The 72,089-nt window shown below is 41.4% G+C and overlaps 1 long non-coding RNA gene across 2 annotated transcripts; it reads right to left on the bottom strand.

The window, feature by feature from the left end:
- Positions 1-16,238: 16,238 nt before the first annotated feature.
- Positions 16,239-55,814, bottom strand: LOC125486623. 2 transcript variants are annotated; one of them, XR_007265258.1, is made up of 4 exons: positions 55,687-55,814; positions 24,644-24,742; positions 20,760-20,814; positions 16,239-16,630 (listed from the first exon to the last, which is right to left on the bottom strand). It is a non-coding gene; the product is annotated as an uncharacterized LOC125486623 (long non-coding RNA). The 2 variants fall into 2 exon arrangements; XR_007265259.1 differs by lacking the exon at positions 55,687-55,814 and adding an exon at positions 26,247-26,595.
- Between the last annotated feature and the right edge of the window lie 16,275 nt (positions 55,815-72,089).

The following is a 72,089-nucleotide window of genomic DNA, read 5'->3' as shown; positions in this document are numbered from 1 at the left end:
AGCATCGCATGTCAGCTCCACATGTTGCTTGGGATCATAATGTGTCAACACCTTGGACGATGATAGCTGCTTCTTCACCACTGCTACGTCTTGGCTATAAGACCATTTCCAAGGCTTACCCTTTTTCAATAGCAGATATAATGGTGTCAGGATGGTGGCCAGGTTACTTATGAATTTTTCAGAATAATTCACCAACTCTAGCAAACACCTAAGCTCTGGTACAGACATGGGAGCAGGGGCACCTGTGATTGCCCTCACTTTATTTTCCAATGTGTGTATTCAGTTCTTGTCAACTCTGTTGCCCAAGTAGGTTACTTGGGGTGCCTGAAACACATATTTTTCCTTTATAAGGTGTACACCTGCCTTGGAGATACATCTAAGGACTATGTCCAAGTTCTCTAAGTGCTTTTTATTTGTCTTCACTGTTATAAGCACGTCATCCAGATAAATGGTCACCTGTGGTAGACCTTGTAAAATATTCTCCATCATCTGCAGAAAAATGGCACAGACTGATGATTGGCAGTCTCATATAATGGTACAAACCCTTATGGGTATTATTATAGCATAATTCTAGGAATCCTCATCTAACTGCAAAGGCAGGTATGCATGGCTCATTACCAGCTTCGTGAAGGACAGCACCTCTGTCAGCTTTGCATATAAGTTATCTATGCGAGGGATTGGGTATTTATCCAGTTGCGATAAGCAGTTTGCCATTTGTTTAAAATCCACATAAAGGTGAACTGACCTGTCAGGCTTCACAATTGGTATGACCGGTGTTACCCATTCTGCAAACTGTGCTGGTTTGATAATTCCTTTGTTTTCAAGCCTCCTGATTTCTGCCTCTACTTCTGCACAAAAGGCAAATAGAACTGTTTGGGCCTTTCAGAATCATGGAATTGCATCCTGGTTAATATGCAAGTTGGCCTTGGGTCCTTTGATAGTCCCTAGACCTTCCTGAAAAACCTGCCGTTATTTAACTAGGACTTCACTCAGGCAGCCATTTTCTAATCGAAAAATATTGAGTCAATCAAGATGTATCTGTCTCAACCTTTCAAACTATTAAGCTTGGGCTCGAGCCTTTTACTACAATCAGTGGTAAGTGAACCATCTGCTTCTTATAAGACACTAGAACCAAAGTTGCACCCTTAATCTGGAGGGGCTCCCTGGTATAGATTCTCAGCCTGGCTAAGATCTTTTACAAGCTTAAGCATTGGAGTCTAGAGCGAATTTTTTTAAAGACTGGTTTGGCAATCATAGATACATCTGCTCTGATATCAACCTTCATTAGAACTGGGTGACCATTTAACAGGATATCTATCTTGATTGATTCTGATTTGGATGTTGCTAAGCAATTTAACTGTCGCAAACCAGCTGTGGGTAGACTTTCCAGGGTCTGCACTCTCCTAGATACCAGCCTATGAGTTCTATTACACAATTCAGGCCTAGTGGGACTCTTTTGTTGTCTCAAGTCTGCATACTGGCAGCAACTATAATTCCCTGCCAGCCGGGATCCTCAATAAAATTGTAATCGTTTGGCCGAGTCCTGGCTTTGTTTCAGGGTTTTATTATGGGCTGACCTAGAGTCCCTCTGTTCAGATTATGCCCTAAGTGAGACTATGCAATTACTTTCACTCGAGTGGTGTCCCCCAAGCTCAGTTGGCCTGGCAAGGGTGTCCACTTCCATCGGCATATCCTGTAACTCATATAATGCACTTGCCACGTTTTCTAATGACAAAGCGAGTTGCAGGAACTGTTTGAAATAATTGGTCTTCAATTAGTAGCACTTTTGCATGGTCACATCAATAACCCCACATACCAAACATTCTCTCAGCATCTCATTAAAGTTAAACCAAAGTCACGTGCCCTGGTTCTCAAGCTGCCAAGTAAAATTGATAGTCTCTCAAAATCAGAGGAAGCTTGGGGTTGTAATTTTCCTTAGCTAAATCTGTCAACTCTTGAAAGGTTTTAGTATCTGGTGCCTCGGGGAACATTAGACTCCTAATAACCAAAAAAGCTGTGGGTCCACAAGCTGTCAGAAGAATTACTTGTTGCTTTTTGTCTGTCCCAATGTCATTTGTCCGGAAAAAATAACACATTCTTTCCATATAGCGGGTCCAATCTTCGATGACAGAACAAATGAGTCAAGCTTCTCAAATAACGCCATGATGCCAGAAAGGTTTATCTCAACTCAAAGACAACTGTTGTAAATGAATCTCTTCAGGGGCATGTCCCACTCTCATTGCCACTGAAATAACTCCACAAAGGTCCGTCACGCTTTATTTACATATGTATGGTACATGGCACTGATGCAGCTAGCTCAGAACCAGCTCCTAGAGTGAACAGAACCCCAACACTCCTGTTTATATTTGTCAGCTAGGATTCCTTGATTGGCCCAGGTTGACAGCTCCCATCAGAAAACTCATATCCAAGAGGTCCACTTGGCTGACCTCATTCCAATCACTACAGAAATTTTCCACGCTATGAGAAATGGGGAGTGGGTGGAGCCAAGTGGAAAATTCTTTCAAAGAGACATGAGCTAACTGGCCTTATGTTGTGCTAGGTATGTACTTATGTGGTGACATTAACAGTTGGCTGTGGTCTGAAATCTGGATCCACTTCTAAGCCTGTTGCCTGCTGTAGGGTGGCTGAAAGGAGGATTCTTCTTATAAGTATCAGATGGAGCACTATTTCTACTGCAGCAGCCACCAAAGAGGAGTCCCTTTACTGGACTGACCATTGTCCATTGTCTGTCTATGGACTCATAGTTGCACCTATATTCTCTCTCCTTTCATCCTGATCAGCATCAGACTCAGTTGATGATGGGTGGAGGCATCTTTTAATGACCTTCAGAGTCTTTCTTAATATTTGCTTACCCAATCCCTTATACTATTCCTTCTAACTTAACCCACCTTTAAATTTGGTTTGCATGTACTTTTTTTCTTCTACCTGTGATGTCTTAGACTTTAAGACATAGGAGCTGAATTAGGTCATTCAGCCTATCAAGTCTGCTCTGCCATTTGATCATGGCTGATATGTTTCTCAATCCCATTCCCCTAACTTCTCACTATAACCCTTAATCACCTTATCAATCAAGAACCTATCTATCTCTGTTTTAAATACACTCAATGACTTCGGCACCACAGCCTTCTGCGGTAATCACAGTTCCACAGATTTACTACTCTCTGGCTGAAGGAATTCCTCCTCATCTCAATTCTAAAGTGTCGTCCCCTCACTCTGAGGCTGTGCCCTAGGATTCTAGTCTCGCCCACTGGTGGAAACATCTTCTCCATGTCCCCTCTATCCAGTCCTTTAAATTTTCTGTAAGCTTCAAACTGAAGCCCCAGATCCTTCTCAAGTCCTTCGAGTATAGACTCAGAGTTCTCAACCTCCTGTATGACAAGCCTTTCTTCCCCAGGATCATTCTTGTAAACCTCCTCTGGATCCCCTACAAGGCCAGCACATCCTTCCTTCTGAAGAAGGATCACTGGACCTGAAACGTTAACTCTGATTTATCTCCACAGATGCTGCCAGACCTGCTCAGTATTTCCATCAATTTCTGTTTTTGTGATTTCCAGCATCTGCAGTTCTTTGGTTTTTCATCCTTCCTTAGATATGGGGACTAAAACTGCTCACAACATTCCAAATGCAGTTTGGCTAGACATTTGTACACCCTTAGCAGTATATTTTAGCTCTTGTGTTCTATCTGTCTTGAAATGAACACTAACATTGCATTTGCCTCCCCAACTGCATGTCAACCTTGAGAAAATCCTGAACTAGGATATCAAAGTCTCTTTGTGCTCCAGATTTCTGAAGCTTTTCCCCACTTAGAAAATAGTCTGCATCTTTATTCTTCCTATCAAAGAGTATGATCTCACATTCCCACATTGTATTCCATCTGCCACTTCCTTGTCCACTCCTCTAGTCTGTCCAAGTCCTTCTGCAGCTTTCCTGCTTCCTCAACACTACCTGCCCCATCTCCTATCTTTGTGCCATCTGCAAACTTAGCAACAATGCCCTGAATTCCGTCATCCACATTATTAATGTATAATGTGAATCATTGTGGTCCCAATTTGGACCTATGGAGAGGTTCAGTAGTCACCTCTTTTATCGCTATTTTCCTCCTTCTACCAGTCGGCCAATCCTCTATCCATGCTAATACCTTGCCCCAGTCCCATGGATTCTTCTTGTGTGGCACCTTGCTAAGGGCTTCTGGAAAGCCAAATACATCATGCCCACTGAATCTCCCTTATTTAATTTGCTCGTTACCTCCTCAAAGAATTCTAACAGATTGCCAGGCATGAACTCCCTTTGACGAAACTGTGCTGACTCAGCCATATTTTACCATGCACTTCCAAGTACTCCACAATGGAATCTAGAATCTTACCAACTACCAAAGTCAGGCTAACTAGCCCATCATTTCTTGACTTCTGCCTACCTCTCTTCTTAAATAGGGGTATTATATTAGCCATTTTCCAGTCTTCTAGGACCCTTCCCTGACTTCTTAAAAGATCACCACCAATGCCTCTATAACCTTCTCAGCTATTTTTAGAACTCTGGGGTACAGTTTATTTGGCTGCGTGATTTATCCACCTTCAGACCTTTCAGCTTCCTCAGCACCTTTTCCTTAGTGAAGGCGACCACACGCAACACTGCCCTCACTCTCTTGTAGTTATGGTATGCTGCTGGTGGCTTCCAATGTGGAAATTGATGTCAAGTACCTATACAGTCCCTCTGCCATTTCTTTGTTCCCCATTACTACTTCTCCAGACTCATTTTCCAGTAGTCTAACGTACACTCTTGCCTCCCTCTTATCTTTTAAATTTCTAAAAAAACTCTTGCAATCTTCGTTTATATTACTAGTTAGTTTATTCTCATATTTCAACTTCTCCCCCAATATTACTTCCTTAGTTATCCTCTGCTCATTTTAAAGGCTTCCTAATCCTCTGGTTTCCCAATAATCCACCACATTTTATGCTTTTCCTTTTGCTTTTATACTGTCCCTGATTTCCCTTGTCAGCCATGGTTCCCTTATTCCCATGAATTTTGGACACTGTAACAGAGTAGCTGGCTATGTTATCTATTGAACTGAATTGAATTGAATTGAATTAGCTTTATTGTCTCACGCACCCAAATGAGTACAGTGAAAAGTTTAGAGTCACCACTTATGGTGCCATCTTAGTTACAAGGTGCCTAGGTACAGATTCTTCAGTACAAGTCCTTTGGAAAAAAAATTAGAAAAATAAAGAAATAAAAAGTCTAGCATCACAGATCGTAGGAATAGAATAAAAAATAGAAAAATGAAAAGTTCAGAACAATAACCCTTCCAACCCATCCACTTGGCACCTAGACTCCAGTTCCTGCCAGGCCCTGAATCCAGACCGCGCTGGGCTTCACCTCAAGGCTTTCAAAGCCGGGCGACCACTCTGGAATCATCTTGATGCCGGAAATTCATGCTGAGGCCACGCCGGACCAAGAGATTGCCACGTACTGCTGCAGGCCGCCACACCAGACTATTAGGGACCACCATATCAGGCCAGCAGACCACTGTGCCAGGCTACGAGACTGCCATGCTGGACAAAGAGGATGTCACACCATGCTGAGAGACTGCAATTCCAGGCTGAAATATTGCCACACTGGGCCAAGAGACCGCCATGATGAGCTGGGAGACTACCATGCCAGGCTGAACGGACGCCTCGCTGGGTCCGCTCAGAAGCCAGCAGTTCAGGATGTCACCGAAAATAAAGAAGAGAGGAAAGAAAACACAAATGAGAGACAAAAGAAACAAAAAGCAAAAGAAATGGACAAAGCAGATGAGCTTCGGCTGAAATATCGTACACTGCTACCATCTTGAAGTTGGGAAAAAACTAGCTTTGTCAACTCTGACATAGCTTTGTCAAATCTGATTACACATATATTCTGGAGGTGTCACCATCACCTGTTTTCTTCACTCAACTGAATGATTATTGACTGGAGGGGTTACCACTAGCCAGAAACATAAGTAGATAAGCCATATAAATGCAGTGGCTGCAAAAGCAGGTCAGGGACTGGGAATTCTGAAACAAATAACTTTCCAAAGTCAAAAATTCAATCTGTCAGGCTTGATGGGATGGGCTCCCTCCAATGCAGTGCACCTGACCACCATGCTGAAGACATACAGCAATACGCAGAACCAAGAAATGTCTTGCTCCTTTAGGACAGGAGACAGGTTTCGGGCTCCAGAAATGAACAAGTGACAAGGTAAAGTCATGTCATAGCAATAGAGTTATGGAAATCCTAGTGTCTTGTATTGTTGTGCAGCCAGAAGAAGAGATACTGGGATCTGATTTCATCTCTCATTCATTGGATAAAAATATTATTACAGGAAATAGACTGCACTGAAAGAAGTTTGGGCATATTCAACGTGGTTTCTTGTAGGCACAGACGAAAAAAATACTATAATTGTTGAAATTATAGAATCTTTCACATACCTGATGTACTGATTGGAACCAGGTTGACCTCATTGACTATGAGGCCATTGATTGGGATTGTTACCTGAACCAATCAGGAAAGCCCTGGCTGACTAATATAACCAGAGAAAAAAAAATAACCAGGAGATGAGAATCACCTCAGCTCAGGTGACTGACTCTGAGCTAGCTAGCCACAGCCAGTGTAATGTGCAGAAGTAAGTAAAGGGTGACTTGGTGATTGGATACCAGACTCAGTGCAGTTATTTCACGTGGCATTTCGATGATGGCAGTTGGTGTAAATATGTAGGTGTGCAGAAGGTGACACTAACAAAAACTAAGGTCAAATCACATTCTAAGATCACTATCAGAAGTTTTTGTCTATTTCTGTCCTGTGCTACTCCTGACCTGTAAATGTTTGCTGGGAAATGTCAAGGGAGTTTTGCTCTGTATTTAACCTATGCAGTTTCTGCTCTAAGCATGTTTGACTGGTCAGACAGAAGATCTATTATTTCTCCATTGTTGTTACTTGTAATCTTTTATCCAGAAATGATACTGGGTGAACAATGATTTGCCCAAACATGGACAAAACTACAGGTAGTTCTCCTGTAATGCAATAGTTCCATTCTTGCCATAGAAAATCATGTTATAGAGAAATTACTATACTGTACAGCAGAAAGTTTGCATTATCTAAACAGCGTCCACTATTCATCAATTGTGTTACAGTCAATTCGCGTTAACGAAACATGCATTATAGCAGAACTACCTGTACAATAAAACGCAAATTATGGTAATATTTCATAGTCCATTAGGGTGAAGCAGAGAGTGTCAAACTTTGGTTCCACATAGAGTGCTTGTTCCTAAATCATAGATTTAAGATGCTTCAGTCCAAAATCAGGCTGGTACATCTGTGTAGTGCTCTGAGAGTGCAAATTTGATGGAGTTGCAGTTTCTACTAAATCCAAACTCTATTTACTTTTTCAGGATATGCTAAAGATCCCATGCGGCAATTTAAAGAGCAGGATAGTTTTTGGCCAATATCTAACCCTCAACCAAAAATAATAAAGTGGATTAATCTGCTCATTATCACATTGCTGATTGGAGAGATTGCTGAGTGCAAATTGGCTGCTGCATAATCACAATTGTGACTACACTTCAAAAGTACTTTATTTGCTGCAGCGCTTTCCATCTTTATGCATGGTTCTGTATAAATTAAGGTTGTTCTATCTTTTTAAGAATGAGTCATTATGGGAGCTATAACAAACTTGTCCAATGTATTTGTCTCAAGTATCTCTCACTGGGTTACTGAACTTTTTAAAACCAGAAGCTGTAATTTCAGAAGATGCAGCAAATCGACCTCTGTGTTGCTTTTCACCAGCTGCCAGTGAAGGGTGAATGGGAAACAGGTGCTCTTGATTCAGTTGACATTTAGTTATGCAGAATTCAGTCTTGCATATGCACCTTCTTTGTATTTACACCACTTTAAAGTTACAGGTTTAAAAATCACTAGGGATTTTCCTCAGGGTTTTAGCGAGCAGTTGTTATAACTTCATTGTTAGTGAGTTCTTTGATCTTCCATCTAAGTTATAGGAGGGTTGATGTTGGGAGTTTGAGGAAATTGTTATGCTTTTGATTATTGTTTGAAATTGCTAAACTAGAAAAGATCAAGGTCCATATAGTTTTGCTGTTTACCTTCCTGGTAGTTGTATAATACCAAATGAAGTAAACAGCCCATTCAATCACATTCAGACTTGCAATATAAACATCCTGTTTAATGCATTTGATGATCAACGCCTGACTAATCTATTGCACAGAAATTTCACTGGATTTTAATTGGTTAGTACATTGATCTGCTAAGTATCCATTGTCATTCTGCTCTTTTGAATAAATAAAATTTAGTTAAACAGCCCCTTATGGAGCTCTGTAACAATAATGCAAATTAACAGTTTACAAAAATTTAAATAATGAAATGGAAAGTTACTAAAGCAAAATAACATTGTTCGGGAGACGATGCTCCCCAGATTGTCACTCTGTATTGAGTCAGTTCATCTCAGGATGTGCCCCTGTGTTAGAGAGAGGGAAACTGAGCACTGCTGCCAATTCATTTTGGGCTGGGATGGCTTAGATTGTGAGGGTACTTTGCTTTCTTGGACTCATGCTTGACTGATGCATAAATTATGGATACTATGTCCCATCAAGTGTTAACACCGCTAAGAGTGGTGGAAAAGGGAGGAAAGAATAAAAAGAGTTGTAGACGGCAATGGTATGTTGGACCTATGAACCAATGAATGAATGTCATGCAAATATCACATGACTGTACATTTGTCACTCTCATTCCAGTTATAGCAAAGTAGCAGTAGATAATCCCAGTGTGTCAGGCCATCCTCAGTTTTCTGAAGAGTACAAACAACTCAGACCTGCTGCTCTAGGCAAGACTGAATTCATTATCCAATTATTCTGGATCCACCTACAACCCAGCACAAAAATGAAAGTCAAATGAAAGGCTATGCAGTCTTATGAAAACATGCAGCATACATTATGCCTCCATCCCTCAGCAGCATTTCCTTGGTTATTGCGTAAGAAATTGTGCTGTTCCCATGATGCTTTAATGCTTTAATACTGGTTGATAGGTGGGGTTAACTGCCCGAACAAAATTATTAGCACTTTTAAAAACAAAGAATTATTGGCACGTGCAGCATGTGATCACACCAGATATACCTTTCCTACACCGCACCCACTAAGGAATGCACAATCAAGCATTATTTTAATAGATCAAATCTCAAATGGAAAAATACTTCTGACTTCTACCACACACATTCTCTTCCTAATACATAAAAAAACTCTTTGGTCCAGGAGTCAAAGCTGGCAACCAAAATCTTGCTTGCCAGTTCCTTTTCTCTATTTTGTAGAACTATACCCAGTTGTGAGCTGTATTTTATGTTGAATTTCTTCAAAATTCCTGTGTCTGGAGGATTGGAAAATGCTGCTCCATGTTAGAAAGAGACTCAAAATAGAAGGGGAAATTAAGAGAAGGGAGTAGCAGACACAGCAACATGCCTGATCTCAGTCATTTCAGGTCTATCAATACCTTAAATAAAAACAGAAAATGCTGAAGAAGCTCAGCAAGACTGGCAGCATCTGTGAAGAAAGAAACAGAGTTAATGTTTCAAGTTCTACATAAATCTTCTTCAGAGCTGTTTTTATTTCTGTTTTATTTCAGATTTCCAGCATCCACAGCATTTTGGTATTATTTCTTAATAATTTAGTTTGTAACGGAGCTATACAAATTAGGTTGGTACTAGTTTCCATTTCTGGCCTGTTCTAAGTTGGCTATCTCAGCTAAACTTGTGGAATTGACTCAGAGTCTCTCCCTAAGTGCCCAGAGGGCAGTTAAATGTCAACCACATTGCTGTGGATCTGGAGTCACATCTAGGCCAGACCAAGTAAGGACAGAAGTTCCCTAAAGGACATTAGTGAACTAGATGGGTTTTTCTGAAAATCCATGATGGTTTTTTATGGTCCCCAGTAGACTCCTAATTCAAATTCCACCATCTGCCATGGCAGGATTTGAACCCAAGACCCCAAAACATTATAGGGCCTCTACATTAATAATCTAACAATAATACCACTAGGCTATTGCCTCCCACTTATGGGTGAGATTATTAATTAATAAAGTAAGTTTATTAGTTACTAAATGCAAGAAGGTATAATAGCACAATACACATGCACACAGATTCGGAGTCCAAAAATGAGTAGTAGATCATTACAGCCTCTACATTGGAATGTTCCAGTCGAATTAGTGTTGGTAGTTGACCAATCATAGAGTCATAGAGGCATACAGCATGGGAACACACCCTTCAGTCCAACTAGTCCACACTGACCATGCTCCCAAACTAAATTAGCCCCACCTACCTGCGTTTGGCCCATATCCCTCCAAACCTTTCCTATTCATGTTCTTATTCATATGTCTTTTAAATGTTGTAACTGTACCTGCATCCACCACTCCCTCTGGCAGTTCATTCCACACACTAACCATCCTCTGTGTAAAAAAGTTGCCCTTCTTGTCCTGTTTAAATCTTTCTTCTGTCCCATTAAAATATACCCTCTAGTTTTGAACTCTCCCACCTTAGGGAAAACGCCTTTGCTATTCACCTTATCTATGCCGCTCATAATTTTATAAACTTCTATAAGGTTACCCCTTAGCCTCCTATGCTCCAGTGAAATAGGTCCCAGGCTATCCAGTCTATTTTTATAACTCAAACCCTCTATTCCCAGCAACATTCTGGTAAATATTTTCTAAACTCTCTCCAGTTTAATAATATTTTCATTAGAACAGGGTGACCCATAACTGCGCACAGTACTGCAGAACAGACCTCACCGACATCGTGTACGACCTCAACATGACATCCCAACTCCAATATTCAAAGGTCTGAGCAATGAAGGGAAGCGTGCTAAACACCTTCTTAACCATTCTACTATATGCGATGCAGACTTTAAAGTATTGTGTACCTGAAGCCCTAGGTCTCTCTGTTCTACAACACTACCCAGGCCCTATCATTAATTGTATAAGTCCTGTCCTTGTTTGTTTTACCACAATGCAATACCTTGCATTTGTTTAAATTAAACTCCACCTGCCACTCCTCAGCCCATTGGCCCAATTGATCAAGATCTCTTTGTAATCTTAGATTACCTTCTTCACTGTCCATTATACCACCAATTTGGTGTCATCCACCAATTCCTCATCCTAACACTCCTGTATTGTCATGCAAATTGTTTATATAAATGACAAACAAAAGTGGACCTAGTATCAGTCCCTGTGAAACTGCGCTGGTCAAAGGCCTCCAGTCCAAAAACCACCTTTCCACCACCACCCTCTATCTCCTATCGTCAAACCAATTTTGTATCCAATTTGACAAAGAAACCTTGCTGATTGACTTCTGAAAAATTGGCACGGGAATTATAGGTCTTATTGAAGACTGAGGCTTTCCCAAGAATGGAAGAGCCACAGTAGATGGGATTCCAGAGAAGATTTTCAAAATTGGAGGAGCAAAGTTTACCTGTCATTTCCATGTCATCTCAAGTGTTCCTGACAATCTGAGACAATCTCAGTGATGTTACCATCATCAATGTCTTCAAAAAAGGAAACAAACTGGACTATGGGAACTGCCAAGGAGTCTCCCTGTGGAACTATGGGCATGATTTTCACTGTTCAGCAACTCCAAAAGAAATGCCAGGAACAACATCAACCACTCTACATGGCCTTCATTGATCTTACCAAGGTTTTTGATTTAGTCAGTCATAAAGTCATGGAATAATACAGCATGGAAACAGACCTGGCTGACTCATCTGCGATGAACAGACTTCCCAATCTGACCTAGTTCCATTGCCAGCATTTATCCCTTCCTATACATTTATCTATCCAGAAGACTTTTAAATGTTGTAATTGTACCCACCTCCAGAATTCCCCTGTCAAAGGCCAGCAGTCCAGAAAAACTCATTAACATCTTCTGTCTCCTCCATCTGCTTCAATTAGTTGCCCTTCGCTTGCTCTTCGAGTCTCCAGCAGAGCAGTGATATCAATGTTAATGTGCCTGAGTTTACTGGCAACAATGGCAGTTCTTTGTTCTGGATGATTATCTTGTTCATTATCCATTTCCCTACGTACCTCAGCGGCACCACTACCAGGTGGATCACTGTCCACTCTGTGAGAGGTTACCATTTCCTCATCAGCAACTTATTTCTAATGCAGTAGAATTCAGGGACGATTTCTGTCTCAACTTCTGTGTGAGAGATCTGAGCTGGTATTTTTAACAATTGTTCAGTTTGTTGTGCTGCTATCAAAAAAGTTCTATTTGCTACCTCCAATGGGTCTTCTAGGCTTCTGACAAAGATTTCAGAAAACTAGACCAGAATGTTTCCAATTGGAGTGTCACCTCGGCCTCCACTGGCTGTCTTGCCACACCATATTAACACAGTCAGGGAAAATGCCAAACACACTTGCTCTTGCAGCTTTTTGGTCTCCCAGTAGTTGCAACAAGCTTCTCAATGACTACTGAAGATGTTGTCAACTTTAATCTCACCAGGTTTTTCACACTGTTCACAGGCAGAGTGGGACAACTCCTATGGTCCTGACACAAGGTCATATTCCAGGTGCACTTGGAAAAAGAGAGTGGGTATGCATTCTCCTTCAATTCCTTTTACCAGCACCTTGACACTTCCTGCATTCTCTGGTGGAAAGGTGGTAACTTCTCCAGCAGTACAATTTGGCTGGCCATGGTACCTCTTACTATCAGTATAGGCTTGTTCATCTCACCCTGGGGAATTTTGGCTACTTTTCCCTTGGTTGCAAACCCCAGTAACTCTAAATGATTCATTTGCCTCATCTGCACTCTCAGGAATGCTTTAACAGGGATTTTCAGCTGCAATCAGAACCTGTCCTTGTCTCTCATGCTCTCTGACTCCCTCATTCTCTGCATGGAGTGTATCTCCTGATGTATCTCACTCATTTTTTCCTGTAGTCTTCAGCAATTTGCCTCAGAATGCCTTATGTTTCAGCAACTAAAACACACAGGCTTCTGGATCTCACTTTCCATCTCAGCACCCCTCTTTCGGTACTGAGTAGGAGTCCCAGCATTTCACTCTCCCATGGGTACTCAGATTCCAATCACTTCCCTCACTTCTAACCTTTCCAGTTGGTCAGAGGCGACCAGGCAAGGGTTTGTTTGGAACAGGTGCTTGTGGATCAGCTCATAATCCTCAGCCAGTGTGGCTGCTTGCCGAGGCCTAGTCACTCTCTGTTACTTCCAGGTGTATTATTATTGGAAAACCTTTACCTATTGGAAAAGAAATAGAATTTTTAAACTCCTCAGGAAGAATTATTTCACAGAGGTTCTCATAAGTGGCTTCTGTTTTCAACATCCATACCCCTAATCAAAAGCAATCTCCTTAAGCCTGGTCTGCATGATGACTCAGAAGGTCTTATGAGGAAAGGCTGAGGGTTTTGAGGCTGTTTTCGTTAGAGAGAAGAAGGTTAAGAGGTGACTTGATAGAGACATACAAGATGATCAGAGGATTAGATAGGGCGGACAGTGGGAGCCTTTTTCCTCGGATGGTGATGGCTAGCACGAGGGGACATAGCTTTAAATTGAGGGGTGATAGATATAGGACAGATGTCAGAGGTAGGTTCTTTACTCAGAGAGTAGTAAGGGCGTGGAATGCCCTGCCTGCAAAAATAGTAGACTCGCCCACTTTAAGGGCATTTAAATGGTCATTGTTTATCCAAAGACCATTTAAATGCCCTGAAAAAAAAATGGATAAACATATGGATGATAATGGAATAGTTTAGGTTAGATGGGCTTCAGATTGGTTTCACAGGTCGGCGCAACATCGAGGGCCGAAGGGCCTGTACTGCGCTGTAATGTTCTATGTTCTATGTTCTATGGTTAGCACTGCTGCCTCAGAGGGCCAGGGACCTGGGTTCAATTCCAACCTTGGACGACTATCTGTGTGGAGTTTGCACATTCTCCCCATGTCTGCATGGGTTTCCTCTGGGTGCTCCAGTTTCCTCCCACAGTCCAAAGATGTGCAGGTTAGGTGGATTGGCCATGTTAAATTGCCCATAGTGTTCAAGGATGTGTGGATGGGTCTGGGTGGGATGCTCAGTGTGGACTTGTTGGGCTGAAGGGCCTGTTTCCACACTGTAGGGATTCTATGATCTATGAAATTCCAGGTATGTCTGATCAGGTTGTTTTTTGAGGATACAGAATTTTTGACACTTCCAGCACTAACTGGCACTTGCATAAGTGGGAGTAACTATGACTCTTGTGGATGGGTTTCCCATGGGAGCTTTGTTTGGTTAGCTACCTCTGTGGCAATTTTGACGTGATTTTGCCTGCCACGACAACAATTGTGCCTCCCCACTGGCCTTACCAGAAACAGCAATGGCATTTGCTATTGGCTGGCGAGATGACTGAGAAAAATTGTGACATAACAATAGATCCGCATGGATGAGGATACTTAGTAGTGCAAGGTGTCACTTACCTAAACAGAGTAGAAAATGGAGGATTTGAATGACCCCAATCAGTTCAGATGGCATGCATCCTGAATAAACAGGATGCAGATTCTCTATGGCAGCGCCCTGTGAAAAATGCGGACTGTCACACAAGTTCCAGCCCTTTTATTAGCGCTGGTAAAAAAGTCCATTTCCACACAGAGGAAATAGAAGAGAGACTCAAGAATCTACTATACCCTTCCTACACGGACCTGGAATTCCAGTGGATGTAGCCAAGCCTATTATAGAAGAAACCATATGGGCAGCCCACCCATTGGAAATTTATAGCATTATTAAGACAGAGATCTTCTATTTAAAAGATAAACAATAGAGAACGAAAACTTTGTTTGATGATGTTGACAATTCTATCAGTGACTAAACAATCAATATGACAGCATTTACAGTACCAGGCATTAGTGAGCTGACATGAGACAGGATGGTGATGCACCGCCTCAGTGATGAATTGTTTTGTACGTTCTGTAACTCCCTACTCTTGACAGTAGGCAACTTTTGAGTGCACTCGGCTGAGAAACACCAAATAAAGAAAACTTCAAACAAGGTGTTCCAAGTGTCAGAAAAGAGGGGAATGCCATGCATTAACCTGTCATGATGCAAAATGTAATGGAGGTGGGCCAGCCAAATGATTGGGACCATGTACATGCACTAAGTGTGAGTTCACATTTTCATCAGAAATTGGCCTTGGTCAACATAAGCAACATAGACATGTAGAGCTATGCAATAAAAGTGCCTGGAGACTCCTAAAAAGCCAATTCAAATCCAGGGAGGAGAAATTATAAGTGGACAGAAAAAGTAACAAATCTTCTTCAACAATTGAAATAGCAATTTGTGAGATATTCATTTATGAATAAAAAGATTCTAAGCATCCTTACATCTAAAACATCTAAACAAATATCCAATAAGTGTAGAATGTTGCAGAATATCCAAGTGGTAGTCCAAACACCAGTGCCTGATGCTCCTGAAGAGAATAACCTAGAGACTGGTCCAAAAGACAAACTCAAAAGGGAGATCACCCAACAAACCAATGCGGTCATTCAACCCCCACTCTGCAATCTTAACCGTCGTGACATTGATCATCAACCAACTCAGGCTGAAGAATTGTTAAATAAGAAAGGTAATCTTGAAGTCAGAGCACTGGGATTAAGACTCATGAAAAACATTGCAAACTTCCTAATCAATGGGGATGATCAATCTAAAAATCACTCCCAGGCCAACTGCAGGAAAGGCAGGAAAGATAAAAGATATGGATGTGTGAAGAATACTGGTGTGAAAAGTCGACGGGCAAATAAAAAATCATGGTTCAGGGAAACATGATTATTCTTTAAGAATTATAGGTGGCAACAGGCCCAGATGAAATTGGAAGATATCCACAATGGTGATGCTATATGTCTACCCAGACTCTTCTGTCTATGGTTAAAATCAAGCACAATTCTGGATTCCCTTAAAAAGAGTCAAACAGTCCTGATTCTGAAACAGAAGATATGGGATACTTTAAAAATACTGATAACTGGAGGCACATTCAATTGGTCCCACACTACTTTGCCTATTATGGCAAAATTATAGCAAAAAGCAAATTATAGCATAAACCCCAGTCAGAAGCATTTTTTTAGCAGTGAAGCCAGCCCTAACAAAAACACCACACTCTTGGAAAACATTATAGATTTAGATTTTATTATCATGTGTACTCAAGTACAGGAGTACAGTGAAAAGTGTACAATGTTGCCATTCCTGGCACCATCTTAGGTACAAGGTACAAAATCTTAGGTACAAAAATAGAAAAATAAAGAAATAAATTAAAAAGTTCAATACTACAGTTCCTCTTACTATAATGTAGAAAAATAAAGAAATAAAGTTAGAAGTTAAACATCACAGTCCTTTCTTAAGCTATGGACATTCCATGCTGGGCTTTCCCGATGCTGGGCTTGCTCACCACAGTGCTGGGTGCACTTCCAGCCCCACTGGGCAAGTCCCGCCTGGGCTCACCAGTTGCTATGCCGCCAACCGCTGCTTCACCTCTGACTGCCAGTGACCACCATCTGGGCTCACCAGACTTCACCTCTGACCACCGCTTCACCACTGACTACCATCTGTAATTGCCAGGCTTCACCGCATTCAAAATCTGTGGAAATAATAACTCGGATACAGTGAAAGAACTGCACAAACTCAAGGTCCTAAAGGAGATCAAGGCCTTTCTAGAGAAAGAAAAGCATCAAGGCTGATCAGTAGCTTGTTATTGTGTTGTAATCTATACCCCACTAGGACGATCCTATCAAGAGGTAGACCATACATGTCTAAGGACAATTAAAGATGTAAGATCCCACTAGAAACATGAGACCACATTTACAGAAACTGCCCATTTGTTAAAAATGCATGGATTAAATGACATAATAAAATCATGTCAAAATTACAACAATACATGGGAAAATATGGCTGGACAATATTCGTTGAACCATAGTTAAAAGACAAAGATGACTCATTATCAAAACCTGATTTGATATTTAAGAAAGAACAAGGGACCACAGTGGTGGATGTTGCAGCTCGGTTCAAGGACAACAATAAAACATTGGAATAAGTTTGGATTAAAAAAGTGAAAAAGTAAAAACATCTAGGCCAGGAGATAAAGAAACTGATAGGAGGCTCCAAGCCCATGCAACTTGGTTTTGTTGGGAAGTGGCTTGATTCGAATAACACTCTCAAGTGGTTCCTGGGAATGTATCAGGATGTATCAAGACTAACCATTTCCCTGACAATTGAATGTTTTCAAATATTTACCAGCAGGTGAAAGAATAACAGAATCTATCCAGCTTTATGCCATGGACATCAAACACTAACCTTACGGTGGCAGGGTTCAATGTTATGTTTGAGGACATTTAGTGTTGGCACCAGCACAGTGGATTATAAAATTTGATGGGTGGTAAAACAAATGTTTAATGTTTGGAAGTTTAATTCTTAATTTAATACTCAACATTATAATGTTTGGTGTTTAATTTTTAATGTTAATAAAGTAGTAATTAATGATTGTGGATACTTGCAACAAATGGCACCTCAGGTGATGTTAATGTTCTCAGGCAACGAATCAGAACAGCTGTCAGTTCTTTGTTCCAAATATTGGTGAATATCCCTGCTTGGTGAATTGGACCTTTTAATCTTTCTTGTTGTGACACATAGCCCCAGTCCTCTGCTTGATATCAGTGGATTGCTACCAGAGATTTTACAAAAAGTCAACAAATGACATGAAGACTCAAACAAGGGCATGCTCACAAGTGTTCCAAACTAACCTTTTTTACTGCCTCATAATGAGCAAGAGAGAGTAACTAATGGGCCACTTTAGCAGCTGTGCTACCCACTTCAAAGAAATAAAACATGTCTTCCATCTTTGCTTCATCAAATCTAGGAATTGAATGAGCAAACGGAGTTGCATCCAGTCTTAAGTCTGAGCCAGTGCTATCTTCACATGACACAAAAGAATTCCTCCCCTCAGCTTGAGCTGCCTTATTTCAAACTCCATTTCCTGCTGCTTTTCCCGAAACTCTCTTCTAGCTATCCTCTCATTCCCATTTCTTCCTCTTGCTTCTTACTTTTTTTCACGACCTTTCTTCTCTGCCTCCCATTTACCTCTCTCTCACTTTGCCTTTCTTTCTTTTGTCATTGAAATTCTAATTTCCACTGTTCCAATTTTAGTCTGTCAATTGCTACTCTATCATTATTATTGCCTCAGTGTCCACCCTTAAGAAGGTGGCCACTGCTTTTAAAATTTTTGGGTTTTTAGGCCTTCAGTTAAAAATTTAATCCAAATTTTTACTAAATCTTTTAACAATCTGAAACATCAAACTTTCAAATTGTGGTATTGAGTTCCCAGACTGAATGAACTTACATTATAAAAGGACCTGATTTAAACTCATTTTCTTGACTTCATGAAAGAGTGAGTTTATTGATTTGATGGGATGAGGGTGTCGCTGGCTAGGCCAGCATTTATTGACCATCCCTAATTGCCCAGAGAGCAGCTAAGAGTCAATCACATTGCAGTGGGTCTGGAGCCACATGTAGCCGAGACAAGGTAAGGTTGGCAGTTTCCTTCCCTAAAGGACATTAGTGAACCAGATGGACAATGATTCGTGGTCGTCATTAGACTCTTAATTCAAGATTTTTATTGAGTTCAAATTCCACTATCTGCCGTGGCGGGAATCAAACCCAGGTCCCCAGGACATTACCTGGGTCTCTGGATTAATAGACCATCAATAATACTACTAGGCCATTGTCTCCCCTATTAATCATGAGAAGAAGTAATAATACAAAATATATACACCCAAATTTGGATTAAGAATTGACACTGTAGTGATTGTTACAAGGTCAGTAAGGTGGACCTCATGGAATATGAGTTCTTTGATAGGGGCTGTTAACCTGGTCTAATCAAGGAGTCCTGCCTGACAGGTATAAACAGGAGTGTTAGAGGCTTTGCTCACTGTGAGACCTGGCTTTGGGGAAGCTAGACCAGTGTTGAATGCTATGCATGAGTAAATAAGAGGTTATTTGCTTCAGTGAAGTTATTTCAGTGGCGGCAAGAGAAAAAAATACACTCCTGAAGAAATTCGCTCGCATCAGTCATCTCTAAGTTGGGGTAAGCATTCCTAGCATCATGCTGTTATTCGGGAACCTTGTCTGATTCAATCCTGCCGTCAAAGACTGAGCCCAGTTTGTGGAAAGAATGTGTTATTTTTCCGGGCAAATGACATTGGGGCAGACGAAAAACAATAAGTAATTTTCCTGACAGCTTTTTTGATAATTCGAAGCCTATTGTTTCCTGAGGGACCAGATTCTGAAATTTTTCAAGAGCTGACAGATTTAGTTAAGAAATACTATGACCCTGAGCCTCCTCTAATTCTGCGACGCAATTGGTTTTACTCGGCTGTTCGAGAATCTTGTTGGGATTTTTGATGAGTTTAAGATGACTGGCAGAGGCATGTGATTTTGGTTTAACTCTTAACAAGATGCTGACACACCATTTGGTATGTGGGATTAATGATGTAATCATGCAAAAGCATCCCTAGCTGAAGCCCAACTGGACTTCAAACAGGCACTGCAACTGGCTTTGTCAAAGAACAAAGAAAATTACAGCACAGGAACAGGACCTTCGGCCCTCTAAGCCTGCACTGACATGCTGCCTGTCACAACTGAAACCCCCTACCACTCCGGGGACCATATTGTCATTAGAAAATGCAGCAAATGAAGCAGGGGTGGCATGCTGGTTCAGTGGTTAGCACTGCCACCTGACAGTGCCAGGGATCTGGGTTTGATTCCACCCTCAGGTGACTGTCTGTGTGGAGTTTGCACATTCTCTCCGGGTTCCCTCATGGGAAATGCAATGTTCCAGGGAAAGGGCAGGGGGTTATGGATCTGTATGGGATGCAGTATTGACTCAATCGGCTGAATGGCCTGCTTCCACACTGTAGGGATTCTGTTCTTTGAGTTACAGGGTATGCCAATGGAAGTGGACACCCTCACCAGGCCGATTGAGCTTGGGGAACACCACTTGAGTGAAGGCGATTGCATAGCCTCACTCAGGACATATCCTGAACAGAGGGACTCTAGATCACCCTATAGCAAAACCCCAAAATAAAGCCAAGCCTTGGCCAAACAATTAACATTTTCTTCAGAATCTGGGCCACCAAGCTATTGTGTTTGCTGCCAATATGCAGACTCTAGACAGCAAAAGAGTCTCAATAGGCCGGAATTGAGTAATAGAACTCATAGGACGGTATCCAGGAGAGTGCACACCCTGGAAAGCCTACTTTCACCTGGCTTGAACAGTTACATTGCTTAGCAACATCCAAATCAGAATCAAAATATATATCTGGTTAAAATGGTCACCTGGCTCTAATGGAGGTTGATACCTGCGCAGCTGTATCAGTGATTGCAGAACCAGTCTTTAACAAAATTTGCTCTGGACTCCAACTCATAAGTTTCTGCAAGACCTCGGCTGGACTGAAAACCTATACTGGGGAATGTTTACAGATTAAGGGTACAACTTCAGTTCTGGTCTCATATGAGAAGCAGCTGGTTCGGTTACCACTGTTTTTTGTAAAAGACTCAGGCCCAAGCCTGATGGGGTAAAACTGGTTGAGAAACATTCACCTTGATTGGCTCAACATTTTTCAATTAGAAAATGTCTGCCTGAGTAAAGTCCTGATTAAATCCTAAAGTTTTTCAGGAATGTCTAGGGTATATGAAAGGAGCCAAGGCCACCTTACCTGTTGACCAGGAAGCAATTCCACGATTCTGCAAAGCCCACCCAGTGCCATTTGCCTGTGTGCAGAAGTAGAGGCAGAAATCAGGAGGCTGGAATGTGAAGGAATCATCAAACCAGTACAGCTTGCGGAATCATTGACGCTGATTGTGAAGCCTTCTGGGTGAGTTCGCCTTTATGGTGATTTTAAACAAAGGGTATACCGCTTCTTGCGGCTGGATAAATACATAATCCCTCACATAGAGGACTTATACCCAAAGCTGGCACGGGGGTTGTCCTTCACGAAGCTGGACATGAGCCATGTGTACCTGCAATTGCGGTTAGATGAGAATTCCCAGAGGTATGCTCTAATAATATCCTTAAGGGTATCATCAGCCTGTGCCATTTTTCAACGGGTGATGAAGAACATTTTACAAGGTCTACCCCACTCACCATTTGATGGATGACATGCTAATAACAGGGAAGGCCAATAAAATGCATTTAGCAAATCTGGAATAGTTCTTAGACATTTCTCCAAGGCTGGCATATGCCTTGGAAGGGAAAACTATGTGTTTCAAGCACCCTTAAGTGACCTACTTGGACTATAGAGTCAACAAAATCAGGTTGCACCTGTTGGAAGATAAAGTGAGGGCAGTCAAAGGTGCCCCAGCTCCCATGTCTGTCCTGGAGCTTAGGTCTTTCTTTGGATTGGTGAGTTATTATGAAAAGTTAATAGGTCTCCATTGTGGCAACCTTATTAGAATCATAGAATCCCTACAGTGTGGAAACAGGCCCTTTGGCCCAGCAAGTCCACACTGAACCTCAAAGCATCCTACCCAGACCCATCCCCCTTTAACCCACCTAATCTACACCTCCCTGAACACTATGGGCAATTTAGCATGGCCAATCCACCTAACCTGCACATCTTTGGACTGTGGGAGGAAACCGGAGCACACAGAGGAAACCCATGCAGACACAGGGAGAATGTGCAAACTCCACACAGACAGTTGCCTGAGGCTGGAATTGAAGCCAGGTCCCTGGTGCTGTGAGGCAGCAGTGCTAACCACTGTGCCACCGTGCTGCCCCAAATATATCTGCTTTTGAGAAAGGGTCAGCCTTGGAAATGGTCTCGTAGCTAAGACATAGTCTTTAGGGAAGTGAAGAAGCAGTTATCATAGTAATGGCACATTACGGTTCCAAGTGAGATCTGGTGCTGATATGCAATGCCTCCTTGTACAATATCGACATAGTGGTTGGCTCACAGATGGCCCATTGGAGAGAAATGCCCATTAGCGTAAGTTTTCCGGACTTTGGCTGATGCAGAATGCAAATATGCCCAGATGGAGAAGAACGGTTTGTTGGTGATCTTTATTCTGAGAAAATTCCTCCAATACCTTTACAAATGTAAGTTTGTAATAGGAACTGGCCACAATCGCCTGCTGGGGCTATTCAAAGAGGACAAGGTCATGCCGCCCATAATTTCAGGTTGAATTCAGTGGTGGGCTCTCATTCTGAGTGCATACAATTATAAGATGGAATACCGTCCAGGAGGCCAAGTTGTAACTGTGGATGCCTTGAATGTCTCCCTTTGGCAGAAATATCACTGGGGTGCCGCCACTGGAAGAGTCCGTTCTTGTTTTAAACTTTCTGGACATCCTTCTGGTCACCACTGAAAATATCAGCCAATGGACACAAAACTAAAACAGATGGTGATGTTGCAGGAAGCAAAAGGGCCATCACAACCAGAATTGAAACTTTTCCAGACCCAGTGATACCAGATCATCACAGGGGACAACAATTTATTATGGGGAGAAACAGTCATTTCTGAGCAAAGGATGCCACCAGATACTGGCTGGACTCCACCAGGGTCATCCAGGGGTGTCCAAAATGAAGATGTTGGCAAGAGGTTATGTCTGATGGCCAGGATTGGATGTAGACATAGCCATATTGGGGGTGGGAGGGGCAGAGCCTAGAGTGCCAAAAAGTACAAAAATTACTACCAGCAACTCACCCACATTTGTGAGAATGGCCAGGAAAATCCTGGACTCGGTTACATGTCAACTAAGTTGGCCCTTTCACGGGCTCAATGTTCTTAGCCATTGTGGATACCCAATCAAAGTGGTTGGACCCGCATAAGAGTTTATTCGTCAAATACGGGGATGACAATAGAAAAGCGGCGAGCACCTTTTGCAATACACAGACTCCCAGAAAAGTTGGTCACAGACAACGGGCCATCATTTATCAGCAAGGAATTTGAGTATTTCCAAAAGTTGAAAGACATTCAGCATATAAGGACAGATCCATACCATCCATCATCCAATGGTTCTGCCAGAAAAGGTAGTCCAAATTTTGAAGGCAGGATTTCAGAAACAACCTACACTTTCACTCAATTCCAAACTGTGCCGGTTCCTATTTGATTATTGGACCACTCCTCATGTATTATAGGGGATAGCTCCAGCAGAGTGGCTAAGGGGGAGAAAACTCTGCACCAGGTTAAATCTGATCTTTCCGGACCCGGGGTTGGGAGGTTGGTGAAGCAGCATCAGGAGTGCCAATGCTGGTCACAAGTCTTCTCTAAGTGAGAGAGACAGTTTACTTCAGGGGACAAAGTTTGGTGCCAAAACTACGGAAATGCCCCTACATGGGTAAGAGGCATGGTTGACACAAGGTCAGGTCCTCTAACATACAAAGTTTGGGTAGGTGAGGCGCTCCTGAATAAACAATGGACCACATTGAAGCCGCAAACTCGCAAGCTGGGCTGGAGGTGAACATGTCCGTTCCCTCAGAATAGCTGGAAAGGCTGTTGGAACCCATGGGTTCTCCTCCTCCATCTAGTGTCGAAGAAACCTCACAGATGGACATGGCAGAAATTGCAGCCTCGACGCCTTTATCACCTAAAGAAGAGGATGAATTTCTTCCAAGTTGCTCTGGGCGCAAGAGGTGGTGTATGTTCTGGTACATGTTCCCCGTATCTGAGGCTGAGTCGGAGGAATCGGAGCCGGTGTGAAAATGTCTCAGCAGAGGCTACAAGAAAAGGAACTGGCCTACATCCCTGGACTTAGAGGAGGAGGGATGTAGTGATTGTAATGATGTTAGCCAGGTGGACCTCATAGAATATGAGTTCCCTGATTGGTGCAGTTAACCTCGTCCAATCAGACAGTCCTGGCTGACAGACATAAACAGAAGTGTCAGAGGCTCTGTTCACTCTAAGAGCTGTGTCAAGTACTATGCACATGTAAATAAAGGGTGACTTGGTGATGGGATACCAGCCTCTGTGAGTTCGTTCAAAGACTGCTCACATATCACATTGAGCATTAACATTAGGCTCCATGAGGTACACCTGCAAGGGAAATTAAAGGCTCAGAAAATAAATGGAAACCTAGGCTGTAGAATTAAGAACACTTCAGAAAGTATTTAAGCTTAAAACAGACAAATTTAAAGAAATCTAGTGGAAAAGTCTAGTAGAAGAAATGTCAGGAAAAATTTAAGATTTAAAAGGCTTGGGGCTCAACGAATCATGACTAGGTGTCATAGATTAAAAATAAGGGGTTATCCACTTAAAACAGATATGGAGAAATAACTACCCCACAGGGTTGTGAGCCAATGAAATTCTCTTCCTCAAAAGGCATCGGATGCAGAATCTTTAAATATTTTTAAGGCAGAGGTAGATTGATTCTTGTTTTCCAAGGGAGATGAGCAATATTGGGATATGCAATAATGTAGATTTGAGGTTAAAATTATATCAACTGTGATCTTGTTGAATGGCAGAGAAGACTCAAAGGACCGAGTGGCCTATAACTTGTACCTTGTTCATATGTTCATAATACATCCAAGAGACTACAGACATGTTTGAAGGTGACCTAAATATTTTGATAATTAGTTCAATGTTAGAACAAATAAAATTCTTACATGAGAAAGATTTGACAGAAGAATTTAGCTTCCAGGAGAATCAGTAGACAATCTCGTCAATGGCCTCTATGGATGAATGAAAATCTCTCTGAATGTGACCTTTGAAAAAAAAATCAGAAAGATTCATAGACAATTCCTGACAGGAGAAGATCAACAGCGCCTCAAGAGGACAACTGGATTTATTGACTTTTTAAGTATTGGACACTCTAAGGAGGCAGGAGGCAAGAGGCAAGCCGACACAAAGAACAAACCAATACCTGATGCAAAAATCAGTTCCAGCACCATGGGACAATAAAGGCTCACAGACACAGACAATGTCCAGCTGCCAAAAAGGATTGCACATTTACAGAAATGTAAATCACTTCCAAAAGATGTGCAGAAGTAAGACAATGTTTCTGAATACTGAATCCTGGTGGTCATACATGTAAAGAGGTCTACAAAATAGTACACCCACTACCTTTAGAAAAGACACTTGCATTTGAAAAGATACTTCTGTTGGAGAAGATTCTAGAGGCATGCTTAGGGGAACTTACTAATTTAGACAAACCCAGAAAGGATGGAACTTGTCTATGTCAATGCACACCCTGTTGATTTTGTTCTTTATTCAAAAGCAAGTGTTACTACCCTGAAAGAACATCATTTACCATGACTGGAGAAGCAAAGTTACACCCTACTGAGATATGACTACATGACATAGATGGAATCACTATCAGAAGCATGAATGCTGCAAGTTACGCCATGACATTAAGCATATTAGAGAATCGAAAATGGTTCTGTTGCTCTCTGCCAACCAACTTCATTTCTGAGCCTGAATGCATATCTTGACCTCAACATAGACATGGTTGGCCGAAGGGCCTGTTTCTATGCTGTATGACTCTATGATTCTATATTTTCCTACACTTGGAGTATTGTGATCAGATTTGCATTACACATTAAGAAGACATATTGGCCTTGGAAGGAGTACAACATTGGTTTACAAGAATGATACCTGGAATTCAGGGATTATGCTATGAAAAGAGATTATACAAATTAAGCTTGTTTTCTCTAGAAATTAGAAGGTTATGGGATGATCTGGTCAAAGTCTTCCAGAGAGGGGAAAGATTTAGAAAGGACCTAATGGGTACTTTTTCATACAGAGGGTGGCACGTATATGGAACGAGCTGCTAGAGGAAGTGGGGGAGGTGGTTACAAGTACAACATTTAAAAAGCATCTGAATGGGTATATGAAAAGGAAGGGTTTAGAGAGATATGGGCCAAATGCAGGCAAATAAGACTAGGTCAGATTGGGATGTCTGGTCGGTATGGAGGAGTTGAACCAAAGGGTTTGTTTCCATGCTGTATGACTCTATAACCGTATATATATATCATTAGAAAGATTTGGAGGGGGTGGTAAACTTCCCAGAGAACAACTGGTCCAGAAGCAAACAATTGTCCAACCACTTGTCCGGAAACAAACCATTATTAACCAACCAGACAAGGAGCAACCAGTAAATGACTTCATCAATCTTCCCAGAATAATGGCAGAACTCAAACAACTGAAGCAGTCCAATGACGTCACTTACTTTGTAATAAGACAGCTGTGAACAGAAAGTAAGTCACATACTTGACAAGACTGGTGGAAATGTGCAATCATCTATCTTCTAAAACAGAGCTGATAATTCCAGTGGCAGTGATTGTGCTGAGGGAGCAGCGATCTTTCAGTCTCACAACTGAGAGTCTGAAAAGGTTTATTTCACCAGGAAACCTATAAAGAAAATCACCAAATTTATGCAGCAATTAAAGTGTTAAAATTTGAAACAGAACTAAGCAGTTTGAGAATGTGTAATGTCACCAGGAGCATGTTCTCAGATAACATAGCAAATAGGTGTGAAATGGCCTTACAACTCCAATAACTGTGATGTTATTTATACTTCAAATTAGACCTCTTGAAAGAGGGGTTTGTTACGATTCTCAAAAATTTTTGAAATACAATATTTAACAATATAAAAAAAGCTAGGATTTGGCAGGATACAAGGAGAAAATTCTTAAAGCTAGAATTAAATTTTAAAAATCACATGCCAGACCAGAGCAGCAATTCTGTTTGACTGTCAAGAGTTGGGATCCTTGAGCTGGAATTTCCTCTTACAAGTTGAGACAATAATGCTCCATCCTATTAAGAAAATATACTGGACTATGAGCATAACCTTCTTCACATTTATTTGTTTCGATATCTAATTACTTCAAAAGGTAGTTTTAAAAACTGTGAAACTAAAGTTAAATTGTCATGTTAAGACAATCTCTAATTACCATATACTCTGTGATATAGTAATCCAGATTTGAGTCTTACAATTAAAATTCATAAGCGAGTATTAAAAGATTGCAGTTTTATGCTTAATTCCTCACAAATACATGAACAGATAACAATATCCTACAATTCTTAAGTTTGGATTACACACACAGATATTAGTTACCTTAGGCAAGTTGTTTTTTTCTCTAACATATCAATAGATGTATTCTATCCAGAGATAATTTTGTGGGTCTGACACCTCCTAAGCAACATTCCCTCTAAGATGCCCTGTTGCTCAGCATGCCGATCATGACATTGACTTCCAGTTCCTGATGTTGCTGCCATGCATGAGCCTCAGAAGCTCACACAGACCGTAAGAAAATTAGATGGAAAGCTACTCCTAAGGGGTGGACATTTCACTGTAGGACACAGTCTATAGCTGGTAATTTACATACTCATCTTAAATTTCTCTTCATTGAGGTTTTAGGCTAACAATAAATTTGACTGAATAAATCTAATTTTCCAGGAATGTAAAGATAGGAGAACCATTGACAAAATAACCACAATGGGTGACTGAAGATGTCCAACCTGGTCAATAACGAGACAGAAAGATGGAGAAGAGGTGAGTTGTGTATTTCTCATGGCAGCAAGACAAATATCCATACATTCAAGAAGAAGAACTAGTCTGGTTTAAAGCATCCAAGACACTCAGTTCTCGTAATCCACTGATTTTGCTACCTGTGGATCTGCTTTTTAGCTAGATTGGCCCCAGATCCCATTTCAATTTTTTCCTGTTATGTCATCGAGTTCCACACACTGACTGCCTTGATAAACATTGTGCATCCTTTTCAGAACACGGGAGATATCTGCATATTTTGTTATGTACAGGTCCATGCCCCTATCCCTTGCACATAACAAAGCCTGATTATTCTGCATAAAAGAAACAACCTCTTCCAATTAGAAAGATACTGCCTTGTTTAGAAATCCAGAATACTACAAAGAGAACAGTATTTGCTTCAATTTGATGGATTTTTTCCAGGATAGACATTCAAGAGATGAAAGATACACCAGATGATACTATAGGACAACTCCTGAGTTAGCAGAGAAGATATCATTCACAAAAGAAATTCAGGAGATTAAAGGTCAGTTCTGAAGATGTCATACAGGATTTGAAATGTTTACTCTGTTTCTCTCTCCAGAGATGCTGCCAGCCCTGCTGAACTTCTCTAGCATTCTTTGAGTTTGTCCCATAATGAGATCATTTATTTTGAAGATGTTTGGGAAGGAGTATTGATTTGGACATTTGGAGAAATCACTTCTCCTCTTCAAATAGTGTAGTGGGTGTTTTCACTGAAGAGGGTATAGTCTTAATTTAACATCTTACCTGAAAGATGGTATTTCTAAAGTGCAGTACTTCCTCATACTGCAATCAAATGTCAGCCTGCATTATGTTTTCAAATCATGGGGAAAAAAAACACATCCCACTAGTGGAATATGCTATAATGAGACAGCACATTTTCAGATAATTGGCAAAAAAAAGTAACATGATGGAAAACATTTTCTTGAAGTGAATTGTTGATTTTTGGAATGTGCTGCCTAAGTGTATGATAGGAGCAAGTTCAATCAAGTCATTCTAAAGTGAATTACACGGTCACCTGCAAAGGATGAATGTAGAGGGTTATGGGGAGAAAACATGGAAATGGTACATTTGAGAGCTGGTACCGAGACAACAGGCCGAATAACCATCTTCTGTGCTGTAACAATTCTGTGATTCCAATGTTTGACTTGATTCATTTATTTTCACTTTGAGTTAGAAGGCTTAGATTCCAGATCCAACCCAAAGGCTTCAATATTGATGAGGCCATGATGCCCTGTCAGAAGTGTTGTTTTTCAGATGAAACATTAAATGAGACCCCTCCACTCCTCTTTCAGATGAATGTCAAAGATTCCCAAGCACCATTTCAAAGGAAAACTGGAAAGTACTCTCTGCTGTCTCAGACAATGTTTATTCTCAATAAAATTAATTATCTGAACATATCATTATTGCTGTTTTTTGGAGTTTGCTGCGTGCAAATTGGCTACCTTGTTTCCTACATTACAAAAGTGAATTCAAAAGATACTTAGTAAACTGTAATGTACTTTGAGACATGTTGAGGTTGTGACACATTCTACATTAATGCAAGCCTTTTATTATTGAGTCAGAAGTGAGAGTGCTACCACTGTCAAAGCAATGTAAAGATATTTGCTGATATCTCTCTCAACAGAATTGTTTGCTGTCAATCATCCTGATTTAAGCAGAATAGTTAAGATATATGAGGTCCATATGCCACACTTAAGAAAGTGATAATTCCACACCACCCCTCCCCAGCCATCAACCTTGACATGTTCTGAGACATTAGCTGCTGTGAAACAGAAGTTTGATTGTGCTGATTAATTGTGTAATCAGACTTACTAATGCTGCGTTCCAGACTTGGTGGTGCCATCAGGTACTCAGTTGACCGGAGGTTAGGAATTGTAACTTAGTATATGTTTAACAAAACTGCAGTAGCTGAGATAACTGAAGAGCAGGGAGGTGCTTGTACACATTAATCAATTCAATGCCAGCAAACTCCCGAGTAATTTTTTTTACTGTTTGTACCCATTCTTTGTCTTCCCTGCTAAAAGTGATGTCTGTCTCTGGGGTTCATGCTTTCTCCTCTGTGAAGGCATCAGGTGGGGCTCAGGTGTTATTCCCTGACGTTGCTGACTCTCATTGAGGTTCAGGGCCCTTCTTGGCGAGGCTGAATCACAATGAGGTTTGCAGAGAAAATGAAGTTTTCTGTTGAGAGGTAACATAAAGACGTTAAAAGTGATGGACATGGAATGATAGTTTGCAAGGATAGAATAGGTTGATTGTCATTAACTCCACTGCAAAACAGTGGTTTGGACAATACCTGGATAAAGGTAGCTTTGGGACAGAAACAGAAGTTAAACCAATGCAGTTTAAGGGAAGGAATTTATGAGAATCTGCAAGTTAAGCTTGAACAGAGCATGTGAAGAAATTGGAGTAAAACTATAGGTGGATATACGGTCAGCAGAAAGATAGGTCAAATGCCTAAACCAAAACTTCCAGAATGCGTCAGAATAGAATGGCAGCTCCTTGTATAGAACACTGATGATCACTAACCTGAGGTAACTTTTCATTCAGGTCATTGTGTGGTTGTCTGAAAGGGAACTGAAATTGCTTCGTAAACTATTAAGTCATAGAGTCATGGAGTTATATAGCACAGAAACAGATCCTTTGGTCCAACTCATCCATGATGACCAGATATCCCAAATTAATCTAGTCCCATTTGCCAACATTTGGCCCATATCCCTCTAAACCCTTCCTATTCATGTACCCCTCCAGATGCTTTTTGAGTGTTATAATTGTATCCCTTTCCACCACTTCCTCTGGCAGCTAATTCCATACAACAGCACCCTCTGTGCAAAAATGTTACCTCTCCAGTCCCTTTTAGAGCTTTCCCCTTTCACCTTAAACCTATGCCCTCTAGGTTTGGACTTCCCTACCCTGGGAAAACTGTGCCATTCAAACTGCCAATCAAGACAGCAATTGAGGCAGCTTAGGATTTAAGCAGGTGACAAGATACTTAGGTGTATTATTTTCAGCTGAGCTTGGAATCCTGCCTGTGTACATACAGTAACCACAGAAAGTGAGAGATGCGTAATAGACCATCTTAAACAAACTGCAAATGTCAAGTGCCTGTTTGAGATATTTGTACAACAGCTAAGCAAAATCAATGAGCTTTGTGTGTACAGTCAAAGAAGAAGGTGAAGGATTTCCTCCTGTACAATACAAGCATTACTTAGCTAACATGGAACTTAAATCAAACTGCCATGGTCTGATGATGGTACCCTCATGTCATTGGTTATTGGAAAGCTCATAAAGAGAGCATATATCCCCTTTCATGTCATCACTTCAGGGGGACAGTGCTGAAATTGAGATCCATTATTTTCCTGGCCGTCCTTTTTCCATCAGGACAAGAGAGGAGACATACAGAAAAATTGGGAATTGTCTGTGTTTTGAGCCTGTTGATAAACTTCAGAATCTATTTGCGGGAATCTGACTGCGAACATCACCACAGACCTGCGCAGATCAGAGGAAAATCCTCAATGCAAGGCACTCCCTCACTATTGTATTGGAGTGTCAGTCTGAATTATGTATTCAAGTCTTTTCATGGAGACTTGATTCCGGATGCAAGAATGTTGTTACTGTATCAAGGCTGACATTGCTAATGAGCACCATGTATCTCCCCATTGTGAGTGTAGAATTATAAGTACACCCAAATTTCTGGTTAGCAACACAGCTTAAGATGAGAAGGTTTGGTACAGGCAAAGAGGGTCAGGCCACGTGTGAAACAGAAATTGTTCCTGAGCTATGGAGATATTGGGAATGGCACATCAAAGAAAAGAACTAGCTCAGTAGTATCAAGGTGCAAGGCTGGATGAACACAGCAGGCCAAGCAGCATCATAGGAGCAGAGAGGCTGACGTTTCGGGCCTAGACCCTTCATCAGAAAAGGGGGAGGGGAAGGGGGTTTTGAAATAAATAGGGAGAGAGTGGGAGGCGGATAGAAGAGGGATAGAGGAGAGGATAGGTGGAGAGGAAACAAACAGGTCGAAGAGGCGGGGATGGGGCCAGGAAAGGTGAGTGTAGGTAGGGAGTTAGGAAGGGGATAGGTCAGTCCAGGGAGGACGGACAGGTCAAGGGGGCGGGATGAGGTTGGTTGGTAGGAGATGGAGGTGCGGCTTGAGGTGGGAGGAGGGGATAGGTGGGAGGAAGAACAGGTTAGGGAGGCAGGGACGAGCTGGACTGGTTTTGGGATGCGGTGGGGGGAGGGGAGATTTTGAAACTTGTGAAATCCTCATCAAGCAGATGTTCACCTGCACATCTGCCAATGTGGTATACTGCATCCGCTGTACCCGGTGTGGCTTCCTCTACATCGGGGAAACCAAGCGGAGACTCGGGGACCGCTTTGCAGAACACCTACGCTCGGTTCGCAACAAACAACTGCACCTCCCAGTCGCGAACCATTTCAACTCCCCCTCCCATTCCTCAGACGACATGTCCATCCTGGGCCTCCTGCAGTGCCACAACGATGCCACCCGAAGGTTGCAGGAACAGCAACTCATATTCCGCTTGGGAACCCTGCAGCCCAATGGTATCAATGTGGATTTCACAAGTTTCAAAATCTCCCCTCCCCCCACCGCATCCCAAAACCAGTCCAGCTCGTCCCTGCCTCCCTAACCTGTTCTTCCTCCCACCTATCCCCTCCTCCCACCTCAAGCCGCACCTCCATCTCCTACCAACCAACCTCATCCCGCCCCCTTGACCTGTCCGTCCTCCCTGGACTGACCTATCCCCTTCCTAACTCCCTACCTACACTCACCTTTACTGGCTCCATCCCCGCCTCTTCGACCTGTTTGTTTCCTCTCCTCTATCCCTCTTCTATCCGCCTCCCACTCTCTCCCTATTTATTTCGGAACCCCCTTCCCCTCCCCCTTTTCTGATGAAGGGTCTAGGCCCGAAACGTCAGCCTCTCTGCTCCTATGATGCTGCTTGGCCTGCTGTGTTCATCCAGCCTTGCACCTTGTTGTCTCGGATTCTCCAGCATCTGCAGTTCCTACTATCTCAGCTCAGTAGTATCCATTGTTTTGTTTTAGTCACAGTCCTAACTCAAATCTCCCACATGAGACTCTTGAGCAATGAAGATGGATAGGTTGTAGAGGTGGTTTCTAGTGATCTGCCTAGTTGAATTACCCTCCCCACATGGTCTGCAATCAAATTTAAATAGCCCACTTACAGTTTACAATGAGGAGGAACCAATATTACCCATCAGGTCCAAACACTTCCACTGGACGTCAATCAAATATTTAGAGACACAGTTTAGTCTCCAATTAGATGGATTGTCTCAAGTACAACATCAGTTTAACTCCGTCTGCCTCAGATAGGGGAGTTCCTAACACAAACCCAAAGCCAAACTCTTTGGCATAAAATTAAATACATATTCTGAAATTTTGCTTGAGCTACTTTTGCAGGGATGGGGATCAGGGGAATATATTTAGAATCTTCTTCAGGAGGCTGAATATGTTGCGCATGAAATCAATTACACACAATCTACAACAGGAATAAACTTGATGCAACATGGCCTTTTCTCGGTCAAAATTAAATCTTAAGCAATTGAGGCTGAACATTCATTGATCGATTTTGTGCCTAGATTTGCTTTAATTATATTCATTGTAGGGACATGTATAAAATAATGGCTCAATAGCTTCCACAACATGTTTAGACTAGATAGAAAGGAAGTGTAAAGAAAGAGTGATCACATTTGACCCATTGCCTACCTTTGGGTGGTGGTGAAAAGTTAACATTGTGCAATAGATTGAACTGATTGACAGTCTGCGTCACCAGAGAAATTCCTTGGTAAATTCCAGCTAATTCACTTCTATACAAAAGAAATTCTCATAATGAGGGGAAATAGGATTTCATTGACTGGATTGTTGTATAACTGAGAGATATGTTTAGGTTCACGAAAGCCAAAGTAAAAATTTCCAGATGGTATTGATTTTTCTGTGCATTTCCAATGTCATTTATATGCCTTTTTCACAGGCTCTGAATGCATCCTAGGTGAAATGCACATCATGCCCAACTGACACAGGGCTGCTCAACATAAAAGGGGGGATGAAAATCACATTTCGCAGACCCTAGCTTTTTTGTCGGCACATGTGTGTTTAATGAACCAAATTTGAATACATTTCCTTTTATGAGTTATGAAGAAATCCACCTAAATGTGAAGTTGTTGTGAGAAAAGTGCAGCAACTTTCCTTAGGGCTGGATTTTATGGGGTATCTTTGCATCTTTCCCTATGGACAGAAATGTCATTGAGGAAGAATAAATGCCTCACAGATAATTCTCCACTAATAAGTTAGATGTGAGACTTCTGTTCTTCAGGGACAGGAAGACTGCCTCAGAGAAGCTGCTGGCCAGTTGAATGGCTGGCAGCTCTGTGGTCCCTGCACTGGCCACTACAGGAAAGATAGGCAGGCAGTCTGCAGTGGAGATTGTTGCTGGAGCCAGAAGCAGGGTAAATGGGTGGCAGTGCTGGATTTAGACGGTGTGAAGTTGGTAGGGCCTGGTGACGGTAGTAGAGGGCTGGGTTTGAGGTCCAGGGGAAGAATAAAAAGGGAAGTGTGATCTTGAGGGAGGGAGGCAGGCCCCGGTGAGGAGAGTAGAGAGTGCTTATGGACAGTGAGAGCCTAAAGAAGTCAGGCACGGAGTTTGGAAAGAGCCAATTGCCAAGAAATTGAGAGTCATGATTACCTTCAAGGCCATTGGGAGTGCATGCTTTTGCGTTCCCTTGGCTGGAGGTATTCCCACAAAAGGTTGCACAGCTTTGCCACACTCTGTTAGGACAGGTGTATCCTCCTCAACATTGTCATATCAAAGTATGTTATCCTGTACTGTATAGTCTCTCAGGTGGTTAGATCCTCAGCACTCTACACCTACTTTTTGCATCATAATGCCTCCATGCTTTGGAGCCATGCATGTGGTGAGCAAGGAAATTCAGGTTGCTGTTGCTTCACCTGTGTCTTACAGATGGCATGGAGCTGCTCCCATGTGGAAGCCCAGCTTGTGCACTAATATCAGATTGGGGTAAAACGACACAATGCATTCCTGTGACCATTAGCGGCTCCCTCCCAAGATCACTCTTCCCTTTTTACTCATCCCCCAGACCTCAAACCCAGCCCTCTACTACCCTCACCAGGGCCTGCCACCTCACACAGGCTAAATCCCTCCCTCCTCACTGCCACCCATTTAATCTGTTTCGGGTCCAGCAACAATCTTCACTGCAGACTGCCCACCTATCATTCCTACAGTGGCCAGCGCAGGGACTCCACAGCGGCCAGTCATTCAACTGACCAACAGCTTCTCTGAGGTGGCCTTTCTGTCCCTGAAGAACAGAATTCTCACTCCAACTTATTAATGGAAAATTATCCATGAGGTATTCATTTTCCTCAATACTATTTTTATCCTCAGTCAGACAAGCAAATGAAAAATCTATTCCAAAGCAACGTTGTTGCACCAGTGCTGTTTATGCTAGAGTGAGGCATTTCACTTCCTTCAATGTGGATGCTGGAGCATGTACCCAGAGGGTGACAGGAATTGTCTCACTCTCAGGATATTCTCCAAGGTGCAGGGTGTAGTTAGCTGCACACGCATGGTGATAATGACACAGTATATGTGAATGCTTAGCGATGCATCAACTAAAAGCCTACTGCCTCCTTAATGTGGAATTCAACTGTGACTGGAGAGGGGTTTTACATGTCTGTGCATGCTATTCTGGCAACTGTGATGATTTATTCTCGGGAAGTCCAGTTGTAAAGAATGTTTAGACCCACCTACTATTACACAGCTGGATATTCAGCAATGAATGCTACCCCTCTGAAAAAATGGTTTCTCATATCGTCCCATTTCCCAGAGAAGGCACAATGAGAGCTACCTTCAAGTGGGAACACTCATTGAACAGGCCTTCTAAAGATGAGGTTTAGGCGCTTACTGGTTCGGCAGGCTCGATACAGTATGCAACTGAGGTCCTGCACCTCATTCCATATTCCAGTGACCTTTTGTGACCTAATTATTGTGTGCCTAGTAAGAGGTTGGGCAAATCATGTCCTAGGTCATCAAATATATAATGACACAAAGAGCATGGAGGAGATTTTATGACTTTCTCAAGGTGCCTCTGTGAGTAGGCCAGCAAGTGCTCAGTTTTATACATCCTTTGATGCTGGCATGCTTCAGAATGGCTACTGTGGGTATAAGATGGCTGAATTGAAGTGATGGATACAGTAGGTGAAGTGTGCTACCGCAGCAATTTTCAGTGTTTTGTGAGCTGTTGCATGATGTTTGTTCCAAGGTCAGAAACAAACAGGGGTAAGTACCACATGACAGCAGGATACAGATCAATTGGAGGCATGGGCAGAAAAATGGCAAATGGAATTTAATCTGGACAAATGTGAGGTAATGCATTTTGTAAGGTCAAGTACAGGTGGAAATTATACAGTGAATGGCAGACCTCTTAGGAGTATTGATACACAGAAGGATCTGGGTATGCAGGTCACAAATCACTGAAGATGGCAGTGCAGGTAGACAAGGTAGTAAAGAAGGCATATATATTGCAACCTTCAAATAGTACCATGTAGGAAAGTCTCTGTGAGGATGTATCTCAGTGATTGTTGGGGCTGTAATGAAGTAATGAAGAAACTGATGTATTTGGCGTAACTCAAAGCTTCAGAATCCCCTTTCTTGGAGGCTCCACTTTCAGTACTGCTATTTAAAGGGCTAGGCTATTTTATTGAGAAATCTAGATAAAGATGCCCAGACATTACCCAGGACAGCAGATAATGTACATCAGGTGATGCCAAATTTAGGATTTAATAGGCAGTACGTTACTGGGGTAGGAGAACACTGATCAAAGTAAACAGCTCAACAGTTTGAGTTCTTGAGAAATAAAGAATGGGACACTACATGTGGTGAGGATATAAGAGGAGTGGACGGAAGTTAATGCCACACCACCAAGGCAAATTTGGTGTTATGGTGGCATTTAATCAGGCAGTGGGTAATCGGTGGAGATTTGTCACCTTCCTCTAACCCGATTAAAGCCTAGGTGGGAAGTCTTGTGAAAGGCTTTTCCCGACACAATCAATGCTCACTTAAGGCCTTCATCCCGCCACCACTGGTATTCACCCAGCAGGAGGCACGAAGCTCACCATGTGGGAAATCTGAAAAGCAAACTACAGTGGGTTTCTGGAATGCTGGATCCTTCTCTCAAAGACACTTTACACCTGATCAAGGGACTCAAACATCAGGAAGGGAGGTCTGCTGAGGGCTATCTCCCTGCACCTTTTGCAGATTCTCCTTCATCTTTGTAATCTCAGCTCTATATTCCTATCCAACTCAAAATCATCTGTGGCCTGGGTCCCTTGGCCGCCCTGGTGATGCTGCCAAGCAATGCATGGTTGTTGACCTCTGATTGACCTATTGTTCTTGCGGGAGAGTGGGATTTTCACCTAGGGATCTTTAATCTCAAGGAAGGCCTGCACTGCTCAATTAAGTGCCTAGTTAGCATTTAATTTGGTATGTCTTCCCAAAAACTTTCCTGCAGGTGGGCAAGATACCCGCCGCCTCCATTAAATACTGCCCAGTGAGTGTTGGGTTATATTTACAGAAGGAATAAAAAAGAAAAGTTGAGAGGAGAACAAATCACCATGGATCACGTAAAATAAAGAAAGACAGACAAGTTTAAAACAAAATCTTCAGTAACTTGTTGGCTGCTGCTGGCAGAACAATACTTTCTCAGTGCATTTGCGTATGTTGGGTGGACGTTGTTGGCTTTTAGATGGTACACCAAAAGTATTTTGCTGACTTCAGTAAAATGAATACACTAGCATCAGCATGAGGCACCTGCGTGAACATACTTACCGACAACAACTTGCATCTTTAAAAGAACAAAACATTCCAAGGCACTTCAAAGCAGTGTAATCAGACAATTATTATCATTGACTCAAAGAAGGAGACATTAGGACAGGTGAATAAAAGCTTAGTCAAAGAGGTACATTTTAAGAAGCTTGTTAAAAGTAGAGAGCGGGACAGAAATATTTGGGAAGGGAACTTCAGAGCTTTGGGCTGAGTCAGATGAAGGCATAGCTGCTGATTGAGGAGAAAAGGAAGTTTTGACTGCATAAGAGGCCACAGGGAGGGAATGCAGCGATCTCGTGAGGTTGATGGGCTATGGAAGCCTAGAGACGCAGAGACGTAAGGCCATGAAGAGATTAACCAACTATGCATCAAAATGTTGGCATAGCAACTGTTGCCTTTGCATGCTAATGGAATTTGCAGCCCAGTATGATAACTATTTCCCAAACACAGGCAATGTTTTGAGAAGGAATAGCAGAGGCTGTCGACAGTGACTAAAATTTGCTCATTTAGAAGCCTCGACCAAATCCATGTAAACATCTGTTATATTAGACCATAATCATGTTCTAAAGCTAAGATCACATGCCAAAATATTTCGCATTCATGCCCATTGTATTCAGTTCCTGATCCCAAAACATTTCTTAAATCAAACTCAGACTAGCAACAAGTTTTAGTTCAAGGGTTGTTTAGATTTTGAGGATTCCAGCTTCCACTGCTACGTGCTGTTAAGCTTTACACATTAGATGAATGTGTACAAGCTACAAGATGTCAGTTTCCATATCTGGCCTATGCAGAATTCACTGATTGCAGCTGGGCAGCAATGGGGTTTAGAATTAATGCCACACTTCTTATTAGGGAGTTGATAATTAGCAAGATCCTTGCTCAACATTCAATCAACTCTGCTGAAAAGATCAGCAGGAATCTCACAAAGGTGATGGATGACTCAACTGTTGACTGGAGAGCCTGTGTTTCTGTCTCACAGCCTCTTTTTGAGAACACCCACTGCACCTCGTGCCAATCAAGCACTTAGCAGGGCAGTGGTGGGTCTATACCAGGATCAAGAAAGTTAGAGGCTCACATCCCACCTACCAGGAGCTGTTGAAAAGTCAGATGCTAGCTGCTTCTCTATACTCAGCAGTGCCCCTGAAAAGGCTGTGTATGCAGCCAGTACCACACCAATCCATGGTCTTGAACAAGCACGGACCCAGACGCAGACCAGTGATGGCAGGAAAGGTGTTAGGAGCAAGGACAGGATTTGGTTGTCAGTGGGCTGCCATTTTCCCAATGTTGAAGTATTCAATGAGGCACTAAGTGTTTCTGAATGAGAGACACTAATTTCACTCAAGACACAATCAGACATAGGATTTTCTTATCCTCTCCCTGCATGGGAACCTCCCATTCCTTGCTTGTCTCTGGCATCTGTGCTATGCCTTTGTCTTCAACTGACAGGATGGCTGCTCATGGGCCTTCTTACCACACATCTAATTAGGATGCAGAATGGAAAGTGGTGAAGTACTTACCCACCAGTGCAAGTAAATGCCCTCTGACCTCTAAACTCTCCATGTTGGGGTAAATAAGATTCTGCCGCGTGTATGCATAATTGAAGGAAACAGGTTGAGGTATGAAGGTTTCTGCAGTTGAAGTCTGATGATGTTGTCAAGAGTCAAACATGAAACTCTACAGAAAGAACTTCATTCTGCATCAAATCTATGCTGATGGTACAAAATGAAAGAGTTATACTCTGCATTTAAGCTGCACTGCACCTGTCCTTAGTGTCTGAAGTAGGATTAAACCTGCTGTTTATTTTCCATAACTTACTGTGTGTAAAATTAAGTCAGAAAAGAGATTCTAATCCTGCAGGAGACATACTTTGAAACAGATTTAAGGTGTTGAAATACATTATAATTTGAATAATCTAATCAATGCTGTTCAGAATTATACAGCCTAACTTGATTATTCCAATATGCACCAAGCTGGTCTCCCACATTCTACTTCCATAAACTTGAAATCATTCAAAGTTCTGCTGCCCATACCTGAACTTGCAGCAAACTCCATTCCCTTTCAACCCTATGCTCGCTGCCCTCCATTGGCTCCTTGATTTAAAAGATCATTTCCTTGTTTTCATGTCCCTCCTTGGCCTTGCCTTCCCTGTCTCTTTAATCTTTACCAAATCAACAAACTTCTACAATATCTGTGCTCTTCTAATTCTGGCTTTTTTTTATGAAATCCCAATTATAATTGCTCCACCATTAATCTCTGTACCTTCAGGCGCCTGGGATCTAAGGAAATCCCTGCTCACTTTTCTTCACCTTCCTACCCTACTTTCTTTCTTTAAGACACTTTCAAAATTTACCTCTTTGTCCTAATTTAACCTAAAATTCTTAATGTTGCTCAATATTAATCTTGGTTTTATCACAGAATTATTACGGTGCGAAGGAGACGATTTATTCATCATGCTTGGACCAAGTTTATTATCTAGTGCCAATTTCCAGCCATTTTTCCTATATATCTGCACATTACTCTCCAAACAAATATCCAATACCCTCTTGAATTCCTTGATTGAACCTGTCTCCACCACATTTCCACATAATGCACTCCATACTCCGACAGATTTTTCTCACATCACCCTTGCTTTGTTTCCACATCACTTTAAAACTATACTCTTGTTTCTTTTACAAGCAGAAACAGCTTCTCCCTATCTACTCTATCCAGCATATCACGTCCGGAACCATTCTGGTAAATCACTTCCGCACTGTTCTCCAATGCGTTTATATCGTTTGTACAATGTGACACCCTCAAATGTACATTGACTGCCCCTGTAAAGTATTTTTGGACATGTCATTACTTTAACGATGCAATATAAATATGAGTTGTTGTTGAGGTGGCTGAGGTTGGTAGCTGAAGAACCTGATTCGATAACTCACTGAATACCAGATAAAACTGTTTTGTTGCAGGGGTTAGTGGAATTCCTGTTATAGCTCAGCCATTTTCAGAATCCTCCTCCTTCTCCTCCTCCTCACCTGTTTCTTCATTTAATACATACACAGCAGCTTCCTCCTGCTCATCCTCAAAGGTAGCAGACTGGGTTATAGTTTCATCCTTATCCTGTTGGAGGTCTCTCCACTGGGCTATGTTGTGCAGCATGCATCAACCGTTTTTATTTTCCTTTCCAAGGTTTAGAGGAGAGCTCCAACATCAAAATGCCAATGGCCTGCTCAATCATGCTCTTGCTGACAGCATAGCTGTCCATTATCAGAACCCAAAGTCTTAACGAGTAGCACTTGTTTCTAAAACACAACTCCAGCTCTATATTGGTTACTAAAATACATAAGGGAGTTGTGGCAGCTGCATGGAAAATTTTGTGCAAATCTTATTGCGGTCACATTGATTGAGTGAAAGTTGGCAAAAGTATCTGATTTCCAAATTGGGGCCCTCATTACAAAATATGCTGAAGAATGGGACTAGATTAATTTAGGATATCTGGTTGGCATGGATGAGTTTCCATGCTGTAAGCTCTAAGACTCTATGAGTAAAATCGATCATGCCCTTTGTGATATGAGAATGGATATGTTAGGGAGTTAGTAATGTATAGTATGATATAACAACAACATCAATAGTTTTGTGCAAGAGACTGAAGAGATGATGGAGCAGTCTGTGCTGATGAGAGGTGTACTTACAGTGAACAATATTATGTGCACTCATGTAAATAAAAGTTTTTAGAAACCTACCAGAATCAGTCAGCTGCCACTCCTAGGTAAAGAAAAACCATTGCAGGTCACATACTATCAAGAAGAGACAAAGATAGTTATCTCTCCAATGTGTAGAATAGAATCTTGAGTTATAACCCTCTAGGCAATACAAACCATCCTGTTCCTTAAGGGAGCCTGCAAGTTAGGTGAAGCCTTTGACTGTCTGAGTTCGAAATGATAAAATCCAAGAAAAACTGATGTGCTCCTCCTTCCATGAGCAAATGGCATTAGTCATATCCTTTCTGCAACTGTGTGCTACTGACTGTGAAATACCAGCAAGGTCACCTGAAGTGTTTTAGAAAGAGCCTGAGGTGTAGAAGTTTAATGTGAGTGTTACCTTCACAACCACTAGCAGGACATGGGAGTGGTTGGTGGATTGTGGCTCCAGTTGGTGCTGTAGCATGTGACATGTTTGTGATAATCTCTTGACTCATCCTAAGGCTCCTCCAGTTTTGTTTTGCATCAGATTAAAGTAGGATCACTTACATCTATAGACCCTTACCTCAGGTTTGTCCTCCTTCTCCTCCTCTTGCTTTGTGGTGCTGCCAATACACCCTCTTCCTCTTTACCTATGGCCCATCCGATAGCTATTCTTGGTTAAGGGAATGAATGACTTCTGTGTGAAAGGGAACCATGTTCATGTCCTGTGCTCCCCAGCACAAAGTGTCCTTCAAAAGCAAGAACTTTTTCCTTGCACTTGTGTCTAACTATCAGTGGGGGAAACAAACAATTGCCATGGCAAACAACAAATCCCACCCCTTAGTTCATAATAATTCATAGCAATTGAAGATTTTGACACATCAGAAAATATAAGCTTAAATTTAATACCACAGAAGGACCTCAGTTCTCCAAAGGGGTACCCTGCCTATCCAAAAAAAATCACTGAAACAAAGCGAAGACCTGGTCTGCACTACACACTTTGGTCACCAGACAATGGGGATACAAAAATCCGATTTAAATGGAGAAAGCTGGCCATTTAAATTACCAACTGTCTCTTGCAACCACAGTTATGTAAATCCCAAGAAGTCTACAAATCAATCCCAATGAAAATCAGCAATAACATGACAAGACAGCGATTTCTGATTCTCGAGGATTTTCGGCAGTTTTGCCAGGCTGACTGTCACAGGTGAAACCTGGACCGTCGTATTGTCCTCACAACTTGCTTTCCTATTTACCTTTGCATCATCTATAATTTTGGTTTCAATGCAATTGATCCATTCATCAAAGTTATTAACATAGATTGTAGGTAGTTAAGGGCCTATTGATTGCATTTGCCAACATGACAATGGCCCAATTATCCAGCTTTTAATATCCTGATTACATTTGCTTACATCTGTAAGAGCTTCCATAGGTATATTGTGGTAAAATAGGATGAAAGCTGTTCACACATCTCCAGGGAAGCCTTTGTCTATAAAGGATGCTGAAGACAAAGAGTCTGGTTATGGAATGAGTTTTATCCATTTGAATAACAGACAGCTTCATTGGTTCAATAACAGAATCCTATCACAAAAGTTCATGTATGAATCCAGCCAATGAAGTTAAAGACAATACTTGACATAAATAAAAACCAAAAGAACGGCGAATGCTGTAAATCAGGAACAAAAAAAAGTTGCTGGAAAAGCTCAGCAGGCCTGGCAGCATCTGTGAAGGAGAAAACAGAGTTAACATTTCGGATCCGGTCACCTTTTGAGGAAGGGTCACCGGACCCGAAACATTAACTCTGTTTTCTCCTTCACACTTGACATAAGTACGCCACCATGGTAGCTCTTATAAATTTTTTAAATGCAGTCTCACAGAATCACAGAAATGTGCAGCACAGAATGAGGCCATTTGGCACTTCATGCCTACACCAGCTCATTAAATGAACATCATTGCCTAGTTCCAATCTCCTGCTTTTAAATGAAGAAACCGCAATGGCTGGGTATCGAATCCAGGTCACCTGCTTGGAAAGCAGCTATGCACATCACTATACCACCAGCTCCCTTTTAGAAAACCATAATGACTCTGTTTGATTGTATTATGATTTTCTAAATATTCTGCAAACTGGATGTGTGTGTTGGATATTGGATATGTAATGCACCTGCATTGTTTCTGTGATTCTCTACTCTATGAGTTCCTGATCTCAGCTGGAATGCAAGACTCAGCTCAGTCTCTTCTTTCTCAGAGGAAAATCAGTGGGAAGGTGAAAATTCTTATTAAAAGGCACAGCACCTGATTGAGAGATCCAGCATCCGATTGTGGGTGGAGGGGGGATATATACAGAGGGCCACGCTACTGTCCTGGCTGCTGACTGCCCATTCTTGTGAGATCCCATTCCGCCATTACTCAGCTGTGGCCTGGGTCGTTAGTGATCCAAGGTCTCTCCCTAGATACATTGCCAGCAGCTTCCACTGGTCCTGCCAATACTATTTACAGTGCACAGCTGCCAGATTCTGATTGGCGGTGGCTCTTGGGGCAGGCTTCCATCCACATGCTCCTTGATCACTAGTAAGGCTGACCGCTGGTCACGTCATTCCAGCAGGCTTTCCCCGAGGAAAAGGCAATGTAAGGCCTTTTCTAACGCTCAAGCTAGCAGATGAAACCCCCATCCCTTCAATTAAATGTAAACTAAAGTTATGGTAAGCAGCCCCTCTACACACAATGCATTCACTCCTTTCTTATCCTCACATTCACACTATGTAATCACTCACTGTCCATCCTAAACGTACTGGGCTGGGTTTTATGTCTGCAAATTGTGTGGGCCTCTTACCTTCCCTGTGCATGCAAAATAGATTGTGACAATGTTGGGTCAGCACAAAATATCATTGTATCTGTCCAAAATTATGAAAGGAGAGTGGAAGCAAAAATTGGAAGATTGTTTTTCCACTGCGCAATTTGAAATAACTAATTAACAAATTAATAGAATGCAATTTTGTATTGACTGCTCCAGTTTTTGCCTGTTGATTGAAATAAAGTTTTGGACATCACTTTCCATGAAAGAGTGGCAGAAGTGTGGAAAAAAAATACCTTGCTATAGGACCATGACTGCATGTAGCAGCAGAATGTTCTAGAGAACGTGACAGTATTTGTATGTTTTTTTGACTTCATTTGTTTAATAGCCTGAGTCTGACGTAAGAAGTAAGGAAGGGTTGAGAGACTGGGGACGTTTAAATTGGAAGCTACGATTAACTTCCTGTTCATGGCATTACCATTATCATACATGATCTCCTGTTCTACACTACCAACTCGGCACAAAGGCCTACTTTGTGCCATTACTTGGCTGCCTTCCCACCAGGCAGCTGCCAGCCAGTCTGACACTCGATTTTCCACACTGAGTTGGTGGAGGTGAGAGTGAACAGACAACTCACTTTCCATTCTGCTTCTCTCACACTGCCAAAGACCATAAAACCTAGCTGACACTGCAATCAATAACTTTCCTTCTATCATAAGATCAGAAGTTGGAATATTCGCTGATGGTTGCACAATGTTCAGTACCATTCATTACTTCTCAGAAACTGAAGCAGTCCCTGTCCATAGGCAGCAAGACCTGGACACCATCCAGATTTAGGCTGATGAGCTACTGTTTAAGAAAGGAGGTAACGAAAAGCCAGGGAAATATAGACCGGTGAGCCTGACATCAGTGGTGGTCAATTTATTGGAGGCAATACTGACGGACGGGATTTACATATATTTGGAAAGGCAAGGACTGATTAGGCACAGTCAACATGGCTTTGTGCATGGGAAATCATGTCTCACTAATTTGATTGAAGTTTTGAAGAAGCAAGAAAAGAACTGATGAAGGCAGAGCAGTGGATGTGATCTATATGGACTTCAGTAAGGCTTTTGACAAGGTTCCTCATGGTAGACTGGTTAGCCAGATTAGATCACATGGAATACAGGAAGAACTAATCATTTGGATACAGAACTGGCTCAAAGGTAAAAGACAGAGGGTGGTGTTAGAAGGTTGCTTTTCAGACTGGAGGCCTGTGATCAGCGGTGTGCCACAAGGATTGGTGCTGGGTCCACTGCTTTTTGTCATTTATATAAATGATTTGGATGTGAACATAGGAGGTATGGTTAGTAAGTTTGCAGATGAGACCAAAATTGGAGGCATAGTGGACACCGAAGAAGATTACCTCAGAGCACAACGGGACCTTGATCAGATGGGCCAATGGACCGAGGAGTGGCAGATGGACTTTAATCTAGATAAATGTGAGGTGCTGCATTTTGGAAAGGCAAATCAGGGCAGGACTTATACACTTAATGGTAAGGTCCTCGGGAGTGTTGCTGAACAAAGAGACCTTGGAGTGCAGGTTCATAGTCCCTTGAAAATGGAGTCCCAGGAGACAGGATAGTGAAGAAGGTGTTTGGCCAGTGTATTGAGTATAGGAGTTGGGAGGTCAAGTCACGGTTGCACAGGACATTGGTTAGGCCATTTTTGGAATACTGCATGCAATTCTGGTCTCCCTGGTATACGAAGGATGTTGTGAAACTTGAAAGGGTTCAGAAAAGATTTACAAGGATGTTGTCAGGTTTAGAGGGTTTGATCTATAGGGAGAGGCTGAATAGGCTGGGGCTATTTTCCCTGGAACGTCAGAGGCTGAGGGGTGACTTTATAGTGGTTTTTAAAATCATAAAGGGGCATGGATAGGGTACATAAACAAAGTCTTTTCCCCAGGATGGGGGAGTCCTAAACTACAGGGTGTGGATTTAAGGTGAGAGGGGAAAATCATTAAAAATCATTTAATTAAATCCAATAAATAATAAATTTACTTAAATTAAGGTATCGCTTGTAAAATCTTTGGCTTGATTAGGAAGTGGGATTGTGCTAATATTTTTGGATTGAGTCTGTGTGGGGATTCTGTGTGAATAGTTCAGCATAAACCACATCCCGCAGGATCCAGTGGGAGGAAGGAAGCTCTAAAATAATGATCCTATTATCCTGTAGAAGCGGCTTCCCCACAATCCGTGCCCATAATGATGGGCCCAGGGAGAGCAAACTTGCAGCTGGGTGATACAATGACTCAGGCTGTTCATCTATTCAGCATTGATTCTTCTTTAGAATCCTCCAAGGCGGACTTCAGGATACACAACAATACAAAGTTACCAAGCAGCCAAGTTCAGTACCCATGAGGACAGCCTCAACCAGGATCTTGGGTTTATGTCACACTACAGGTGACCCCACCACACTATACACTCTCTATCTCTCTCTCTCTCTCTCTCACAAACGCACACACAAATCTATGGGGTGAATTTGTATTTGCAGGTACATTTTATTTTATCTAGAAAGCACACAATTTATAGACAGTCAATCAATATGATGTTTTATAAATTCATGCTTTGGAAATAAAGCCAGTCTGACTCCAAACTAAGGCACAGGCAGATTCTAAACAAGGTCTCACACCTAATATGCATTGTTGGACCTAAAATGTCACCACTTCTTTACACTGATAAAACCTTCAGATCTCTCAGGACCATGACTAGAAAGGAATTTGGGGATTTACATATACATATTAATCAATTAAAACATTCCAACTGATTAAAGATTTATCATCCCTTAGGTTTGTTTAGTACATCCTCATAAATGGTGTGAACCTTTGATCTTTTACTTATAAATTCTGTGTCTGATGCTACCTCTCTCACTAACACCTGAATAAGAACTGAGGCTCCGAAAGCTTGTGTTTTCAAATAAATCTGTTGGACTATAACCTGGTGTTGTGTGATTTCCGACCTTGTCCAACGCAGTGCAACACTGGCACCTCCATATCATCTTTAGAATTTCTATGAATGGAACTTCATCATGATCCCAGATCCTTAATTATTCTATCTGTTTGATCTACTCAGTTAATGCTGCATGTGATATTCCAGCAATAAAGGGAAAGTCTAAACTGTTAGGCATCCTGGGATAATGAGAACGATGCGCGTAGCCAGTTGGCAATGGAGGCTGCAAAGCACCAAGACCCTAAAGAAAACACAGCTCACAGCCCTTTTATGTAAGAGGTGGTGCTTTCTGTTACCCAGCAACACAAAGTGATCAAGGGGAATCTATTTACCAACAGAATTCAGCCAGATAGTTTGAGTTGGATATGTGCTACTGGGGATGGGAAGTGAGAGGAAAGGAATAATCTGTAAGGCAGAGGATAATAGTAGAGACAACAGGACGAAAAGGTAAGAAAAAAGTAAAGGAGGACTCAGGGGATCAAAGGTAACATGAAGCAAAGGGAAAGGTTAGAAGGGGATTAATGGATTGTAAAATTTGGTGCAGCATTGGTTATAAACAGTGACTTCACTCTTTGGAATTATAGAATCCCTCCAATGTAGAAATAGGCCATTTGGCCCAACAAGTCCACACCAATCTCTGAAGAGCATCCCACCCAGATTCACACAACTGCGCCATCCCCCTGCCCTCTATCATGGCTAATTCGCATAACCTGCACATCCCTGGACACTATCGGCAGTTTGGCATGGCCAATCCTAACTGCACATCTTTGGACTGTGGGAAAAAACTAGAGCACCCAGAGGAGACCTAAACAAACACAGGGAGAATGTGCAAACTTCAAACAGACAGTCGCCTGAGGCTGGAATCAAACCCAGGTCCCTAGCACTGTGAGGCACTGTGCCACTCTAGAGTCAGCACCTTGCTTCACTCATTAGAACTCATCAAAGAAGCAGTGAATTAACAAGTGGCTTGTGATCTGTCAATGGACCAGTGGCAGCAGCTATTCACTCTAACCAGTCAATTATACCACTACTCTAATCTCCTCCTTCCCAATACCCCTTTTCTCACATAATCAATCCTGAACTGTTAGTGCAATGGCTGGAGGGACAGACTGATCTGCAACTAACCATCAATCCCAGTGAGAATGACCACCTTCAGGAAACCTGAACACCCAGTGACGATCAGCACCATCAAGGATAGATGAGGGATTAATGTTATAGGAGGGTGGTTAAGAAGACATTTAACACACTTGTCTTCATTGCTCAGACCTTTAAGTGTAGGAGTTGGGACGTCATGTTGAAGTTGTACAGGACATTGGTGAGGCCTCTACTGGAGTACAGTGTGCAGTTATGGTCGCCCTGCTGTAGGAAGGATATTATCAAATTGGAGAGAATTCAGAAAAGATTTACCGGGATTTTGCCAGGAATGGAGGGTTTGAGATATGAAAATAGACTGGATAGGTTGGAACTTTTTCCACTGGAGCGTAGGAGGTTGAGAAGTGACCTAATGGAGGTTTATAAAATAATGAGGAGTACAGATAAGATGAATGACTGGTGTCTTTTCCCTAAGGTGGAGGATTTCAAGACCCAGGGGCATATTTTAAAGGTCAGAAGAGAACGATTTAAAAAAGACATGGGGGCAAATATCTTACAAAAAGAGTGGCCCATGTGTAGAATGAACTTCCAGAGGAAGTGGTGGGTGCGGGTACAGTTACAACATTTAAAAGACATTTAGATAAGTACATGAATAAGAAACGTTTAGAGGGATATGGGCCAAGCTCAGGCAAGTCAGACCAGTTTAGTTTGGGATTATGGTCGGCATGGACTGATTGGACCAAAGGGTCTGTTTCTGTGCTGTATGATTCTGGCTCTATAAAAAGATAAAGGAAACTTTTTGATCGAATGTAGTTATGCAACAAATTTTTGCAAAAGGGTTGGTTGTGTTCAGTGTTCCATACCTGTTGGTGTTAACCATATCTCACTTAGTACTATACAACAGGAAGAGACAGAGTATCACTCTAGTTTGCAGGGATCAGAGCACTGATTATGGGTACGTGCTGGGTAATCAGTAACTTATTTTACTACTGAGAATACTTAGAGCAGATGTAATTATCAATCCATAAATAAGCCTGCAGTGTTTACCTTCAGCCAAACTGAGGTGTTATAAAAATATCTGGTGCTATCTCAGCCCTGAAATTTGATGTCAGCAGAAGGTTCTTGCAGCTGATGTCCATTCTTATCAGCAACAATTTATGTACAGCATGAAGGATCCTTTCTTTCTTCAATTTTATTGGTCTCTTGTCCAGCAAAACATAAATTCCTGTTTCGTTTGGGATTCTGCCACTGAAAATGTACTCCTCCCTCACCAGAGGTCCTTTGACCAAGTATGGAGTTCATTCACAACCTTCCTTCAATGTTTGCCTGATTGATCAACTTCCCTGCATAACGTCAAGACAATGGGCGCTGCCATGATATTTGACAGTGGAAGGCTTCATACTCAATTACCAAACCTGTCCTTACTGAATGTCCACACCTTGACGCTTCACAGCAGGAGCCTTAGCTGATTGCTTCCTACCTAGCCCTGGGTTTCTCACACCAATTCAACGTCTCTACATTTTCTAATTCATCCATGGGATGTAGGTGTCACTGAGTGCCTTAATTGCCCGTCTGTAACTGCTCTAGAGAAAGTGATGGTGAGCTGCCTTCTTTAACCACTGCAAGCTGTGTGATATATACTGCTGTTTTGAAGAGATTTCTAGGACTTCGACCCAATGATAGTGAAGGAATGGTGATATAGTTCCAAGTCAGAATGGTGCATGGCTTAAAGGTGAACTTGAAGATAGTGGTGTTTCCCTCCATCTGCTACCCTTGTCCTTCTAAGTGGTAGATATTGTGCTGCCCTATTGGTGTCCTGACTGATGTCAACTAATTCAACATTGATCAGGAATTGAACCTGGCACCTTCTGACATTAGTGGCTTGGTGTATAATAATTGCCGAAACACTTGGATCAGGCTAGATTTGAGATTGCAAATCCCTCTTTACTTATGTCACGCATGATATGAGCCTTTCCTTCATCGAACTCACTTGCACTGATATACAAAAGGGTTCAGTGAAGTTAAGTCTTCCTGGAATGTTGATGTGTTTTATCTTTCAGAAGCTGACAGATTTGTTGTATTTACGAACAAAGTAAAGATGAGAGGCAGACGTCTGGCCAAACTCCCAATACTTGGATAGTGGAACTTCATGTACATTATTCTCCATCAGTTAACTCCTTAGACAAGCAAATCTTGGACGAATTTCAAGACAATGGTTGTGAGATTTCTCACCAGCTCCACAGGCACTCAAACAATGCAAGCAAATTCTAGCGTATCTAAGACACCGTGTTCTCTCCATAATATATAAAGCACATCAATCATTACAGTCATAATCAACTCACAATGTCCTTCTCACTCATCAAATTCCTTCTGAAAGGACTAAAGTATATCAGTAACCTGAGCATTATGGGACATCCTGCTGAGAAAAGAAACACTTTCTGGCATCAAGCCTAATTCTTTATAGGCATGACCTTGAGTTGTAAAATCAGCAGCTGTTTCAAATATCTTCTCTAAATCTGTACATTAATAGCAAGCTTTGCACAGTGAGTCACATGATTCTCTGTTTTATATATGTAAAGATGTTTTCATCAGAAAGTTATTGAAAGTAAATGTGACAGTTCACAGGAGGAACAAAGAACTCGGGGCTGGTCTATTACAATGACATAACACGATAGCTGATGATTTTCATTATTGTGATGTGATACTTATGTTAGCTCCTGTAACATACATTTGAGACAGGGGTCAAATGGTACTGAGGAATTCAATGGACTTTTTTCTTTTATTGCATATCTGGTGTACACGTGACAATAATGGCATTTGCTGACCTGGGCTCAAGCTAAGAAATTCAGATGTACTATGACACACTTCCCTCAGCTTGTCGTGCTGCAAGTGGACTCAGAAAGCTGGGGGTTGAGACTTTTATACCATTAGTTTACATGCCACGATATACTGATCACATAATAAGAATGCCTCTTAAAGGTACATTGCACATCTGCTGCAGGACATAAGACTACAGTCTGTCCATCATATGGAAATATATCACATAACATCATGTAAAACATCAAGACTTTGATATTAACTGAAGGGTGACCTTACAGAGATTTGTAAAAATCACAAGGGACATAGAAAAAGACGAATAGCCAGGGTCTTTTCCTAAGGGTAGGGGGTCCAAAACTAGAGGGCACTGGTTTAAGGTGACAGCAGAAAGATTTAAAACAGACCTGAGAGGCAACTTTTTCACACGGAAGGTGGTGTGTATATGGAATGATCTGTTGGAGGAAGTGGTAGAGGCAGGTACAATTATGACATTTACATGGATAGGAATGTTTAGATAGATTTGGGCCAAATGCAGAAAAATGAGACTAGTTCAGTTTAGGAAACCTGAGCAGCATGGATGAGTTGGCCGTAGGACTTATTTCTGTACTGTATGACTCTATGACTTGATAACAGTCAAGCTCACACATAAGTTGGGGTGGAGGGGGAAGATCAGTTAAAAGTCCATAAACAGGGTATAGACCTCCACATCTCCACATGAATTCATGCCCCAACAATTCAGAACTGAATGTCCTGTAAAGCTTGTGAGAGAACAAGTTTTTTCCTGTTGCACATTCAGATAACAAAGGAAAGAGCTAAGAAATGACCAATTTCAAGAAACTTCAACTGGCAACTAACTTCCAGTTCACTTCAGTATGTGCTTATTCACACCACTTTCCTGCCTGGGCAACAATCCTCAGGAAACAAGGTTTATAAAGCATTATCATATTATACAGCTAATTAGCCAAAGCATGTTTCAAACCCTGCAGATCAGAAACAATGCCATGGGAGATCTATTAATAGCTTCAAAAGTTCAGCCATATTTCACCAAGTGAATAAAGTTGAACTTACCACTAAAGATCAAAGTATACATACCATTCTGCTTACTCCGTAAAGGCCCAATCTGTTTCCACTGTCAAGTTCGAAATTAAAACAAACTAGCCTAGTGACCACCATGTGACCATTTTCAATTGTTGTAAAAATCCACCTGGTTCACTAATATCCACTGGGAAGGAAAGCGGCAATCCTTACCTGGCCAGCCTGCATGTGACTCCAAACCCAAAGCAATATGGTTGACTCTTAATTGCCTTCTGAAATGGCCTAGAGAACCAAACAGTTGAAGGGCAACTGGGAATGATCAACAAATGCCAGTCTTGCCAGCAATGTCTACATCCCACACAAGTGTATTAAAAAACCATTACTAGTTACGAAGAACAACCTGAAGTCAATGGTCCAATTGTGACATCCCAAACCTTTATATAACTAAGCAAGCATGAGTCTAGCTTTGGAATTCATTGGCTTTCACATTTTTTGGGAATGATCAGTAACTTTTGGAATCCTGAAAGAGATCATTCTGGTATTTTCTGTTTTTATTACACATTTCCATTACTGTAGTCACAATTCTTTTATTTCTGTTTATTTTTATATTGGCTACATGATTTCCTCAATTTGGCAATGTTTATTGAAATACTTCCAAAAAGTTTTCATTTAAGTTTATACATATTTACCTGCAATCAATCCAGCTAAGACTGATTTTTCTGCAGTAACTTGGCTACTGTCAGTGTGTAGCCCCACATTGTATCTAATGTCATGACTTCGTCAACTGCTGATTCTTGCTCAGGATTGGTTTCACTTGCACACCTGGTACCTCAATTGAGTCACCACATTGAAAGCACAAACATATGCAGAGTCAGCAAGCTGCTCAGCTAAAGTAGCTATCAAATAAGGCATATCTTGCCTCATCTAACTTCCACATCATTTACCTTTCAGACAGGTGTCAGTGCACCAGAGCTGGGATCCTGGCTAATTTCCCCTCACACACCCAATGGTGTTCAGAACAGATTTTGTTCACCCAATGTTAAACCTGCAGCACCTAATGAACACTCAAACAACTCATTCAGGTTGTTAAGATCTTTCATTTTACATCTCAATCGTTTGGAGATAACCTGTGGTATCACTGACAAGGAAGCGTCTACGTCCCAAATCAGTTTAAAGTGGCTCAAGTTTGTAACATCCAACTGGCCTGCAGCTGATCCAGACTGTTCATCTCCTGACAAAAAAACATGACCAGCACGTCCTGACACATATTTCAATACCTTGACTTTTTGCATAATAGGAGTGAATCATAAAGGGTTTGATTCATTGAAATTCTATTCAGTGGGAGTGAATAAGAAGAGATTTTGTCCATTGTACTTCTGGAGTGAATATGAGTGGGTTTGGCCTTGCAATGGACGTATATGCACTAATTTGTGATCATTGGGATTCTGGAATAATTTGGAGTCAATAAGAAGGGCTTAAATCCATTGGGATTGTAGACAATGGGATCAGGCCAATCAAATGAATTTTGTGAACATTGGCTTTTATTCAAAATTTCCAAGATTTGCAGTACGTTACTTTTGTCTTTGAATAAGTGCTGTATTGATCCTAAAATGACTGTGGTAATAGATGGATCTTTGGGTTAACAAGTACTCCAAAACTAATTGTTGAGTTGGCAACATCCAAAATATGACAAGAAACATCTTTTTCCAAAGGAAAGTGTAGAATATCTTCAAAATGACAGTAATTTTATTATTTTTTCGGTTTTAAATGTAATAATAAGCAAGTACACCTTTTTAAAAAGGAGGACCCTGCTACCTAAGGGTACAAGCTTATAGGACTCTGAGTGACATGGCTGTGGCGACATGTATGACAGAATCAGATGACAAATACACCTCGGTACTTGCTCCTAAAGACCCCTATGTTGGAAACCGGCCACCAATATCTCACAGCACGCTCCATGGCCATTAGCCACATCCATCCCACATCCATGGACGTTGGCATCTGATGTGTACCAGCCTCTGAGAATCATCATGGCACATCTCTGATTCATTTTACGATGCTTCTGCACTTCAGTGTTGCACCTGGGACTGTACCAGTTACCATCACAGTAATGCTGCAGCCAGGACACTGTGCACTCAGAGACACCCAGCTCATTGACTGGGCCAGGCTACATCTCTGGCCTTCCATTCGCTGTCATAGCACCCGGTCACTTGGTTTTACTGGATGCTCACAGCATCCTGCCTTGCATTGCCTTGCCTTACCTATTTTGAGCTTTGTTCCCTCACGAGCAATACTATTCTCAAATTACTGCTGTTGCCTTGCTGTTTAGCACAAATACAAAGCCCGGAGCTTGTCATGATTGTCAGCATGCCTAAGTTAATTAAATGGGGATAGTCTTTGCTTAGGAGTTCCCAGCACAGTAAATCAAGGGCAGCCTCCGATACTTGTCCAGAGCCTGCTCAAAGCAATCAGAGTCAGGGTCATCTCCACATAAAGTTGATGAGCTAATTGTTGGGCAACCCACCAATTGCCTTGGTTCTTTCTAACCTGCTGTGGGCTGTTTTCCTCATGGAGCGAGAGAGAGAAAGAGAGGCAGGCACTAGGGAAGATGAAAGTGGATGGCATAGCAATTACTGCTTGCACAGGTGGGGAGGTTTCCCAAGCAGAGAGGGAATGCAGGGTTAATGGTATTAGGGGTTTGAGTGGATGATGGCGAGTGAGAGAATATGATGGATGTGATAGTGAGGTTAGAAGAGTATAAGGTTTGGTGGGAGATGTGTACACTAGCAGAAATAGGGTGAATGTGAGGTAATGGAGAAAAGATGATGATGCTTACCCTGGAGAGTGGAGAGGGACATTGGCCTCCTACAGTTCTGTGAATTTCCCCAGACAGCTGAGACTGCTTTAACTCATGTGGGAAACGCGGACCAAGTTGGCATGGTCTGGTGATCTACTGCTGATCCTGGAGGAACAGGATGTCCTGCATAGGCATCACCCCATCCCCCAGGACCTTGCCCACAAAATGTGGCACTGATTTCCACTTGTCTGTTATATTTGAGGCAAATGTCAGCAACTTTGTAGGCAGTTCTGGACTATCAGTGTTGTCCTGGTGCAACATGGGCCTTCAAACATGGGCGTGGGTGCAATGGATAACAGTCTTTCAGTACCACATTGTTTTGGCAATAGTGGGTGGCAAGATGGGGCAGAATTGGATGCAAGAGGTGCCATAGGGAGCTAGTAATTAATGAGATGAGTTTGGTAAAATATGACAAGAGAACTAGCTAGACCTTATGGTGATAAGGTGATAAATAGGGAGACAGGGGGAGGCGGATAGAAGATGGATAGGGTTCCCTTATCCACCTTCTATCCGCCTCCCCCTCTCTCCCTATTTATTTCAGAATCCCCTTCCCCTCCCCCATGTCTGAAGAAGGGTCTAGGCCCGAAACATCAGCTTTCCTGCTCCTCTGACGCTGCTTGGCCTGCTGTGTTCATCCAGCTCTACACCTTGTTATCTTTGAATTACCTGATCTCAGTTGGGGCAGTTGAGATGCTGCAATTGACCTCAGGATCCAAGTTAGCGAAAGGAAAACCAAACAAGGTACTTGCTATTTAGCATGTGCAGCAATCCCTGTTGGAAAGTTCATTTGTTGAATTAGGGGGATGGGATCTTGTTTAACTGAGATGTTTCACTCCATCTAGATGTTCCATATCGATGAAAATCCAATAGGAAAATTAGTGAGCCAAGATTCCCTTGCCAATCAGGCTTCACATCTGTTGTTCAAAATTCCAAACTGCTGATTAAGGTTCTCAACCGCTATTGAGATTTCTGCTCATGATCGAGATTTGCCTTTGTAATTGAAATTCACACTCACCACTGGAGATTCCAGTTTGTAATTCAGATTCCCATAAAGATTCCCACTCATGATTGATAGTCCCATGCATTTATCGAAGTTTCCTTCTCAAACATTCCCTTTCACCTTCTCTTGATAGGTCTGTTTGAGAAAATGGGATACTTTTTTTTAATACATGATCAGAAACATTTGCAATAGCATATTTTCATTAACCCTCTGAAGTTTAGTGCATAGTGACAGACAGTCTAAGAATCTCTAGCATCAACTTCTGGTCTGTAATGAGTTGGCTGATTTCTGCCAGGTGAAACAGTCTGAGCTTTTTTTGGCCTCAGCCCTCTTGAGTTAGGGGGCAACAAAAAACCTCTGGAATTCCTACTCTTAAGCATCATCCTGTGATATTTGCTACAGTGTGCAGTAGATGTTAGGTGAGAATAGGATTTTGCTGTTTTGGGATGCTACCCACAGCCAAATAGCCTGGCAGCATTAAGAATCTAACTTCAAGCCTAAAGAATGGCCATTTGGTTGGGGTATCAAAGGCTGCTGCTGATTTTTGAATTCTACACCAGAGTCATTTTCAGGAGGAGAGGGATTTGAGGATGAAACCGAAGGAAAATAATGAAGAGAGGGATAGTATTTTTAACTTCCATTTAAAGTTTCTCATCCCTTTAAAAAAGTTGAGAAACCATAGCCACATTTATAGTGCCAGAGCTGGATCTGAGTGAGTTCTGTATAAATTAGGTGAATAGGGTGGGACTGTATCCACACTGCCCCCAGACTAAGTTACTAAGCAACACAGAGATGGTGAGTCAGGCATAATAAACCCTGACATGCAGGAAATTAGGTCACGCATTGGAATGTGCCACTGGCACCCTGTAAGGAGACAGTTTATTTTTAATCTCATCACAGTCTTTCACACTCATAAAACACTCACCAGCTTTACCTTTAAGCGTCTTTCATCATTCTGTGGAAATCAGCCCACACTTCCGAATTTCCAGTAACCAGGGCCCTACTTTTGATGCCTCAGGAACATGTCATAAAATTCCCTAAGGGGCTGGGAGAGTCAGACTTTCTAAAAATTATCTCTTGACTTTCAAACATATTTCAAGTATTGCCCCATGTAGATATTGTTTCAGTCACCACTGCTGGTTTTAGTATTTTGTTTTTTGGATTGCATTCCAAAATTGCATTCTGCTCCAATTCATTTGTTTTGGTTTAAAAGATTCATCATGTTTGTTTTATTTTTGAGTCTTACACATATTTCTACCTTTGTTTTTCGTGATGTGTGTAGATACCCAAAATTGTGTAGAGGTTTTGAAAACAATCTACTCAGAAAACAATCCAAGGATAGTTAACCAGTGTATAAACTTTTCCAGTACATATTCTAGAGGAGATAGAGTGAGATTATCAGAGGCAACACTAAAGACTTTGTCCAATGGGTGTCAAAGCAATAAATGCTGCAAAGCTTAACAGTTCAATATGTGTTAATGCAGGTTCATCCACGGCCATGCAGGAAAGATTACAATCCCCACAAACAGATAACAATACGGTGTCAGGTCTGGGTTGGTTATCAATGAGCTTGGCTGTTCAGTCAACATTCAGAGAGCAAATTTCTTGTCAGAGATCTGGAGACATAGCCTAGAGTTATTTAAGAAACAAATACATACCAAGGTCAGGAAATTGGGATAGATACGCTGAGATGAGTCGAATGGTCTTTCTCACTTACACCTGTGACCTAATGATCTGATGTAAATAGCTCATCTAGACTATTCTTTGCTAAATACACGAGTCAGAGTCAACGTCTGCAAAGAATCCCAGCAAGAGTTATCACAGGAAGGGAGATGGAATTCCATTTTGAATTGACATCTGCAGAAGTTGAGAAGGGAGAGCTGAACCCCAGTGAGAGTCAGCACCTTCAGGAGAGGAGGGGGAGCTGAACCCCAGTGACAGCCAGCACCCTCAGGAGGGGCGGTGGTTGGGGGGGGCGGCGGTGGGGAAGCTGTACCCTGGGGAGAGTCAGCACCTTCAGCAGGGGAGGGGGAGCTGTACCCCAGGGAGAGACAGCACCTTCAGGAGAGGAGAGGGAGCTGTCCCAGTGACAGTCAGCAAATTCAGGAAGAAAGATTTGAAAATTCTGCTTACGAATATGTATGCTTAACCTGAAGATAATTTGTTCTGTGGTAAGTCATTAAGTAAGGGTGGTGATTAATAGTTAGATGTTTTAATGCTCACCTGGGCCCCCTCATGCCCTCTCCCAATCCAAACCAGCAGTTTTGAGGAGTAATACATTCACAGACACAGCGTTGACTGAATTGTGGTTTCCGTTCCATCTGACTCAAATTCCAGAACTAAAATTAGATTCTCCATGGCCTGGAACACATTTCCTAACTCACAGGGCACACCACACAGTGAAGGCAAATCACTTAACCTTTTGTTCTCCAAGTCCCAACTGTGTTTGTGGTACAGAATCAAAAAGTTAATTTAATCCCCACTGCACAACTCTTACTCAGAAGTTTCAATTTAGGCACTCCATAATTCCATATAAGTTAAGTCACAGGTTCAGCTTAGTGGTGAATGAATTGGAGTTCTGCTAATGTATCTGGCACTATACCTTGTACATAGTCACTAAGCCATTGACAGAGTTCAGGCCATCTAATTATAGTGAACCAGTATACTCCTTACACTTAAGGTACTGAAACACCATCTCTGCAAATTGCAACACTAAACTGCTCAATATGAGGGGATCAGCATTCTGATGAAACAGTCTCAGACAGACGAATCGTACACCAATAGAAATAACATAGAAAGAGAGATCAGATGGGCCAAATGTGAGACAGACTAAGATGCATTTGGAGTGGATATGTGTAAATGCATATAGCGTAATAAATAATGCTACAGGCAGTTCACCACTTTAAACTATGATATAGTGGTTCATCAAAGATGAAGACTGGGAACAAAGTATTCTTCACCCATGAATACATGGCACGTAGGGGGATGATGAAAAAGGGAGGTGTACAGAAATAAGTGATTATAGTACTGAGAGGGATGATACAGTTGGGAAAGCAATGATAGTGGGTCAGAGTTTCATGTCTGTCAAAATTGGAATGACCTGGACAATTAGACAGATTTAAAAATTGTATTCTGACTTAAGTTCCATCTTGTGCATGTAATGAGTCAATACACAGCACTCCCAGCTTTGCCTGTTGTATTGTAGGAACGAACATTTTAGAACCCTCCTTCGACTCCTAATTCCATGGATCCATGCCTGTTTTTTTAGGAGACATAATCTAGAGAAATCATGAACCTTAAGGGAAGCCTGTTTTGGAATCAAGAACTTTTTGTCAGGTACATTTTACAGATCTTGCCAACTTCAACTGTCATAATTAGATGCCGTGTGATACATTAATAATGCTATTAATACAGGAATTGATTATAATATATTGCCTTAAAAGGTAAATGACCATTAAATTGACTAGCATTGTGTAAGTTTTTCTATGCATTAGAGCATTTTATCCAGTGGATAAAGCCCTCTTTTGCATTTGATTGAAAATCTGACTCTTATGTTTCATTTGGTCATTGTGTGTTCACCTTTCTGTTTATTTAAGATATGGCAATCTACTGATCTACTTTTGAAAAACTTTTCCAGTATACCCACTATGGCCAGAACTCACGAGTATTTAAAATATTCAATCAACTCAAAACAGACAAGCATCCATTCAAACTTGCCTTAATGAAATGCTTATTCCTACAAAATGCTCATAAAATTTCAAATCCAAAAACATAATTCTGTCATAAAACTGCCAAGCAAAAAAACAATGTTTCCTTCAAGGCCTTCACCACCCTTCACAGGCTAAATTCATCTGTGGCTTTCCAAGCTTAGCCAAGCATTCATAATCAAATTATATTGCACAATTGTGTGAACAAGGATTCTAAAACTGAATACGTTATAACCTTTGAAGTGAGTCTTGGTCTAACAAATGGCTATCTGGCTCAACAGATTACTGTCTTCTTTAATTGACAGGTTAGCCATTGGTTCAGAGATAGTAGGAACTGCAGATGCTGGAGAATCCGAGACAACAAGGTGCAGGGCTGGATGAACACAGCAGGCCAAGCAGCATCATAGGAGCAGAGAGGCTGACATTTCGGGCCTAGACCCTTCATCAGAAAAGGGGGAGGGGAAGGGGGTTTTGAAATAAATAGGGACAGAGTGGGAGGCGGATAGAAGATGGATAGAGGAGAAGATAGGTGGAGAGGAAACAAACAGGTCGAAGAGGCGGGGATGGAGCCAGTAAAGGTGAGTGTAGGTAGGGAGTTAGGAAGGGGATAGGTCAGTCCAGGGAGGACGGACAGGTCAAGGGGGCGGGATGAGGTTGGTCGGTAGGAGATGGAGGTGCGGCTTGAGGTGGGAGGAGGGGATAGGTGGGAGGAAGAACAGGTTAAGGAGGCAGGGACGAGCTGGACTGGTTTTGGGATGCGGTAGGGGGAGGGGAGATTTTGAAACTTGTGAAATCCACATTGATACCATTGGGCTGCAGGGTTCCCAAGCGGAATATGAGTTGCTGTTCCTGCAACCTTCGGGTGGCATCGTTGTGGCACTGCAGGAGGCCCAGGATGGACATGTCGTCTGAGGAATGGGAGGGGGAGTTGAAATGGTTCGCGACTGGGAGGTGCAGTTGTTTATTGCGAACCGAGCGTAGGTGTTCTGCAAAGCGGTCCCCGAGTCTCCGTCTTAGCCATTGGTTCAACCTGTTTAACTTAATGAGTTAAATGAATTGACAATTGTTGATCTAAGACTAATTGAAACAAAACCTAACACATAAAACAGAACAAGGAAAGGCCTCAAAAGAGGAAATGACTTGATTACAGATTGGACAAATTCCCCTTTTGTAAAATACAAACAACACTGCTCTCGTATACCTATCATTTTAATCTATTTCTGACATACTGAACTGATTTCTTCCTATGTTAATTAATATTTTCTCCTTCTGTCCAAACTCTTCCTATCAATATGAGTGACTCTTCCGTGCCCTCTGTTACTTTACTAGTTTTCAGTTTCTTAGCTATGGCCATCCACTATTCACCAGAGGTACCACCTCTCTATTGTACCTTAACCCCCATCAAGATGGCCTGAGGGTTCTCTACTTCTTCCTTAAATCAAGGCTCAACGACTCCTCATTTATCACCATTCTCCTCTTCATGGTTGAACATGTTCTCAAATTGAACTGCACAAGTTCAATTTGCAAATCATTACCAAACATAGGCTCACATACCCAAGAAGAACCTTGTCTGCCCTACATGTTACTTGAACTTGAAATATATTCAGAATCATCAGTACTGTTGGATGACACTTTGTCTTAACTAACGTGTCCTTTTTGCTCAGCTACTCCATTCTTCAGATTAGATTCTGAACCCAGGCTGCACATGTAGAGGAGGGACCACTCACCTTTGTCCAGGAAAATATTCCTCCCACAATCAACAGCACCGTGAGCAAACTAGCAGGTCATTATTGCCTTTTGTGGGATCTTGCTTTATGTAAAATAACTACTATGTTTAACTGCAGTAGCAACATTTGAAATTAGTTCATTGTATGTCAGAAACTTTGAGATTTTTCTCAGAGGTATGGATGGGCCTGTGCTTCACTAAGCTCACCAGTTACTGGCATCTGTATTGAATCTTTCAATGCTTCAAGATTATCCAGTTCCCCTGTTTGTACTTATTTGAACATTTCTTCATTTGGCTTTTATCCCATTCATTCTTTACCAGCTGATTGTTTAGTGACAGGCCATAAATATGTCAAAGATTAATCTTCACTTAGCACTGAAACAGTCTGCTGAAAGTTCTAGAAGATATTCTACACTTGAAATCAGCAAAATGCAGGACAAGATTCAATTTGGAGAGAGCATCAGTTGCAGTGACATCACAACTGTAATCACTATAACCTCAGCATGAGTGGAAGAGATCTGCAGTGACCATCACTCTCTAAATTGTTTTGTCGGTTCCCAACTCCCCTCACCGATATCCCTTTTGATAACATATGGTGAAGTAGAGCGGTAATGTTTAGTGGGATGGGGAGATTTTAGATCAAATATGATTAAAAATATAATTGCCTGGAAATTAGTCCATGTAGTGGCAACTTTTCAAACTCGATATGGGAAGCAAGAATTACACATACACACCTAACTAGAAGTGGATTGCCTGTTACATACTTATGTAGAGAGAACTCTGTACCCATGTTAGTAATAGCTGTTGGATCCTTTCCAAATGTAAATTAGAAGTACTTCTTTGAGATCACTTCATCAAGACAAATTAACTATTCAGCAGTCTGCTCTGTTGCATGTGAGGAAAACAGCCTGAGGAACAGCCTGTTAACTCAAGCAAGAGGATGAGTGAGTTAACATGAATGCAGTGCCAGAATAGTTCTCTTGGCCTTATGATAAATGATCTCATTGCTTCCCCACCTCGTCATCACTGCCACTCCTGCATTTGACACCTGATCTTCCTACTCTAACCTTCAACTTCTCACTCATGAATACCGGATCCCAATGCAAGACCAGCCCCATAACCTAGAGAAATGGGCACAGTCATTGTGAGTGTTGGTGTGTGTGTAAGAGAGAAGTAAAGTTTGAATGTACAGTTTGTATTGGTGACTATTGCACACTACAGAAGGAGATTGGCTCCCCCTAGCAGATTGAAATTGAACAAATTATTAACTAGGATCAAGCTGAGTCTCAGTAAGTATACCAACGATGAACTGAAGGAAATGCTTAAATTTATACAGCACCTTTCACAACCACAAAATATCCCAAAGCATTTCAGAGAAAAGTAAGTACTTCTGAAGCATAGTTGCTGTTACAACGTAGGAATTGTGTTAGCCAACTTATACACAGCAAGCTTCCATGAACAGAGATGTGACGATTAGTGTATAATCAGTTTTAGAGTTATTGCTTGAGGATAAGCATTAACAAGGATTCTGGGGTGAACTCTCCTGTTCTTCTTTGAATCAGTGCCATGGAATCTTTTCTATCTGCCTGAGAGGGCAATGGGACATCAGATCCAATGCTGTCTCTGAAAGTATTCAAGAGATATACAGTAATTAACTGACTTGTTGGAGAAGAAATGTTGAAGCTGATTGTCAATTAGTGGTGGAGGATTTTGTAATCTCTGAATTTGAAGGCATATATTTTGAATCCAAGGGCAGCCTAACTTGTACTGCATTTCTCATCTTTTTGTGCACTTCTCTTAGTGAGATCTGTTTTTGAAAGGAGAAGTGGTGGAACCCAGAATGAATCAAGAGTGTTATTTCTGTACATGGTAAAATATTGTTCATGGTCACAAAATTCACTCCTAGTCATTTAGTGGGCTCATGGGAATGTAAGGACAAAAATTATGACCCGTTTGAAGGTTACATTGTAGTTGAGCAGTTATTCAGAGCCTGAAACATGCCTAGTTCAGTCTCACTCTGATACTTCCTACAGGTGGGAACATCACAAAAATCACAACTTCTATCCTGCACTCTCACTCAGCCAGGAGGAAGCTTCAGGAATGATGAATTAGACTGAAGGGGAAATAAGGGAGGTAGGACTCTTATGTTGGCCTGAGGATCTTTTGACTAGTGTGAGACTGAATGACAACATGTTCACCTCTTTAGAGAGTGATAGTTTCCAGTTAGATTTGTACAAAAATTCAGCAGATTTCATTGACCAAAAAAAAACAGATTTCTTGAACTTAATGTCATAGGATTTGTAACTAGTGTACTTGTCTATCCCATTATTGTTACGCAGTAGTTCTGAGTTACAGGTTAATCATGACAGCACATCAGCTTAAATGAAACTGGTCTATTTGAAACTCCTAGAGTCAGCTGACTTTATGAACAAGACGGTGTCCTAATGCAGTGTGTAGTAAAGATCAGTTAGTGACTAAGGAGAATCCCTGTGTACGTGGATTATCTGGGGTGGAATGGAAGCAATACCTTCCTGTTCTTAAAGTTATCCTGTTGGCTCCTCATTTGAAATGTTAGTTCGACTTGTGTTGTGATCTCAGTAGAGGTTGATATCATTTTTAAAAAGTTGTTCACTGGCTCAGAACTTGAGTATTGTTGAAAACAAGATCATTTTGTCAAAGATTTCATCTTGCACTCATCAGAACAATTCACAAGAATACCAATTCAAGAGGGAAAGCAACAATTATACTGCATGAAAGGGGAGTGCTAATTGATTGGAAAGTTGACTGTAATTGATTTAAACAAAACCTGGCATTAATTGGTGCATTTGCCAAGGCAATACTCTCCCAATCAGAATTCTGTTGCGAATGATAGAGTCAAAATTTTTTCTACTTGTGATTGTGACAATACTATGGCTTTAAGAGGCATATTTTGTCCTTTTTTTTGTGAAGAGAGGTTGAGACAGAGGTGATGACCAGTCTGATCCAAGCCAATAAAGTAAACAACTTGTGAAACATTGGTGATTTTTTAAAGTGGAACAATAGAAGCAACATGAATAGGTGGGGTCAAGCTCCCACAGAACCAGGATATTAGTTTAGCTTTCACCAGATACTGGGGTCTTGAAGCTGGATGTGGAAGCTGCTACTGCTCTTTCTGTTACAGATAAAAGCCAGGGTACTCTTCCTGCTACCAGAATCGCAAGTGAGACAATATATTTTACTGAATTTGTCTTTGCCAAGGATGTGCTTATGGGATGTTACTATATTGGAACAGTTGCTGTACAGCAGTTAAAAAAGCTATTATTCTGCTAAGTTTTCCAGTAGAGTTAAGTTATTCCAATTCTTCTTTCTTTTATTTGTATTTTAACTATAGGGTAAGAATAAAGTGTGTTTTGCTTCAAGCCTGGTAGTCTGACCAATCAAATTGCATCTGGAACACAACACCTTACACTTGCCTTTAAAAATAAGAAAAGCTTGGGGTTTAGGCCATCTTCTTAAAATATTTTGAGTGGATTCGGCCTGGTCCACAACATATCCATATCTGGTTGCTTCCATCATTTTTTTCTCTATGCTTTTCATATAACTACAGACCACAAAAGATAAAACTGCAACTACTTATGCTATTCATGGATTTATAAGGAAACATAGAAACTGATCTCTTATGGCTTCCTCAACCCATTTCCTTGTCGCAACAGGAAAGATATTAATATTCTGTCTAAACAGAAATGCTAGTTAGTTCCCCTTCATTCCAATTTCTTCTCCTCTTAGAAGTAAGTGGATAATTTATCACTGTTTACAAACTGATGCATTTAACATCCTTCTGGAGCTTTTGGAGATTCAGTGTTTATTCATGGTGAAGCCAACAATTTTGGTCATCGTCTCCAGTGTAAATACCTTTCACTTTCTTCTCAATAAAACACGCTAAATCCCAGCAAGATTCCAATGCAGGTCACGTGACCCCACTTTCATCTATTCTACATTTAATGCCAGAATCCCAAATTATAATGATCTTATAAATTTAAAAAGAGTGCTTTAATCTTAGAAACATCAAATTGTAAACTTGGCAATGGACCTACACTCTGACCTGCAATATTCCAAGTTCGTTATCTCCAAAAGCAGTTATCTTCATTTGACAAGTCAAATGGCCCCAGCTGAAATGTTTACCTTTTTCACACTGTAATAATTTATAGATATAATTTATTAAAGAGATAGTGTCTCTTTATCAAGGACTTTTACTGTCTGGTCAAATGTGGGATCAGGGGCTTCACTCAATTTACCAGGATTTTGACCATTGTACTGTGTGGCATCACTAATTCTGGTTAGATAACTGCAGGTAGACATCGGGGATAAGCCCAGCCCTTCAGGTCAAACCATCTGAAAGGATTCTGCTATTGATTTAGATCATGGGTGATCTGTATCTTGACCCTATTTGCCTGTCTTTAATCTGTGTTCCTTGATGTTATTACTTAAAAAGATTCATCGATCTCAGCCAAGTAATTGTTACTTGACCAAAAAACTGCAGAATTCTTTCTTTTCCCTGAAAAAGTATTTTTTATTTTGAAAATAAAATGGCCAAGTTCTTAATTTTAAGAATTTGTTCACTTCTCCTGGGTTTCCTACGATTTTATACATTACAATTAAATCATCCCTCAACTTCCTGAAAACAAGGGATCACATGTATGGATTATGCAAACTGTCTCCAGTAACATTCTGGTAAATCTGTATTGTATCATCTCCAAGACCAATATATCGTTCCTATGGAGAGGTGTGCAAAACTCTATACAGTATTCTATTCTTTTCTACTCTATTCTTTTCATCTCCTATCACCTCACTCCCTTACCATCACATCAACGAACAGGAAGGATTGAAAAAATGGCAAAAATAGTAAATTGATTGCTTCTCAATTGCTATTCATCACAGAAAGCAACTACTTTTAATGCAAGTAGGGGCTGGGGGTAGGTTGCAGGGCCCAGTGATGTCATGGTGCCTTTCCTCTGTAATAAAGAGAATATCTCAGCAGTCTCTTAAATATGACTAAGGTGATATTAAGCCCATCCTCCAAATGGGAATCCTAATTTTTAAATAAGTTCAAGAGAAAATCTTTGACAAATAGGCTGTTAAATGATAAATGGAAAGTTTCAAAACCAACAAGGACCTGACAAAGGAACGAGACTACAAACAGAAGAGGAAATTGGACCCACAGTCCTGCTGCACATATCTAATCATCAGATCTATAACTACAGATTTCATATGGTTCCTAATATTATTAACGGACTCACCTCCACATCATGCAATTTTGACTTCATGTTTAGCCCCCTCATCCAGGCCAAGTCTGATCAAATTCCTCCAATACAAATCTCAACTATCTCAGTTTTTCTTGAAAATGTTGACTGTGCAAGTTAATGGGTAATGAAAAAAATCATGAATTGTAAATAGGTATTTATGTTTGTTGGAACCGAGAGCCTGAGAGTCGATATGGTCATACCATCCTGCCATCAAGGAACATAGAAATGATCAAATCTACCTCAAAATTGGCATGTGAGAAGAAAGAAAGTGGGGAAGTTAGTATGGGAACATTTGTATATCTCTGTTTGTGAAGCAATGTTACAGGCTGACAATCCTCGTGGATTGTCCTAAAGTCCCTAGTGATTAAATGTCAAGTTTCAGGATACTCATTCAGGCAAACAGGAAGAAAAGTTACAATACTATTAAACAAAGTGGGGTCCTTTTTTCAAACACTTTTCTTTGAGCAGGTGATGCAGCTGTAATCAGGAAATCATGTGCTAAACAGTTCAAGATCAGTGGACTCGTAATGACAACTCCATGTCAAGTTCTTCAATGTATGAACAGCTGGAATGAATGACAAATTCGTAAGACATTGATCCAAGTCTCATAATTGATAGATTTCACCACCATCAGCTAATTGTTTTAAACAAATAAAACTAGCAGATCCTAAGAGAGTGATGGAAGTACATTTTAAACTCTTTAAACTCTTTGTGTAGCTGTGCTTGGAAAAGATGGATTGTACGTTATCCAGTCATACGATAATGCTAAGAAGACAAAAGATAATCAGAAATGTTACCTCTGTTTCTCCCTCCATAAATGCTGCCAGATATGCTGAGTATTTCCATCAATGTCTGTTTTGATGACCAGTTAGTTTCTTGTTCACTGTTGGTTTTGTTGCAGGGAACACACATGCCGACTATGAGACATGGTTGTCAACAGTTTCTTTGTCACTGCTGTCTGTTAATCCAATAAAATCTAAATCTGATGAACCAAAGCCCTGGAGAGTAAGGAGCCTAGCACAAAGAGCCAGATTTTAAAAGTCTTTTGGGTGTTGGCTAGAAGGTTTGAAGGTCAACAAGACAGGGGAAGACATTGGGGTTTGTCAGTAGTCTTCCAATCATCATGCCATTTTGACAGCAGCAGGAAAGGTGGCAAATGGCCACCTGCTTGGGACTAATTCAATAATTTGAACAGTTAATTAAGAACCTGGTTCCACCTCCATTGCATTCAACCATCACAGAGCAGGGATTAACCACAATTCAATGAGGACACCACCACACACCCTGGCAGGCTACCAGTGAGTTCCTGGGAGACCCTCCTTTACAGCCACTCTTTGGCTGAGATGATTCAGCAGCAATGGCTGCCATGTGGTCAGAGCACACTAATCTTTAGCCACCCACTCTGCTTTCTGGAGCCTCCCTGACTGATCCTGGCACCCAAGACCTCATTTACCTTTTTTTTCTTTATTCATTCATGGGATGTGAGCGTCACTGGCTAGGCCAGCATTTATTGCCCATTCCTAGAGGGCAATTAAGAGTCAACCACATTGCTGTGGAGGTCATTGATTCTTCCTCTCCAAGGTGCAGTCCCAGTGGTGGCCACCACTTCCAGTGGTACTGTTGAGGCTGCAGAGTTGTCATTTATTTGATTGGCTGGCAGCTCTTGGAAACAGGTGGCCATCATTATTGGTCCCAGGGCAACTACTAATGATCTTACTGACCCCCCCAGTTGCAGCTCCACCATAGGATCCACCCCAAAGATTTCATGAAAATCAGAGGCTATACAAATGTTTGGAACTTTCTTTAGTTTTAGCTTGTGCCAACGTTTTATTCCAGAATTAACGTTAGCATGATGAAGGATCCGAAGTGACAGGGGTTCAGGCAGTCTCAGTTTAGTTCCTAGCACGTGTTCACACAGCAAAACTATGTTTGATGTGGCAATAATAGAATATAAGTAGAAAGAATTTCACACAAACAAGTAAAGGATACTCTGACTGAGGTAGATTCTAGAGGTACACTATTCAGGGAAAGGGGAGCTTTGTTCTGTATCTAACCCATGCTGTCCAGGATGAAGCAGCCCACTTGATTGGCACTCCATCTAACATATCAAACATTCTCTCCTTTAACCACCAACATACTGTGACAGCAATGTGTGCCATCTACAAAGTGCACTGCAGCAACAAGGGTTCTTTAGCAGTGCCTTCTGAACCTAAAACCTAGACCCAACCAACTTCAGTTGCTTCAACAATAACCTTTCCTCTATCATAAGGATAGAAGTGGAGATGTGTCCAAATACTGCAAGACTTGGACAACATTCAGGCTTGGGCCAATAACTGGCAAGTAAAATTTGTACCACACTGTGGCAGGCAATGACCACATCCAACAAGAGACTTTTCAACTATCCCCCTTGACATTCAATGCCGTAACCATATAATATTATAGCTGCCAGATCAGGTCAGAGGCTGGGAAATCTGTGGTGGATAACTCACCTCCTGACTCCCCAAAGCCTGTCCACCATCTACAAGGTACAAATCAGGAGTGTAATGGAATACTCTGCACTTGCTTTGACGAGTGCAATTACAATAACACTCAAGAAGCTTGATACTATCCAGGAGCAAGCAGTCTACTTAATTGACAACTCATCCGACCCTCTCAATATTCACTCCCTCCACCACTAACGCACAGTAGCAATATCTTCAAGATTTTCTGCAACATCCCACCAAGGCTCATTAGACAGTGCCTTTCACTTTTCAAGGAGGATGGTAGAGATAAACCAGGGAACTTAGCTCAGAGAGTCTCATATCAGTGCCGGGCAAAGTGCTGGAAAGTAGGACTGTGTAGATTTAACGTAATTTTTGTCAGACTCAATGGGTCAAAGGGCCTCTTCTATACTGCATGATTTTATGAAATCAATTTATATTCCAAGAATAAAAAAATGAACTATTTAACCTGTTGGGTTTTGTCAGCACAATGCTAGATATCAATTGGATTGTGGTTATTTAGAATCTACAGCTGGCTTTATATGAAGAAAAGACATGATGTTGCTGATAAGCAGACATCACCAATTCATTTGAACAGGTTAGTGCAGGTATTGTATCAGCAACAAACAGGTAAGTCCTGGAAACAGATCTATTGATTTTGTCTTTCCTTATTGATTCTGCAGAACTGTAGCTGAGTTTGAGCACAAAGTACTTGACCTGCATGACCTGCAATACAGTCTGTTCCTCAAAGGATACTGAGGGGAGGTTCTACAATTTACTAATCTCGGCCACACAACAGGGATTGAGATCCTGACTTTGAAGATAATGGAAATTAAAATGAAGTGAGATTTAAATCTGTCTGATGCAATCCTCTCTACCTCTTTGTCTATGGCATTAATATAGATTGTAAATAGCTGAGGGCTGGTGTTGATATTAGTAACATTCCACTAAACACAGTCTGGAAACTTGAAAATGTTCCATTTATCCCTACTCCCTGTCCTGTTCAATAGCTTTTCTTCCGTCATGCTTAATATTATCACCCCCAACTCAATTAGTTCTTGCCTTTTAACCTCTTGTCTGACTGTTAAGAAGGATTTGTTCCATCATTTTTCTTTTAAAAGCAAGTGTTGTGAAGTTGGAGCCAAGTTGTCTGCTCTGAGCCCAGCTAGCTTTGTTTTTTTGGAACAAAAAAAGCAGCATGAAGGGGTGGAGTCAAGCTCTAACAGAACCAGGATTTTAGTTTAACGTTCAGTAGTTGCTGGGTCTTGAAGCTGGATGTGGAAGCTATTATTCCTCTCTCTGTTACATCTAAAAGCTTGGGTTCTCTTCCTGCTGCTAGAATTGCACGTGGGACAATCTATTTTACTGAATTTGCCTTTGCCAAGGGTGTGTTTATAGGATGTTACTATATTGGAGCAGTTGCTATTTAGTAGTTAAATAGTCTAAAATTCCATTTAGTTGTCCAATAGATTTAAGTTATTCCAATTCTTCTTTCTTTTGTTTATATTTTAGCTATAGAGGGAGAATAAGTTGTGTTTTGCTTCAAGGCTGGTGGTTTGGCCAATTGAATTGTATCCAGAACATAATGCACTACACTCGCCTTTAAAAATAAGAAAAAGTTGGGGTCTAGGCCATCTTCTTAATATATTTTGATGGGGTTTGGTCTGGTCCATAATAATGACACCTTGTCAAATTTGTTTTCATTCTCCAAAAATCTAATAAGTTTGACAAATAGGATTTTCCTTTCATTCCAATTATACTATGTATATCAAAGTGCATTATTTAGTCTTTCTTAACAGATTCCAGTGTGTTCCTGATGCCTGATATCAGGTTAATCGGTCTTTAGTTCCCTGTTTTGTCTGTGCCTCCTTTCTTTTATTTTAAAGCTCCATTACATTTCCATTCTTCTAATTTACTGGGACCGTTCCATAATCTAGAGGGTACACTTTCTCTGCAGTTAACTCTTTCAGAACCATAGGTCACCAGTTTGTGGGGAATTATTGGATTTTAGTCTCTTGAGTTTCTCTAGTACCTTTTCTCTTCTGATATTATCTTAACTTCCTCCCTCTTTTTAGCCCCTAACTCACCTACTATTTCTGGTATGTAATTTGTGTCTTCTACTCTGAAGGCAGACTCAACTTGCAGCATTGCTAGCCTCTGACCTGCTGTTGTAGTTAGTATATTTACATGGCTAGTGAAGTTTTGTTTCTGGTCAAGGGTAAACCCAGTTGATATTCAGTGACGGTAATACCTTTAAGTGTCAAGGAATGGTGGTTAGATTGTCTCTTATTGGTGATGGTCATTGCCTGGCATTTGTGCGGCACAAATGTTACCTCCCACTTTTCAGCCTAAACCTGGATATTGTCCAGGTCTTGCAGCATTTGGATACGGTGTTTCAGTATCTGAGGCATCATGAATGGTGAACATTATGCTGTCATCAGTGAATATCCCCACTTCTGATCTTATGATGGAAGGAAGGTTGTTGACGAAGCAGGTGAAGACGGTTGGGCCTAGGACACTACTTTGGGGTGCTACTGCAGAGATGTTTTTGATATGAGATGACTGACTACCAACAACCACAGCCATCTTCCTACATACAAAGTATGTACCAGCACAGAGTGCTCCCCCAATTCTAATTGTCTCCAGTGTTGCTAGGACTCCTTGCTACCATGCTAGATCAAATATGACCTTAATGTCAAGTGCAGATGTTCTCACCTCATCTTTGGAATTCAGCTGTTTTGTCCATGTTTGAACTTAGACTGTAATGAAGTCAGGAGTTGAGTAAACCTGGCAGAACCCAAACTGGGTGTCCGTGAGTAGGTTATCACTGCTTGATAGCACTATTGATGACACCTTCCATCTCTTTACTGATGACGGTAGACTAATGGTGGCAGTAGTTGGCCAGATTGGATTTGTCCTGGTTTTTTATGTACAAGCCATATCTGGGAAAGTTTTCACATTGTTGGATAGATGCCAGTGTTATTGCTGTATTGAAACAGCTTGACTAGGGCTGTGACAAGTCTTCAGTACTATTGCTGGAATGTTGTCAAGGTCCATGCCTTTGCAGCATCCAGTGCCTCCAACTGTTTCTTGATATCACATGAAGTGAATCAAATTATCTAAAGATTGCTGTCAGTAATGCTGGGGACCACTGGAAGAGGCCGAAATGGATCATTCACTGAGCACTTCTGGCTATAGATTGTTGTGAATGCTTCATCTTTAT

Source organism: Rhincodon typus, chromosome 31 (assembly GCF_021869965.1).
Source record: "Rhincodon typus isolate 14 chromosome 31, sRhiTyp1.1, whole genome shotgun sequence".
Taxonomy (NCBI): domain Eukaryota; kingdom Metazoa; phylum Chordata; class Chondrichthyes; order Orectolobiformes; family Rhincodontidae; genus Rhincodon; species Rhincodon typus.
This window is presented reverse-complemented; position numbering and strand designations above follow the sequence as displayed.